This window comes from Euprymna scolopes, chromosome 8 (assembly GCF_053919585.1).
Source record: "Euprymna scolopes isolate OS-2025 chromosome 8, ASM5391958v1, whole genome shotgun sequence".
NCBI lineage: Eukaryota > Metazoa > Mollusca > Cephalopoda > Sepiida > Sepiolidae > Euprymna > Euprymna scolopes.
This window is the reverse complement of record NC_136489.1, coordinates 127,371,658-127,443,746: the sequence shown is the minus strand read 5'-3', so window position 1 is coordinate 127,443,746 and position 72,089 is coordinate 127,371,658. Positions and strand designations below refer to the sequence as shown.

General features: G+C 35.8%; 1 long non-coding RNA gene across 14 annotated transcripts; it reads left to right on the top strand.

Annotated features, from left to right (window-relative positions):
* The first annotated feature begins 29,943 nt into the window (after positions 1-29,943).
* On the top strand, positions 29,944-67,881 carry LOC145283763 (uncharacterized). Of its 14 annotated transcripts, none has more exons than XR_013868744.1 (5): positions 29,944-30,768; positions 47,724-47,819; positions 48,851-49,034; positions 57,543-57,667; positions 67,684-67,881. It is a non-coding gene; the product is annotated as an uncharacterized LOC145283763 (long non-coding RNA). The 14 variants fall into 14 exon arrangements; XR_013868745.1 differs by having other exon boundaries at positions 30,587-30,768; positions 48,854-49,034; XR_013868753.1 differs by having other exon boundaries at positions 30,587-31,146; positions 48,854-49,034.
* Positions 67,882-72,089: the final 4,208 nt, after the last annotated feature.

The following is a 72,089-nucleotide window of genomic DNA, read 5'->3' as shown; positions in this document are numbered from 1 at the left end:
ATGTGTGTTTGTGTGTATATGTATACATATGTCCATTAACTTCATGTCCTTATATATGTGGATGTGTATATATGTGCAGGCTTGTATACGTTCGTTTTGTGTTGAGTGTATAAACATATGATTATGAGCTGTAGTATATATATATGTATGTACGCACGCTTGTGTTTGTGCGCGTATACGCGTATCTATGTGTGTTTACGTGTATATAAAAGTTTTTAGACATAACACTTATGCAGATGTTTATTTGCTGCATGTATACGATGGTATGCAAAAGGGGGTATGACTTGCATGCTTGCACTTGATTATATCGATGTTCGGTCGTGCACATGAGCGTACTTGTACACTCGAGTACGCGCGCATGCATAATCGCCCGGAGGCATAATTGCCCGGCTGTATAAATAGTTCCCTTCTCTAATATGTGCGTTTGCGTTATATGTATATATAATTAATTGAGTGCACATGTGCATTAGTATAACGATGCGTATGTATATAAGTCTATATTTATGTAAGCATGGTATGGATCAATGTTTGTGCGTAAGTGTATACTATGTATAGGTGTATGTCTATATATGTATATGTACGTATGTATGTGTGTCTGTGGGTATATATGTGCTTATATCTGCACTTATGTTTAGATTTGACAGGTGGTTATACAATATGAATATCATTATATAAAGAGTTACAATCAACGACGCTTGGGCGACCCCATACCCAGCCACACATTTAAATCAATTCTCCCCTTTATAAAAATATCTGATTAGCCACAGTATACAAAGCACTCACTCAGACATCAATTCCAACTCAACGAACAACAAAAACTCATCCATAGATCGCCTCCAAACAGAAATATTTAAACAAACTTAATTGAACCAGATCACACTACGACAACAAGCGTATTGAACTGACTTATCTTAACTAATCAAGTCACCTTTAAATATACACTCAAAATTGAAAGAACCTAACCTTAAACTTACTTAAGTAACCCTCCAAATATTCCATATTTTCACACCATGACTTGTCTCTATCTCCACCTCATCCGCACAGAAAAAACAGCACACCCACCCCTTATCACGCACACTCCCATTGAAAATCACAAGAATATCCATTTCCCACCTGAACTTAAAATCAACAGGTCAACCCTTTTAAAGCATACTAAAATACAATTCGTCCCCCCACGCCGATAAAATTCCATTAAGAACCTGTATGCTCGCCCAACTTAAACTCTCTCTTTACCTCTGCTTCACCCCACTCTCCCCCTTCCCTCATCTTAAAGGCTTCCCTCACCCACTATAAACAAAAAACGAACTATCTTTCTACAGAGACTCACACCTGAAGCAAGCCGTCCAACGCATCGTTCTGAATATCATTTCCAGGATTATTTTGTTATTTTTGCTATTTTGCTACCTACACTATTGATTTCGAGGTCCATTGCATACTAAACTCAATACTCAAATTCTATTACGGGGATAATTACAATGGAATGGTATATCCACCCAATTTCGGATACACTTTGTCAACACCGAGAAAGCATTTGGACTACAGCAACCAACACACACTCAACGCAACAACGAATAAGGCTGATCCGTATACCTTTCGAAAAATCAATAAGGAGCAATACGCTTTCGCTATATGGGAATATCACTTTCTCCCCTGGGCTTATTTTCTACCCACCTGGATTTATAACCCCGAACGACATTGGACTCCTTCCGATAATGGATTACCCAGGTTGTATCAACTTCTCTTTTCGTATAATTTTCTCCATATAATTATCTACAACTACTCCAAAAACTATTTTCAATAATTGTGCTAAAAAGCAAAATAGCGTCCATTCGCAGTTGAACATTTTGCTAACTGTATTTCATTTCCTCTGATGATATGTGCCATTGTTGAAAATCCATGGATTAAGGAAATTAAAACAACTCCTATATATTCCTTTATCAAACAATATATTCTTAAATCGAATATATGTCTCTATATGTTGTTTTTTCAGAATTTAAAATTTAACCACGAAACATATATATATATATATATAAATAGGCATACATATATAATATATATATGCATACATACATACACAAACACACACATATATATTAGTAAATTATGGAAGTAATTGTTTAACGTTTATCAAATTTATGTAATCATAAATTGCCCCTTAATCCATGAATATTCAAAGCTAAACACTTCTTATCAATATTAAACTAATAAGATAATAAATTACTGGTTATGATAAATGTGAAAATTTTAAATATTGCAAGCAAAATATTTTTTACTATCTGTTTAAATAAAATAGTTTTTAAGGAAACTTTCAAAATTAGGTAATGGACAGTTTAACAAATATTGGATTAACCAGATCACATCTTAATTTGCATGCCCATTCGCTTTATTAGTTGTATGATGTTTTTATCGATATACTGATGTTCTCCAAACTTTTGGGTTCGGATTTTACAGAAATAATTCACTGTTCAACTGGTTTCTGGCTTGGTTTTTTGTTTCAATTATTAAACTGTTGACGGATTTTTGGCATTGAATTCTACTTCTCATTTTCACTGTAACATTTTTTTTTAATTGCTTGCTTGGAAATTTGCATTGATACAATGTTTTTCTACACAATTTTGAAACTTTCTAGGATGGTCAAAGTTTATTTTGCTTGCAACATTTAAAATTTAAGCTAACTAGTAATCGGTTATTCGTATTATTTGGATATATCAGACTACTGTTCTCATCTTGGGTGTGATGTTCACAATGTTTTGGTCGAGGTAACCTTCGATCTTCTTCAGGTGTATCGTGTCGAAGTCGAGAATTTGGATGGAATTTCGAGTTCGACAGAAACATTCCTGAGTTCGACAAGATACACCTGAAAAGGTCGGAGGTTACATCGACCGAAACGTTCTGAACATCACACTCAAGATGAGAGCAGTAGTCCGAAGAATCCAAATAATATCAATAACCAATCCTCATCTAAAAAAATTCGAAAACGCCATATTTCTTATTTTATTGGTTTTCTCCTTCTAATGATACGAGTTTATTATTGAAAACCTGTTAATTAAGTATCAAGGTTTTACATTCTTTACTTGATTGTTTAATGAATTTTCTACAGTTTTAAATTTCATTTTCATAATTTTAATATTTAAAAATTTTTTTGTTTATTTTATTTTTATTGAGCATCCCATTATGACGACAGAATCTAAATTATTATTTATCTTTATATTAATATTATTCAATTTGTTCGTAGAATTTACGTTTAGACTTAAGCACATCTATATTAAGCACATATAGAGATTTGTGGGTATTATCGACAGTAACTATAGCTAGTCGAGTGTTGGTTGTGCATGCTCTGAAGAAGAGACCATAGATTGAAACTCAGTCGAGCACCTGTCATGAAACTAAGGATAAAGATAGATGAGCAACATCCCTGTTGTGAGAAAGAGGTTGCAAAGAAGATAAAATCACCTACTAGTTTCTAAACCCAATTTTGAACACTTTCAAGGCAGTAAAACGATGCTCTCAGCAGTTTCTCCCAGTATTTCATTTTAAGACGCATTTGGCTCTTATCCAGCTACGTCAGCTGTGAGATACATTCTGGAGCAATCAAATAATGCAACTATTTGTCCAGCGACTTTGGCTACAGATTTGATACAAGTTTTCTATTTCAGGTCAAGAGTTAATATCAATCCACGAAGCTTGTCGAAGCAGAGTGCTTCCTCAATAGCAGAGCCATTTATTCCAATTGGGGCTAAGTAACCTTTTACCGAATTGCACCACATCCTCAAGGTCGGAGGAAAGAGAGGGATCCTGGTCATTGCTAGCATTTGAAGTGTTGCCATAGATAATAATGTGGTCTGCGTATATATCGAAGAATGATCTTAGAATGTGATTTGGAATCTCATTCATTAAGATCAGGAAAATCGATCCTTAAGGCACGCAGAATTAATATTCTAGTTTCGCACGTTTACCCATCGATTACAACCCTATAAACCGAGGAGTTGATGGTTGAGTAGATCTTTCCAGATATATCCTAGCTCGAAATCTGTGAAGTAGACCTTTATGTCAAACTTTATCAAAAACTTTATATATATCATCAGTTATTGCTCAAGAGAGGGAACACTTGTTGATAAATTCACTGATCTTGTATAAAATTACAGTCAGTAAATCAGCTCAGGACAAGATCCATATTGCTTACCACTGAGTTTACTCTTCATGTTCACGTTATTGAAAATTCTCTATTTATCACGGATGCAAATAAATTACTCATGACGCACAGAATACTAATTAGTTTGTGTGTGGCTTCCTTCAGTCTTGACAAACTATGAATACTCACTGTAAGGGTGCCTGCGCGTGAAATTTGTGTGGCAACAGTTGCGCAGTCTCCAACTACACCTCTCCTGAGTCAACATTGTTGCATACCAGTGGCAAGTTGAGGTACAGGACAACTGGAAACAGATGCCGAGTTGAGCGGACAGCACATACAGCCCCTAGAATTCCCAAATGGTTACCCATCTGGTACTAGCCAGGCTCAACGTTGCTTACCTTCGGTTATCTGGCGAGAATCGGTGTGTCAACGTGATTATTCCGAATATAATTGGTCTGTATTGAGATGGACAAGACCGATTTATAGCATTTTAAAATGCTGGACAGACTAACAAGGTTTTGCGAGAGGTTAGGAAACATTTCTCTTTGAGGCAGCTTTTGAACACCTTTACAAAAATAGTAGAGCTAGTTCCGATTGAAGCTTTTTAAGTATATATATATATATATATATATATATATATATATATATATATATATATATATATGTGTGTGTGTGTGTGTGTGTGTGTGTGTGTGTGTGTGACTTTAATTCACACAGACAAAGCATATTGCAACTGAAGCATAAGGGAATACTGTTGTAGATTTATGAGTTGCTTTGCAGAAAGATTTTTTATTTAAATTGCATATAAATGTATGCATGTTTGTACAGTTGGGTAAAGAGGGATCAAGGAAAAAATTCTGAAGAGAAACGGTTCGAGGAAATAAACTATCGGAAAAGAACATGGGCTAGCATTTGAAGCCTCAACACTGAAGGGATGAAATTTTGCTATATGTCGGGTGGTAATTTTATCGAAACACATTTTGTGTAGGTACTTTAAAAATAAACACAGCAATGTATAATTACAGTGGTGCGATAGGGTTTGGAACACAATAGACGTTATTAGGTTAGAAACTCTTTGTTGCACTCTGTTTAAGGGAAAGAGACTGATAACTAGTGCACCAAACCTAATGTAGCAAAAAAATTCGATACACGGCCGAATGGTGACTTTATAGAGATATACGAGGTGACTTAATAAGTTTCCATATTTTTTTTCGTATGGCCACTTTTAATGTCTAGTACATACATGAAATTCTAGTCCCCTTCGAAGTAATCTCCTCCGACTGCAATGCACTTGTACCTTTCCAACAACTTCTGGAAGGCCTCATGAAAGTTTCTTGTGTGACCGTGTCAATGATCCTCGTCACAACTTTTTCCATCTCTTCAAGTGTCTCATAACAATAGCCTCTAAGATTTTCCTTGAGCTTAGGAAATAACTACAAGTTACAAGCGGCAAGGCCTGGACTATAGGGAGGGTGAGGGTCTTGATGCTCATTTTAGTCAAATAGACGAGTGTTCGCTGAGCACCTTTGGTACACATTTTTTTTTTATTTTTTACATTTTCACCCCAAACAAGGTACATTGCCACTTTGGTGTAGGGGGCTACTATCAGGGGCAGCAACTACTGGGGCACTATGTTGGGATTTGGGCAGCAAGATGTCGGTTCACGTTACACTTGAACTTCTGCATGTCAGTACAGTTAGGGAAGCAGGAACCTGGAATGGAATTCTAGAGTCTAGCGGTTCTGGGGAAGAAACTACTGGAGTAGAAAGATCTTTTACATCTAGGAATCTCTACTGTGTGGGGGTGGGATTTAGCTGCCTGTCGGGTTTGTCGAGGGTGTCTAAATCGTGGGGGAACAAGTGTCTGCAGTTCGTAAGAGCATTCACCATTAAAATACGTGTAGAACAGGCAGAGGGATGCAACATTTCGTCGATGGGACAGAGGCTGAAGCTTAGATGCCAGTTCAGGGCCTATCTGGCGACTCTCTTTTGAACCTTGTCTAGGAGCGAGAGACTAGTAGCAGATGCACCAGCCCAAATGTGACAAAAATTCTCCATACATGGGCGAATGGTGGCCTTATAGAGGTACAGGATACTTTCAGGTGTCAGTAGTTTTCTAGCACGGTAGAGAGCGCCTACCTTTTTCGCAGCGGCCCTGGCAATGTTTTCAACATAATTGTTCTGCATCTTCAGTTACTCACAAATAATTGTGTGTACAGTTCCGACACTGACATCAAATTATGCACTCTTTAAACACACGACGGTCTTTATCCATGAAATTTTATTATTTGACCAATCAACTCTGCCGTCCTTCCTTCTTTTCTCCTCTTACACCTCTCATCATTCACAGACTCCCTGCTTTTCTTTTAATGTCTTATGCCAATAAAAAAACTGACTCCCAATCCATACGAGATGGTCCAAAAGCAGTATGAAGCATTCCATAGGATTCTGTGGTATTTTTCAAAGTTTAAATCAGATTTTTTTTTGCATATCGTTCTTGTAAAGATAATCAGGTTTAGTAGGGCGTGTTCCAGTTCCTTTTGTAGTTCATTTCAACCTGAAATAATAATAGTAATAAAAAAAATAGTAAGTCATCTCATAAGATGTTTAGCAATAACATACTGAATTTTCAAGAGTATATGAAAATTGTAAATGTTTGTAGAAAAATGTCTGGAAACTTGTGGAAGGCATCTAGTAAGATTTTGGCAAATGAAAGTTTTTAGCTTGGTAGGATAAGTCTTCAGACTTGGCAGTATATCTGTACGTATTCTAACCTATGTTGCCTGAAGATGTCAATTAGGAGTTTGAACATTAGAGTCTCGAGAATAGATGCCATTGGCACGACAGTCAATAGTTGGAAATGTTTCTTCTAATTAAAAATTAAAAATAATTTATTTTTATTTTCAATTTTTCTTTATTCTTTTTTCATTTTTCATATCAGTTCAGTTTCTCTTAATTTGCGTAGCCTGTCTACTGAAAGAGGTTTTATTTTATTTTATTAACAATTTGAAGTTATTTTGGAGTGGAATTTGAAGCTGATGTTCTATAAGTATAAAAATATTAAATATATTAAATTACATGTTTATTAATACACAGATCCACCGGACCTATATAATTTTTTTTTACCGGACTCATTATATAAAGAAAGAAAATTACCCCAGGAAAATGCCTACTTCGGACCATTACCTTGTGATGTCGATTACTCAAATACAGTTTGGATCACTTTACAACACTACAATCAAAGACATTCACTTCGGATTTTATCATGCAATTTGTATGTGAATTTTTATATCCTTTTCATTGACTTCCATTACTATATGATATTTAATTACTTAAAAAACTTTTAATTGTGATTTTCCATATCTCACTGACTTTAGCAAATAAGGTGTAAACCATGAAAATTATTTGCTAATATTTTCTCCTCGGAAGAGATGGTAGACATCGAAATCCTATAGGATAAAGAGTTATAATATTTCAAATGTATTCTTTGTCTTACATAGAATAATAAAAATCCTTTGATTTGAAATTTAACTATTTCACGTCATAAATTTTTAAATTTAGTGAATAACTAAAATTTGATTTATTTGCTCTATCTTGTATATCGAGCACTTTTTATTTAGAGGAGATAGTATTTATAGAATATTACTGCCAATAATATTTTGTAAGACTCATAATCACAGGTTTCCATACTAGTTGATTGTTAGATAATTTTATTCTGAAATATATATATATATATTTATATTTATATATATATAAGTTAACAACAGTATTTTAAATTCCAATGAACATTAACTTTATATTTCAATATAATTACCAGGATCCTGGTAATTATATATTTATTCGTGGCTGTTTGTTTGCAAAATAACTTCTTAAGTTACGTAATAATATTTTAAATTCGGCAACAAAATTAATAAAGGCCTCATCAGTGGAATTTAAAATGCAATTGTTTACTTATAGACGCTCTGCTGTTAAATGTCAAATGTTTACATTTATTTAGCTACTATATTAAACAGTTCTGGTACAATTTCTTAAATTATATAAACAGAAACACACATTATATATATATATATATATATATATAAAGAGAGAGAGAGAGAGAGAGAGAGAGAGAGAGAGAGAGAGAGAGAGAGAGGGAGGGAGAGAGAAAACTAGAAGAATGGGCTAACCAACGGCGGGAAAAGTATTTCCTGGATGAACTATCACAGGAATATATAGATAAAGAAGGATCTGTAGATTGGCTTAAAAAGGGATCTCTTCACTATGATCATGAGAGAATAATAATGGCCGTTCAAGATCAAGTCTTGATGACCAATGCTTTAAAAAAATGAGTGGTCTCAGCAATAAAACAAGTGCAGGTTCTGTCATACAGAAGTAAAGGGTTTGAGTCACCTGATACCCAGTTGTAAAGTCCTGTTGGGGGACGACTATTATACAACTTAAAGCAATAATTTGATTATACAATTTTTATTTTTTGTGACATATATTTAATGAAATATTGATATTTTACTAATCTGCAATAAAGCGATTGACACAGTTATATATATATATATATATATATATATATATATATATATATATATATATGAGTAAATTCGATTTCTAATTGGGGGATCACATATGCAACACCGTCTAGTCTCGGGCTTGGCTTTTAAAAAGTAGTCAACCAAGCATTCACGGTACGCTGGAACTACGCATATATCACCAACTTTAGCTGAGATGTGCACAAATGTGAGATATACAAAGAAATGCTTTATTATTCTTTTTATTTGGATTTTTGGAACAGGTTCTTGATCGGCTAACGCTTTTCTCTTAACAAGATTTTTTTCTAGGTTATCTCGCTGGAGTTGGTTTATTTATAAAGCTCGATAATTTGCGTTCCTCACTGTCGCGGAGTCCTCAGGCACTGCACAGAGAATATCTGATCATCTGAAACCCTTCGTTTTTATTGAGTCTGATTCTGCCCCTTTTTCATTTGGTCTAGTATAAATACCGTAATAACTTTTTTCTCCCCCTCTTTTTCTCCTATTCGAAACAAAGAAGGCATACATCAAATTTTCATTTCTCCTAATGCTCGCATATCTTTCCTCCTCTCTATTTTATTTTAAAACAAAACAACGTTCCGATGTAAGAATAAATTCACTGTGAGCTCTCTGTTAGCAACCTGTTATACACATCTGCAGTTGACCTGTGTAACCTTTTTTCTTGTGTCAGTTCGTATTTTGTAACTTATTTCTCGAAATATATATTCTGCCTGGTTTCTCTTAATAGTGTTAAAGGAATCGTGAGAATTTTAGCAGCAAGTATGCGTAATATAGCCACATACGCTCTTTCTGTCAACGCATCCAAGCCTTCGCTGGAACTACTCATATATCATAAAATGTAGATCCAAAGTGTACAAATACATGCAGACCCTAAGTCCGTTTGGCAATATAATTTCCAGATTAACGGGTTTTCGAGGTACTACAAAATACTTTCACTCTCCAGGCCGTCTCCGAAGCCAGTCGTCTGGTCGATGGCCGTGTTAGTGATTTCTTCTTTCACCAAAAGTCACCATTCTGTTGACCGCCATCGTCGCTGGAAAGGTTTAGTTTGAAAGTGTTGCGTAAAACCTTAATCACATTCAAAACACGCAAAAGGCAAATTAAAAATGATTAACAAGATAGTCTTGTTTTCTTATAAAATAATGATTTAGTTCAATATTCCAATAGTCCGTATACAAAGAAATTGATAATTATTTTTCTTCCTTCTAATTTCTGAAACACGTTCTCGATCGGCTACAGCTTTTGTTTCAACTTCACTTTTATTTCTAAGTTATTTCGGCGAAGTTTGTTTGTTGGTTTGTTTGTGTGTTTGTAAGCCTTGGCAACTTGCGTTATACACTAGCGTGAAATATCCAGGCACTTCGTAGAGAACCTCTGACCTTCTGAAACCTGTGGGAATTGAAATTCCCAGCCAACGGACACACAGGCACAAAACGGTACTCTTAAGCTTAACTCGATTACTGTCCTTTAACTGTTGACACATGCCTGGCCATCAGAGGGCAAAGGAAGATACGCCATTTCCCGTTTTATAGCTCTCTCTCTCTCTTGCTGGACTGTCAACAAGTCAAGATGTGACGTTATCGCACTTCAGGTTGGCATGGCCAGCCAACCAGCTTTCCTGACATTGCCGTCAACCACTCTCCAACGACTATAATCGCAAGTAACGTTACTCTCTTCTCAACGAACAATTATTCTCACTATCTCTACATTCATAGACTCACATGTGTATTTATGTAAATAAATCTACATTATTTCACTATCATATATCAGTATGTTTCGTCTCTTCCTTATGCAATCCATGCTTCTTAATCACTTACCATTCATTAACACATGGAGGATGGCCTCACAATTACATAAACAGGCCATTGAGCCTCGTTTTGTCGCCTCTCTCATTGCGTCTTGTATATTTACTTTAATAATTTTCATTTCTTATTTTCGAAACAAAGAATGTGTAAACCATGTTCTTTTCACTTAATACTCATATTTTATGTCTCTTCCCTTCTTTTTTCGTTCATTAAAAAAATGTTCCCATGTAAAAATAAATCCACCGTGAGTTTTCTGTCAGCAACCTGTTAGAGACACTTTTAGTTGATCTGTGTAATCACTTTTTGTTTTGCCAGCTCGTATTTTGTAACTTATTTCTGGGAATCTATATTTTGCCTTTTTTCTCTTATGTGTAGTAAAGTAATCGTGAGAATTTTACCAGCAAGGTTATTTAAGTTCGCCCGGCATGCATAATATAGTCACAAAATACTTGAAATAAGATCACTATAAAATAGTGTATAGAAAACACGGAACATTATGTATATTCGTAATATATCAACTCTATTTCTTTGTTTGCCTAATTAGCATATTCTCTCTTTGTCTCCATACACAAACAAGACGTTTTACATGAACTCTTTAAGTCAACATTTTTAAACCAATAAAAAGCGTTTAAAATCTAACAAACCAATGCGAACTCCAAAACCTTGTAAAAACGAGTAAATAATCAGGGTTCTCCAACGCAGACTCTTTAATACAAGTATACTCATTTTGCACACGTCTACCCACGTACTAACAGATACTATCGCACACAGAGCCACGATGCTTAATACTCATAATGGCATAACTCACAATGACAATTATATAATCATTCACAGCCCAAACTGTGTCTGATATTAACGGAACATTTTTTTCCTAAACACTAGTTTGTGTTAGCTTTCAGAAATGAACAGTTCTTACTAATAATGAGTTATTCTCTTGTAAACTTTGTAAATGTTTTGTTATTTAATCATGTTTTTATTGGATTTTTCATTTACAAAACTCTTCCTGTGTTAAGTTAGCACTTGCTAGCTGGTGACTCTAATATTCCTTAATGTCTCATTTATTTCCATGTTTAGTATTGTCGGAATTAGCATACCGACGAGTAGGGGGGGGAAGAAAAGACGGTTTAAGTCTTGCAACGAAATGTCGACGTTGCTTACAAGCCGTCTTTCCTTGTATAAGTAACAAATGGGTAACGATGGTCGAAGTGTAACTTGTCTAAAAGACAGCAACAACTACTAACCCCACTGTAGAGCGGCCACCCCTTTTTATCTACTCCAACTCTCAGTCAACGAGATTCACGCGTGACTGAAATGTCTATTTAACTTATAAGGAATAGGCACTCAGGTTCTTTGATTAACGGACCACCGGCCGTGTTATTCACAGCTACCAGCACTCTTTTCTTTCCCACCGACCTACCCTCGGCAAGTCAACCAATTGAAAATTCTCACAGTATACATGCACAATATGCTCAATTTTCTTCCTTCGTTGTAACGTAATAGTTATATATCTAATATATAAAAGGCTAGATGTCGGTCTATCTGTTGGTCTGTCTGTCTCTATATTTTCAAACTATCTCATCTGAAACTAAAAGTTGCCTAGCGGCGCTTGAAGCCTCAAATAAGAGGCTTTTTTACGGGTCGTTCTTTTCTGAATCTTTAGCCAGTTAAAATAGTTTTTAAGGGGCCAGAAATGGTTTTAAATTGAAAATAAAATCGTTATACAATTTGTACATTCATCTTTATTTTTTGTTTTTATTTTTTAATCGGTTTATATGTATGTAAAGTTGGTACAGTGGTAACCTCACCAGCTTTGAATGCTACACAAAAGCAACATAATGATTTTACAGTTATTCTGGTTACAAACTTTTGTTCCAATTAAGAGTTGTTATTATTATCTAAATAAATTAATATAACGTAATAACAGAAAAAAATATTATATAAATATTTTAAATAAGTTATCTTTCTTATAGAAAATAAACATAGGGTATTTAGTATAGTTCAAAGAAAATTATTTTTGTTTAAAACGCATAATTTCTAATAAAAAATAATATAGAAGCCAAATACTACGCTAGAATATTTTTTAATAAATGAAAACAATAATATAAATTAAATATTTCGGTCATGTCAGGCATTTTTGCAATGAATTCTAGACATGTTTATCATTTTTTACTAATCGAAATATAACAACTTTCCAGCGATGTAATTTGAAGACTGTTAAAATTCCATAATAATTTCTAATGCTTTTATGCAAAGAAAAACATTACGTAAATACTTAGTAACGTATTTACCCAAAAACTTCACAGATATTGTTTACTTAAGTTATAAACCGATAGAAGATAAAGATGGAAACAGGCATATCCAGATACTTTTTTTTTTTTACATTTTCACCCCAAACAAGGCACATTGCCACTTTGTTGTAGAGGACAACTATCAGGGATATAAGCATAAGGGATACTGTGTAGGAAGTTGGGCAGCAAGATGTCGGTTCACGTTACACTTGAACTTCTGCATGCCAGTACAGTCGGGGAAGCAGGGACCCCGAAGGGAATTCCAAAGTCTAGCTCTTCTGGGGAAGAAACTACTGGAGTAAAAGGCTCTCTTGCATCTAGGAATCTCTACTGTGAAGGGGTGGGATTTAGCTGCTTGTCGGGGGGTATTTACGTCGAGGGGAGCAGAAGTGCTTGCCGTTCGTCAGGGCATTCACTGTTAAAGTACTTGTAGAACAGGCAGAGGAATGCAACATTTCGTCGATGGGATAGAGGCTGAAGTTTAACTGACAGTTCAGGACCTATCAGATTAGCGACTCTCTTTTGAACCTTGTCTAGGAGCGAGAGCCTAGTGGCAGATGCACCAGCCCAAATATGACAACAATACTCCATACATGGGCGAATGGTGGCCTTATAAATACTGCACTAACATTGCCCAAGAAACCGTTATAAACTAGTTAAATCTTATTTCTTAGCATAGTCGACACTTGCATCTAATAAGTATATTAGTGAATTAATACGTAAAATACACATTCGATAATTTTTACACTTAAACATTTACTTTGTTGTTATTTTTATTCTAAAAAGAGTGCGTGTGCTTCGTTTGGAAAACTAGAAAAACGATTATGGTCAAAGAACGACATTAGACTACAGACGAAATGCTAAGACTATAAAGCAGTGATATTACCTGTTCTACTATAATCAGCAGAAACCAACACATTGTACAGGGACCAGATAAAGAGGTTGGAAGCAATACCAAGCGCCACCTATGAAAAATTATGAAAATGAAATGGAACGATCTTGTACCAAATGTTGAAGTACTTAACAAAGCGAACATGTGTAACGTGATCGACTCGAGGGAGCGATTTGCTCCCCATTGGGAAGGTTGAGACTTCCTGGGACCTAAGAAAGACCGAGAAAATTAGCTAAAATTGTTAAATTAATCCCGGAAAACAGCGGATATCAAAAAGACTTGAATTGTAAGATATGGATATATATTTTGTTTTATTGTCAAAATTAGATATACTTTGTTTTATTGAAAGGTCAGATATATATTTTGTTGTTAAAAATTCAATAACAGGAAATGTTAGAATAATGACGATGACATTCGTCTGACCTGAAGAACACCAGGCCAGGTATTCTGAATGACAAGGATTAACCTCAAAGGTCATGGGAACAGATATCATTTTTGGTCCCAGATTACAAAACTCTAGACTATGGCTGAACTGCACACACGCAATTTAGATCTGGGAATACCTGGACACGTAGCGCGCTCTGATTGGTTGGGGAGATCGTCTACCCCACACCTGACCTTATTATATAAACCAAGCGCCCAAGTTTTCTAACCAGATTTCAGATCGGAGGCAGTGTCACACATGGAAGCATAGAAACCGTACTTGTCACAACACAACTGCGATGGATTAGACATGCGGTCAGGATGGAAAACAATCGCAACCCTAAAATCCTATTGTATGAGAAATCGGAAAATGGGTATGGAAAGATTGGTGGGCAGAAACCCCGCTAAGAAGTTGTGATAAAGCGCCACTTAAAAGTAATGAATATGAAAACGAAAAATTGGGATATACTAGAAGCAGGCCGAAGTTGCGGGCGCAGTAGGCTTCACAGAGAAAAGGCAGACGTTGAGGTAAGAATAAAGGCCAGGTCTGAACAAAAACATTACAAAAAGTACAACCCTGGAAACTACCCATGTACTACTTGTGGTGAAACTTTCCACATCGAGCGTCGAATGATACAACACTATAGGATAAAGCACCGAAACCAAAACTAGTCATCTTTTTTTTTAATTTTCTTACTTTGAAGATTGTAACGCTGGGTATAGGACAGCCAATTCCAGTTTCTTTTCATATCATATATAAGATCTTGATATTTCGTCTGTTTCTCCCATTTAGCTCTGGTCAGACCTCCATCATTAGGGACACTCACTTCAACCAAGGTTGCAACTCTCTCTGACTTATTCCATATGACTATGTAAGGTTTCACAGCATCATTTTCAAGGTAGGTGGCTGTAGGGGTTACATGATCGTAATGTATGGTATATAAGTAATTTCCAACTGTTCCCCCAGATGTTCACAGGACTTGTTGCTACATTGGATGTTTAATTTTTTACAGATGGTCCAGTGGATGTACTTATGAAGGATTGCGTGATGAAGATGATGATTCTAAAAATAATTTATAACAAATACATTTAAAACAATGTCACTGTAGATATGTTCAGTACATCATCAGATCTTCGGCGTGCTTGACAGGATCAAAGAATGCTAAAGCCTTTTTTACGATGAATTGTTTCAAAGAATATTTTATCGAGTACTTGTTTATAGATGTTTAATTAACTTAAGATATTTACTCATTTCTTTCGTATGAAGCACGGTATAAGGAAGACATTTGAAAAATAACTGTTAATTTTATAGATTTAGAAGAAATTTATCTTTGATTTCTTCACAATTTTTTTTGATTTTTTTTAACGAAATAATCTGAAAATTACTATAACTATTAAAGATCAAATCGTAAAATTATAAACAGAACCCACTCCCCGCCATGCCTGATATCCACAAAAGCATTTGTAAAAGCAGGTTGCAAATTCAAGGTTTTCAGTCGTGAAACTACATATCTCGACCTAGCAACAGAGATATGAGCCTAAATCTTATCTGGGTTTCTTCTTCTTCTTCTTCTTCTTCTTCTTCTTTATATTCTATAAAATAATGTCGAGGTTATCTCATGGAAATTTTGATGACTCAAAAATATTTACCTCATCAGGCTGAAAAAAATTACATTATATTTATTGTTATTAAACGTACCAGTATCTACATATCATAAAAAGTGCGACCATGACCTTTTCCATGACCTTGATGCTGATTTAAATATCACAAAATTAAATATGTTATGTTAGGCAATAGATATTATTTTGAATAAATTTGGTGACGAATAGTTACGCGATTTGTATTCTAGGTTCCACGTTAATATAGTTACAAATCAACCGAAAGCATAACCTTCACTTTGGAGGTAACCATATTTGATGGACATCTATGTCTCAGTCTTCTGTAAAAACTGAAAATTACAAATTTACAGATCGCTGAAGAAATCCCAAAGAAATATCAAATCTGAATGATCAGTTTACATAGCAAGCTTCCCCATGCTAAAATAACCATGTAATTAATAACATTGCCATAAGCTTTAGATATGACGTTTAATCGATATTATGCCGAAGAATAAAAAAAAAATTCGGTCAACATTTGCCGATATTTTATCTATGAGAATATGTGTACAGATTGACCTAAAAAAATAGCTCCACCCCATGAGATTTTTAACAAAATATACAATCCATTTTGCAATGTAACTATCTTTAGTACAAAGAAAACCCAGTCTATGTCTAACGTGTCCAGCAAGGTTCAGACTTGAATATGCTACAGTCTTTGGTTGGTGATCATCTCATCAGTAAGTAGTTTGATCTTGAATGCTCATCATACTTACAAAGCCATAATCTCCACGGATCAATGTTCATGGAGAACGATATCTATCGAAAAATCTTCATGCCATTTCTTAACTGAAAATGGCATCTTAACCGGTGCAAAGAGAGAAGTGTGTAAGAGTCATTGACAATTTTTCATTTGTATTCAGTTCTGGTTTTAATTCGTCGATGATACAAAGACTGTTGAACATTCATGACTGAAACTTGTTGGGTAGGTTAGATATATAGAGTGGAATGGTAAATTTGTTGCCTTAAAGAAAACAATACTACAGCTTTATTTTAAAACTTTTATTGAAAAAAATCTATTCGGGTAACTTGATTTAGTAGAGCTGAGATTATATATATATATATATATATATATATATATTTTTTAATGTGGCCACCTTCAGCTTCAATCACCGTCTCCATACTGGTTCGGAACTAGGATCATGCCTTTTCCACAAGCGTCGACTGGATCTCGACAACTATTCGGCGAATGGTGGCGATCAGGCTAACTTCGGTGTTGTGGGAGGTCATGTTGGTGATGTTCTCGACGTATGATCAAACGAAGCAGTCTAGCAGGTTCTGTTCAAAGGAGGAGGGGGCAATTGAGAGAAAGGGTAACCCTCCCCTCTTAAGTCAAGCCAAGTCCTGCTACCACACTCAGGGTTTACCAGCAGCCACCTGATTACACCAGGGAATCACCAAAGTCTTCAGCACATCCAGGTACACTTTGGTGTTAACTTTCAAGCCGACTTTCAAGATGTGAGGTGGCATGATGTGGCTCTCACTTGAAATCACACCAAATACCATAACCGAGGCCGGAAACTTCGTTGAGCTGTGGCCTCGAGCGTTGAACAGTCCGGATTTGCAATTTAAGGGTGTTAGCAATGGTCTTGTTGTAATAACTTGGAGCGGTAGAGAGCATGAGTTGTACAGCGACTCATCTTTGATCTCGCTCGTTGAACATTGTGTCACTTTCAGACATGATAGAAGGCTCCTATCGACCTTAGGATTTGTACACAACTGGCCAACTAGTAGATGGTCTGAACAAAAGAAGTTTTCCGGGTACCAGTTTTCCGAGTACGAGTTTTCCAGATACGAGTTTTCCGGGGACGAGTTTTCCTAAATTCCTTTTCTCAATAAGATCTTTATAATACTGCTATCTATTTCCCAATGATGTAAGCCATTTCAGTGCTCAAGGATCTCGTGTCAACTTCTATTAAATCTGTCTTTGATGAATAGCAAAGCACGTCTGCCAATCTTTCTACACGCGAATCAGAGACGGCGGCTCTTTTATAGCGCCTATAAGGTAAGTCAACCACTCGATCCAGGTTTGTTTTATCACGTTCCTATACTAGTTTGGACGAAGGCGACACTTGTTTGAAGAATAACCAAACCGTAAATCTGTAAATTTGTTTACAGTTTTGTTAAAAAATGATAAGGTTATTAAAACAAATAGAGACCATTAAGATTTTTATTTATTCATCATGAAAATATAATACGAAAACCAGGTTCGTTTTCAGACTTTATCTAAACCAAGCTTTTATCTTTACATCATCAACGCTCTGATCCCCATCTGGCGTCAATTGAAATGAATGGCTCTCGTTTTGGGGAGGCCTCATGTTTTGACAAGCTTCTGTGTTTGACCTTTACACTTGATCCTAAATGGAACACATACATTAAATGCGTTGCCAAGGCCACTGGAAAAATGGTGGGACCCTTCTATCGATCCAGTAGATATCTCACTGCTGATGCAATTCTCTATCTATATAAGAGCGGGGTACGTCCAAGGACTGAGTACAGTTGCCACATTTGGGCAGTAGCTGCTAGAAAAGACTTATCCTGCTTTGAGAGAGTTCAAAATAGACTTCGTAGGGGGATGTCCTTTTCTCTTCCCTGCAACCTCTTTCTCACAGAAGAGATGTGAGTTTGTCTCTGATTTATCGTTATTTTCATGGCAAGTGCTTGGCTGAGATCCAGTCGATGGTCCCCCCTCGCCCAACTTTCACAAGAAACACTTGTCTAACAGAAAACACTATCAATAATTTCACCCACTCTTTATCTGTGCCTAAACGTAAACGTAGATTCCATGAACAAAGTTTCTTTCTTAGAACTGCATGCCTGTTGAATTGTCTTCTGCTTTCCAGCTGACTACAATATGGTTGTCTTCAAGTCTAACGTAAATAAGTTCTTGATGAGTCGTTCCATATAAGTTAACAAATTTAACGAATTTCCACTACTAACGATTACTATATTGTCCAATTTCTACTTTACACTCATTAACCCTTATCCTCGAGTGGCCTCTTGGCCTTGATAAGTAGTAATGCCTCTGTAAAAAAAAAAAACTAATTCAAGGATACACCACTAGTCAAAATATAGTAACATTAAACAACAGTGATTATAGCCTAATATAAATTAATGCCTTTCCTCTTTTTCTGAACAATTTCCCTTTTTTCAAATGTACTACAATCATAAACTTAAGATTCCACAACACCCAAAATTATATTTATATGAAGTTGAGTATGTTGATATGCTTATATATTAGTATGCACGGGATTCACCCCGGAATTATCGCTGTGAATAGCTGACACAACCGCTAGACGTAAAAGTGAGCAATGTAGGCTACGGTCAGTTTAATTTAATTTTATGTAGAGGAGACCAAAAAGGGGTTTGAATCTGCTCCTGAAAATCAGAGTTTGATGTTTATGCAATTTTAACAATATGTAATAGACATCGGTTTATGCTTGACACAGATTACAGTTTCTTTAGAGTAATACTAGCCTGGGTGTCCGGCGTTGCCCGGGTGTTTTGAGGTGTGTGTTAAGCAAAAAAAAAAAAAAAGTGGTAGTAGGCAGGCAAGCTCGAACCCGTTACGCGAAGGCGGGAAAGAAAGTGAAAGAAAATCTGGCGTCTTACCGCTACTCGCTGACGCGATTGGAAGTTGGGAACATTGAAATTAAGTAAAGGCATTCCAACCGATACGATACCTTGCAAAAATGGCGACGCAAAAACCCAACCGTCCTTGTAGAAAACTGCCTAGTTGAGGATGAAGGAATTAATGTTAACCAATTTTCAATATTTTCGTCCGAAAGGTCGAGCTTCAAAACGATAACAATCTCGTGAAAATCCGTCGCCTCTGTCGAAAGTTTTAGGCAGACATACAAACATACATTTAAACAGACAGATGAAGTTTATATCATAGATAAAACAGTTAAGGGTATAATGTGAGTTAATCTGTATCTGAAAATTCACATATTTAATGTTTGCACGGGTTTTGATTCAGTCAGTAGACACGAATTCAAGTTTCCTCTAAATACTTATTTAGCTTAAGCCTTACATTGTAGAAGTTTTATTAAATCTAAGTCATATAATGGATTTTAATAAAAAATGGAGCAATGATTCTAGACGTTTAGTATAATTACATTTTTTGTTTTTAATCTTCGCAATGGAGTATAAAAGTATTGCAAAGTGTCTTGTTTCGGGAATCAATCTCAAATATCCTTAGCTACCCTTAGACGTGTATTCATTTGCCTATATTGTATATATTATAACTTAATACGATACGGCGTATTTACGAAGAACAAACGTAGGGTGAAATTAAAATAAAAGACTATAAAATAGAAATAACTTTTAAAAGAAAAAAACGTGGATAATTTCATTATGTGTGTTGTAGTAAGAATGACACTTTTTAAGTTTATTGATTACAAACAGCAATGTGTGGCGTGACCGCCTCGGGGAGCGGTGGAGCTCCCCATTGGGGGGAAATTGAGACCCTCCGAAACACTGAGCAAGGCCGAACAACTATGCTGGTATTGTTTGTTAAGCATTATTGAGTGCCCGGGCAGCGGCGGGTAACCCAGCTGAAAAGATGAATTTATTGTGTTTTTGTAAAACATACATATATTTTTATTATTTCAGAAAAATGATAAGCGATGTCATTTTAAAGTTAGAATGAAATATAATTTCGTTCTTTGCTAAGCGAAACCCGACTCGAGGACGTCTGGCTTTCTGAATACGAGGTCAGACCAAGGGGTCAAACTGTTAACCCCTTTGAACGTGTGAATGGGATTGAGTTGTGATCACAGATTCTCAGACCGTGCAATGCATCGGGACGTCCCCGAAACACATGCTGATCGATGATTGGTTAAGCGGCTTACCCGAACCTATCCTTCCCTAGAAATATAAGCAAATGCCCACGCCAAAAATAGCAGATTGGAGCCGAATCCCAAGAGAAGAAACACTAACAAAGGAGAAACACTTACCCGAGAGAACGAAGAGAAACACTAACCGTAGAAAACGAAGAATAAGATTCAGGAGTATTTTTTTGTGTAAGGAGATCGAACTGAACAATTGTACACATGTAACACACTTGTAAATTCGTGAATTAACTTTAGTAGAGTAGAACCATTTTGTATTTGTCTTCTTTTGGCTTGCATGAGTAGCTAATTGTTTTCAGCGGCTGTCGGCATATCAACCCGATAGCCAGGCCTGCGACGCGGAAGAATCTTGTAGAGAACTCGCAGGAAAAGTACGATCACGACTATTACGACTTCGCCGTGGTCCAAGGTAACAATGAAATAGAAATAAATGCTTAATTTCTATTTCAACTTTTTTTATAGTCGTCCCTTCACTCAGACTTTATCCTCAATCTTCTTTAAAATCTCACTTTTTCCCAGTATATTTTTCTCGGTTCCTTTTGCTTGTCTTTTCATTTTCTCGAATATTCAATGATCTATTCAAATATTCCAAAACAAGTTCTTCTGAGAGACTTGTTTTACGAAATTTTTGTCGATTGCCGTTTGCAATAATCTGAATTCAGAATAATTTAAAGTAGAGGCCATCCTTTTCTTTGCCATATTGGGCGCATATTAACTCTTACTTTAAAATACACATGTTTTTCATTTCTTTTTATTTTCTGAATCGGACGGATGAGGTGTTATTCAAATTAAAATACATAAGTAACAAATATTATTCCAACACGATTCTAGCGGAACCTTAAGCATATTCACTTTTATAAATGCAAAACTATTCTTGCTTTGAGAAATTATCTGCGGACTGACGAGCAAATCTTGTAAAATGTCCAAGCAGGTATTGATGATATAAGATTCAAATAACGATTTCATTAAAAAAAATGTTTAGTCTATAATCTCTGCGATCATTATGATCTTAGCCAGATTTTGTTCTCTTTTTTTAACAATGTTGATACATGCATTGTATGAGCCACGAGAAAATCTACTTTCGCCAAAAGATATTCAACAATATATGAACCGGTTGACGATTTTGCGAATTTAAAATAATATATGCACGTTCTATATTAATTTTAGTCATCCGTTCACCCTAAGCCAGCTTTGGTTTATAAATAAAAGCGAATATAGCTACTCAGACAGATATCACATGTGAGATTCCGATGAGAATCTACGTACAAATTCGATGTTAAAAAATTATTCGATAAATACAGTATTCAACATTTATCAAATTATTTTTTATTAGACATAAGTTTCAAAGTTCATTTATAGATGGATTATTCAAAATAATCTTTTGCAACTGCCAAATCTAAAAATGCTTTGTTGGTTGGTTGGTTGTTTTACGGCATATCAATCCTTTTCAGGTTATTTAATGCCGAAGCTGGTGATTTTGAAGAACGATTTTTTAATATAGTGTATTTGTTTTTTAAGTCCTATTCTATTTAACCCATAGTTGGGACCCTAACAGGTACTACCACTCCGGGTCAGAGTGGACCTTGGAGCAATGGCAATTAAAGGGTGGCTCCACACTCCCTAAGGCCTGCAAGCTGGGGCCTCACCATCGGATATAGTTTAAGGTCATATCCAGGACCAAAATGCTTTGTGAATATAGTTGAAACCTCAAAAAGTTTCACCGAAAGTGAGCTGAAACCAGGCTCGAATCGTTATCTCAATTAAAAGCGATAGTGAGGCGCTCATGGGGCCAAGTCAATTTATGATAACCCTCGGTGTGCCGTCTTAGCAGTAGACACACTGTAAAAGTAGTCCCATGTGGCTGGGCCAATCGCTCTACTCGTTACTAGTCGATCAATTAAATGACAATGGCAATAAATATAACCAACATAAGAGTTATTAAAATGAGCAATCAGTCTGTCATAACAAAAAAGTCAATCTAATATGAAAATTAGTTTAAAGGCTATTTTATCCACTAACAGTTTAAAGCTAATTTCACTATTAACGACAACATATTGAGATGAAAAAGAAACCGATCCTCGTATCGATATCTTGATAAGCATTTGTAACAGCGCGTCGAAAACTAAAAGTTTATACGAATAATTAAAAAAACAAAAAGGATATAAATCTTTGTTGCGACTCCATACCTCTGACTGGCAACGTAGAATGAAGCAGAGTCTTTTCTGTACAGTTTTTCACCGTGTATGAAGGATTCTCCAAGTATTCCCGAGATTATGCCATGGAAACTTTGATAACTCAAAAACTAATTATTTAATAAAGTTGATATTTTATATTCCAGTTACTGTCAACAAAGAACATCAGATCCAAGCATCACATTTGGAAAAATCGGAAGCCGAAGATCTGTCATACGAGACTTCTTTTAAAGCTATTTAATTAGACTTAAAATTGTTACCCATTTCATGAATTTGCGATTTACCTGATGCATATGAGCACGGGTTATTGTTTTGAATTGTATCACTCCCCATTTTCACATGCACGTTTCGTGGCACAAGGCCAGCAAGCCCCCAGGCTCATCCGACGACAATAGCTAAATCTGAAAGGAAACATTCCGACTATGAAATCGATGCCAATTTTCAGAAAGGAAAACTTGGTAAAGGCAATTCTTTATCTTTTACTGACCCAATTCGCTACGTAGACATTTAATGAAAATTGCATCTACATTGTCCAATTAAAAATTGCGATCAATTTTGACAAAAGCAGAACTTAGACGAGTGATTCGATTAATCGTTTGTTGATTGGATTAAAAAGAGAATAAAATAAAAGTTAATTATACCAAAATTACACAACGTTGACAAAGCTAGATCACGAAACTGACGTTGATACTCAAATTATATCACTTGCTAAATTATGTTTTATCCTCATATACTCAGCATTAAGACTATTATCTCTCTCACACACATCAATATATAAACGGCTATATGTCCGTCTGTCTGTCTCCATATTCTACAAACTATCCTCCGAAACTAAAAGTTGCAGAGCGGCACCAGGGGCCTCAAATGATTGGATTTTTATGTGCCTCCTTTATGGGTCTTTATCCGGTTGAAATTGTTTTTTTAGGGGTCAAAAAATGAGTAAAAATTGAAAAAAAAATTGTAAAACATTTTGTACATTTATTTTTAATTTTACTCTGTTTATGTGTGTGCCACGTTGGTATATTGGTAACGTCATCAGCTTTGAATGCTACAGTTTCGTTTTCGATTCTACCTGATAGCATAGATACTTTTTTTAACTTTTGAAATTACGACTATAATAATACATACGAAATCTGGACTAATTAAAGTATTATATTTAAGCGTATTTTACATCCGGGCAAATCCGGGCGCCCTCCGCTAGTATATATATATATATAATTATTTGCTATAATAATTATTAAACACCTACAGACATCGGGAATCTTTCGGGAATCTTTAGTACAGCGTATATATAAATATATATACACACATGTATATATGTAAATACATATATACATATATATATATATACGTACACACATACATACATATCAGCGAACAGTTTTTTCATCGTCTCTATGAATCATTATTGTAACTAGACACAGCGAGATTAGGAATCCAGACCCAAATCCTGTTCTCTACCAACTGAACTATGAAATCTTCCACTTATAATGTGAATAATTATCTCGTCTTTAAATGGGACTATTCATTTATTTACCTATTTACGACACGGATAAGTGAAATTTCTCAATACTGTTCATGAAAGAGTATTTATTTAACGCATTTTATCACACCGGAATGTTCAATCTATACGGAAGATTCAACTTTCTTTTTACAGAAGTTCATTCACATAAGATTTTAATGTCCAGTTGTGAACACTCAGATGACCCAGCAGCCTGAATAACTTTTTAAAGATGTTTTTGCTCTTCTGACACCCGATTTCCGTTCAACATAAATATGTTCTTCCCTATTAACACTGGGGTAGTTATTTGCTGTCATGGGTTCTTATGCGACTCATTAAACAAACTATTAACAGACAATTTGTGCATAGATACCAGACCAATGATCGAGCTGAGATGTCTCTACTACGTCCGAATTTAACAACTTCGGCTAAGTACGTTTTAAAATAGAGTACACTATTCGCTTTGCCTCAAATCTTCTGCAACTTTCATAAGCATGCTAAACAATCGCTCTGGAGCCACTTTATCTCAGTCCAGCTCATTTGCTTGTGTCTTGGACATTTTCATTGCTTCAGTTCCCCCATATAAACAATTTCTTAGGGATTTTGTTATCTACTATCTAGGCGCTCATATATAACTACATATAACGCGTTCATCAATACGAAAAGTTAAAACAGGTCTAGGTACCGGAGTAAATTTTCGACCCTTTTGAAACTCTTTAATATAGTGTTAAATTGAAAAGCTTTATATAAACTTCACGATATTTTGAAGCCGACGGGAGGGGAGGGGATAGATAAGCATATTTTGAAGCCGACGGGGGGGGGAGAGAGATAGATAGGCATATTTTGAAGCCGACGGAGAAGACAAATATGTCGAAAGTATTTGTAGAGATGGACTTATTTTGAAGTGAAATGTAGCAACAGATATATTTTGAAGTTAAGTGTGGACATGGATATATTTGGAAGTTAAGTGTGGACATGGATATATTTGGAAGTTAAGTGTGGACATGGATATATTTGGAAGTTAAGTGTGGACATGGATATATTTGGAAGTTAAGTGTGGACATGGATATATTTGGAAGTTAAGTGTGGACATGGATATATTTGGAAGTTAAGTGTGGACATGGATATATTTGGAAGTTAAGTGTGGACATGGATATATTTGGAAGTTAAGTGTGGACATGGATATATTTTGAAGTTAAGTGTGGACATGGATATATTTTGAAGTTAAGTGTGGACATGGATATATTTGGAAGTTAAGTGTGGACATGGATATATTTGGAAGTTAAGTGTGGACATGGATATATTTGGAAGTTAAGTGTGGACATGGATATATTTGGAAGTTAAGTGTGGACATGGATATATTTGGAAGTTAAGTGTGGACATGGATATATTTGGAAGTTAAGTGTGGACATGGATATATTTGGAAGTTAAGTGTGGACATGGATATATTTGGAAGTTAAGTGTGGACATGGATATATTTGGAAGTTAAGTGTGGACATGGATATATTTGGAAGTTAAGTGTGGACATGGATATATTTGGAAGTTAAGTGTGGACATGGATATATTTGGAAGTTAAGTGTGGACATGGATATATTTGGAAGTTAAGTGTGGACATGGATATATTTTGAGGTTAACTGTAGAGACATATATTTTGAGGTTAACTGTAGAGACATATATTTTGAAGGTAACTATAGAAATAAATATTTACAAGTGAAGAATTAAGATGCATATATATCGAAGTTGATTGTGTCGAAAAATGTATATTTCAAAGCTCACAGTAGAAATAGATATATTTTGGAGTTAACTGCGCATGTATATCTGTTTCGATGTTTATGGTTAAAATCTATTTCGATGTGAGTTTTTTTTTATTGCATTTTATTTTTATTTTAGGCATAACATCAAATGTGTGGTTGGTTATAAAACAATTAACACTAATTAAACTTGATTAACAATGGATCACGTTTCGTTTGTAAATTAAATTACATTTACATTGCTGTTTGACCTCATCGGATGCTAGTGAAAGTAACCCTTAAAAGCATTAGTAGCATCTACTGCCTCAGAAACATCAGATGTATTAATTAATCCACGTGGTCATCATACGCTCTTTCTTTAAGCAATGACTGGATAACAGTGACAAGTAATTCGTGATAATACGCAGTGTTTGTTAAAAATCACTTTTATATTGGCTATTTTCAATAGTTTTTAACCTGGATTAATGTACACTGCCGTTCAATAAATTGTGCTATTTAGATTTGGATCCTTTCAATTGTTGCAATATTGCGCATCCCGAATAAAGCCGAATAACCATTCTAGTACTTTACTGATAAATATCTCGTAAATCATTATGACTAATGCGGTTAAAAGGTAGTACAGACCGGACCTTATATAACCTGCTGTCAATGTCAGGAAAGGGATAAAGAAAGAAATTGCCGCTTCTGCTATTTATGAACTGGTAGTCACGTGAGGTAACGAGATTAAGAGGGAAATATGAAAATGAGATGCAGTCAGTTTTTCAAATAAAACCCTTTCTGCCAGAAAGAGACCGTGTGTCTCTTTGGCTAAAATAAATTCTGACAGATTTGCGCTGGGGGTTGATACCAAGAATTGCAAGAAGGAGAACATAACAGTTGGGAATTCTTTCTTTAAACTTTACTTTCTAATAATACCAATATATTTAACTGAAAACTGAAAACAAACAGTGGCAGAATTCTAACTCGCAGGCAAATTATAATTCTGGTAAAATATTTTGGTATATAAAAGGACAAAAAAAGAACTGTGAGAAATAAAAAGAAAGAGAAAGAACATTGTTTCACAATTCTTCTGCTTCAAAGAGAAGAGAAAAAATCCTCATATACAGGGTGTCCGTAAAGTTACTATACAGTCTTACGATCTGTTCGCAAAACTGAGACCTGCGATCAGGATCATCCTCAAGAAGTCCGTGAATTAGACGCGGAATTTATGGTCTCATGTGGAGTTTCGTGAGTATTTTATCTAGATAGGTTCGTTTGATACCAATTTCTGCACTAGCACGGCGAAGTGATTTCTTTGGGCTTCTTCCATATGCCTCAGCAACTGTTGCCAAATTTTGTTCAGTGCACACACTTGGCCGACCAGAACGCGGAGCATCGGCAACTGAGCCAGTATCATTAAATTTGTCTCGAAGTTTATAAATAGCCAAACGTGTTGGAGGATCTGTAGTAAAATAATGATTCCAATCACGAATTACATCCTGTGCGTTTTCTGTTTTCCAATATCGCTTCAAAATAAATTTGCGCTCATCCAAAGTTAGCTTGCGTGGCATGCTTGATTAAATAAACCTGTAAAAAAATAAATATTAACTATTAATACAAATATAATACAATAAAACAATAAGATTGTATAGTAACTTTACGGACACCCTGTATATATAATATATACATATGTCACGTCATGTCATATGCTACTGGTACCATCTAACCCAGTACTACCTGCCTCATGGTCGGGTCACCGGCGACTAAACTGGTTCTCCCACCAGACTTGTTTGGTGAGAAGGGTGGCGAGTCTCCTTGAAGGATTAAAAACAAGGCCTTCCAAAGGGCGAATGAACCCTTTTTCGGGGTCAACGGCCAACTAGCACCATGTGTGTTTGTGTGTATGTATTGGGGTGGAGAGGGGTCCCGTAAACCGTAGTGAAAGCAACATTTCTAGCAGAAGCAAATCTGATTAAAAAAAAAACAAAAAACAAAGCGGGAGACCAGTATCCGCATTAAGCTGGTCTACATTTTAACTTGTTGCTGAATCTCAACATTTTGGAGAGAGAGAGAGAGAGAGAGAGAGAGAGAGAGAGAGAGAGAGAGAGAGAGAGAGAGACTTAGCTGTCGTACAAAGCTAAGACTGTAACTTCGTCTGCGTATATATACTCCCTCAAGCATTTGTCTATAAAATGGTCCTGTGGCGATGGAGAAGTTGTGACGCGTGGAGGCTTGAAATGCTGGAAGCATGTAATAATTGATCTCAATGACCGTCTTCAGTGTCCTGCCTGCTCGAGCGTGTGAATTCACCGGTAGGACTAAAAAAAAAAAAAAAAAAAAAATGAATAAATAAAAAAGTCATTTTGGGCTCATGGACTTTAAGTGTCTGAGGGAGTGGCACTCGTCTGACAAGACTTTGCAAATCATTATATATATATATATATATAGGCCGTATAAAAGAAAGTAGAATGGACAGCTTATATTACCGTTCGCACACTTGTGAATTCCTTAATATTTTTCGGTTTCTCGATTGTCTGAAAAATTTCGCAGTTGATCGAGTCTTGGTTCACCCCTCTCTCTCTGTTTACGTCTTAAGTTTTCTTTATAAATTTGTTCTCGTCTATTTTTTTTTTCTTAACAGAATACAGTCTCAGAATTATAATTCCACTGCAAGAATATCTTGTCATTGATTTGTCAGTAATAGTGCTTCGGACAGTTAAAAGGCCCACTAAGAGATATTGAGGAATCTACAACAGTGTGTGTACAAGTTTATCGAGACTTTCAAAACTAACAAATTCGGATAGATGAACTTAGAGAAAGTGGTAAACTGAAAAGAAAAGTCTAACTATCTAGAATAGAAATATAAGCTAGCTTTTTGTCTCTCTCTCATATCTATATATTTGCATACATACTATTGGAAAATTTAACCGAATAATTATTTTTATAAGAAACCGATTTTCAGTAACTTGTTCACAATAAAAGGTTTCAACATGTTGCTTTATAAAAGGCATAGAGTCAGAATATATATCGTGGGAATGCTTTATATTAAGGGAATCAGATTAATCGCCAATGCACGTATAGATTGGGAGTTTTTACTCCATAAAATATTTATTACTTGTATTTTGGCTTCCATTGTCGCCGCTAGTTATTGCTGTTTAAAACATGTACCGAAGTGACTTACAAGTTTATATAAGACGGATCGTAATTATTATTGTAACTATTATTTTGACATCAAATCAATATGCTGTGGCGAAAGAGATTACATTAGCGAAAGATAATACAATATTAAGTATATTAAAGACGTTAGTTTACTTAATAAGCTAAGAATTTTCGCTCGCTACTCACATTTCACAGATAAACAGCTATCAACCAGGAAAAAATCCAGCGCACAATACGCCCCTGCTTCAAACCGTTGAATTTTCGCCTGCCCGATTGTCGAATCTAACAGCCACAACCATAACAGAAAATATTTCCCTTTTAAGGACAATTTTTCTACTTGCTGCAAACTACAATTTAATACAAACCAATTAGCCATATTCAGGGCAATTCACCAATTTCTCTCACATTTCGTCCTCAACAGGATCTCTCCAATTTGACAAGCCTCATTCAGCCGCGTTAGGTCCATGTGATCAAACCTGTCTACTAATCTTTCCGACCTCAAATACACTAACGATAGACAAGCTGATTAAACAGACCCACGACCTCAGAAATTCCAGTGTTTGATCAGCTTAATTTATGAGTCGTCTCCCCGATATCAGAAACATCCACGTCTGACCAACGGAGTGATTAGATCTGGCAAACATCCCTATTTTGGGAGATGTGCTTATTCTACCAACCGAGTGCTCAGACCTAACGAGCCGTCACTTTAATCTCAGAAGCGCATATATTAGACTCGCCGCGTAACTAAACCTGGTGAGCGGCTACTCGAATCTCAGAAACGCACATGTTCGACAAACCGAGTGACCAGATCTGGTGAACAGTCTCTTCAACTTCATAGATCTCACTGTTCGACCAGAGTGAGGACCGGGCATGGCGATCACGTTTTCCAACATTACATGATCACGTTCAATCGGGCGTAGTGATACGTCTCTGATCCCAGACGCCTATATTCGACCAGTGGAATGATCAGACCTGGTGCGCAGTTTTTGACAATATACACTACTGTTTTACGTTTCATCAGCCGATTAAGTTAACCTGGCGCGCCTTCTCTCCACCTGCAGAGACGCCAACATTCGACCAGTTGGGTACCTAGACCTGACGAGTCGTCTCTAATTTCCTTGTTAGCAGGCGAAATGACCGGAACTTTTAATTCTTTGTTCACTTTCTTTAAAGTTCAACAAACAACGTTGACAAACTAACACAACCACACACTTTTCGTCTACCATTTCTGCGAGTTCGGCAGCAGAAGCAATTATTAGATGATTACTTGGACTCTAAATGAAGCTGTTATTTGTTCTTTAAACGTTTAACCACTGGACTTCTAATTCATTTGTTCTATTTTCGTTCTTTTATCTTAGGTTTCTAATTGTAAAACAGATCACCACTATCTGCCGCTGCAACAGATGTCTTTGCTTTAAGAAATATAAGCAAAATAAACCTGAAGAGAAAGCAACCAACAGGCTGTAGCTGTAAATAGTTTAATATAAAAAAAACAAGTTAACTATCCAATCAATCATATGCGACTATTGCAGCCACAAGGTAACATCGTTTTCAGGAATTTGAAAGAGGAAAACATCACTCGATTGGTTTATTCCAAGTAAGATTACTAATTTTTATGTTTCTTAAAGTAGAATCGCAGAAAAATATACCAACAGCAAAGAAAATCATAGTCAATATAAAGCGTTTTGATCCTGTAATTGACTTTAATCTATAATACAAATCTCACCTGTGTTTAAATGTATGTCTGCCTTAAAATTTCGACAGGGGCGACGGATTTTCACAAGATCGACGTCACAAACAACAAATATCGAATAATTTGTTAAGAACATTAATTCCTTCACCCTAAACTGGGCAGTTTTCTACAAGGAGGGGGGGGTCAATTTTTTGCGAGCCATTTTTGCAAGTCATCGTATCGGTTGGATTGACTTTGCCTGCTCTTAACGTTCCGAACTTCCAGTCGCATTATGGAGTAGCGGTAAGACGTCAGATTTTCTTTCTCTTTCTTCTCCACCTTCACGTCACGGGTTCGAGCCTGCCTGCCTGCCTACTACCACTTTTTTGTGATCAACACATACCTCCAAACACTCATGCAACGCCGGGCACTCAGGCTAGTCTATAATAAATTATTCAAAACCTAAAACAAGAGAATAGAACGGCTAGTGCAATTTAATCCTAGCTTGAATGACAAAAAGTGTTAAAAGTTAGTTAAGAAAGGCAGTCATATTCTTCATAGTTGATAGACACGAACTGCGACTTAAAACTTCATTTATTATTTGATTAGAAGGGTTTGTATTACTGTACACATAGATTGGAAGAAGTTGTCAAAAAAAACAAATATATAACAAATAAATGTTATCAAAGGCAAGATAAGTTACTTTTCTACCTAACTGGATATATTTTTTGTGTTTTTATTCAATGTAACATGTTTATTCAGCTCGAAAAACATGCAGTGTTTACCGATGTGTTGGAAAATTCAAAATGGCGCCCGACTGTCTCTTTAACACGGTAAGTTTGGGAAAAGATGTTATAAATAATAAACTATACAAAATACTATTAAAAAACAACCGAATATATGTCAACTTATGTCACGGTAACATATATTGAGCGAATTTCTAACAGTATTTTGTCTAGTTTATTATTTATAATACCTTTTCCCAAACTTACCCTCTCCGAGAGAGAGTCGGCCGCCATTTTGAATTTTCCAATACATCGGTAAACACTGCATGTTTTTCGAGCTGAATAAACATGTTACACTGAATAAAAACACAAAAAATATATCCAGTTAGGTAGAAAAGTAACTTATCTTGCCTTTGATAACATTTATTTGTTATATATTTTTTTTTGACAACTTCTTCCAATCTATGTGTACAGAAATACAAACCCGATTAGAAATAATCTTCAGCTTTAGTTTTTTTTATTTAGTTTTTATTATTTTGATTAATCCGCATACCGTTTTTATCTTGGGTGTTATATTCACAACATTTCGGTCTATGTAACCTTCGAATTTCCTCAGGTGCATCTTGTCGAACTCGTTAACCTTTATGCCGAACTCCAGAATCTGTACCAGAATTTCCAACTGGAACCTGTATTTATAGCACGAGGGCTAGATTGTTCTTGTTGCGTGAGCCATGAGTAGAGAAAAGTATTGAGCAATTGAATTATATTCTGAAAGTTGATGTCTTAATCCTTTAGCGATTGTTGTACTTAACACATTGTTATTTGCGCCACGAGCCAATGCAATCTTCATTTATATATTAAAAAACAAACAAAAACAGGAAAACATTCTGTTTGCGTGATGAATAACAAATACAGTGTAACCCGGATGTAAGATACCATAATATAAACCCCGGATATAAGAGTGATTTTCTCTGGTTCCAAATTAGAGCCTGTGATAATGTACAGTGTAACCCAGACGTAAGAAACCGGATATAAGTGTAACCCGGATAAGAGAGAGCTTAAGGTCTGGATAAGGAGTCTCTTGTATCTGGGTTAGTGAGAAAGTATTTTTGTCTATACTGTGTAATGAATAAGACTGCCTTTAAACTTAATTATTACTTAACAATTTAGCATCCGCACCATGGATCCATGTCTGTTTTTATCTATGCTAAATTATTAAGTAAAGTAAACCGCGTGTGATTCAATGCCACTCATTTATTTGAGTAATGCATAAAACTATTTGTTTATTTAATGAGAAACTGGCGAAAATATTTAAGCTATTTGAAAAAAAATCCATATTTAGACTAAATTATAATTAACTGGATTTGGATACATCGGTAAAATAGAAAATATTCACTTAATCATAATCGCCGTATATGAAATCGAAAATTGCGAAACGATGTTTATATAAAAAAAAAAAAAATCCCAAATTATATTTAAGACCGGATTATTTTCTTTGCCAAACAATTTGTTTCCAACATATTGTTAAAATATTAACAAATAATAAAATAAGTTTTCTTCTAATTTTTAAAATAATTTTTATTAACAAAAAATACGCGGTTATGCTACCGTGCTATTATTTTAAATAGTATTTTCAAGACCAATTGAAGTTTTATATCTTTTTTTATTAAATTGTTTGGTGAAAATACAGAATAGTTAAAAAAAGATCCTCTCCATGTTAGGAATGGCTTTCTAATAATATCTATAATAATATATATAATTTCTATAATAACAGCTTTATTTCGACAAAATAACAATTACTAAAAAATTGGACAAATAAATCCAACATTTGACACGTATTTATAATTAAATTTGTTTTTTTTTTTTCATTGGAAAATATTTTTATAATGCTTTGTTTGTTTATTCTTAATCAAGTAAAATTTTATTACAAAGTAACTAGCAATTATTCACAAATAATAAATGCGAACTAGTTTTATATATAAAGAATAAAAAAATACAATTTCGTGCCACAATCTATGCAGCTTAAAATTAACTGTCGATTAATTACGGATAAACATCGATTCGCAATTTCCCATTTCAGGTACGACGGCCATGATACTTTCTATTTTACGGATTTGTTCGATTTTTCTCGGACAATCTAAAAGAATTGGTCTTTACAGAAATTCGTTCATCAAATAAAGTCCCGTTTGAAATTCTGTGTAGATTTTCGAGTTCGGCAGAAAGATTCGAGTTTGACAAGATATATCTGAAGATGATTGGAGCTTGTAGCAGTCGAAAGGTGTTCCAATCTTTTTAGAAGCTTTTTCCCAGCGCTCATACCCTTATTAATATTACTATAATCAAGATTCTTTGTATGTTTCATCTTACAAAAACTAATCAGGAGTTGCTAGAAAGGACTTGTCCTGCCTTGATAGAGTTCAAAATAGACTTCGTAGTCTCGTGGAAAATGTCCTTTTCTCTTTCTTGCAACCTCTTTCTCACAGATAGATGTTGCGAGTTTGTCTCTACTGTATCGTAATTTTCATGGAAACTGTTCGACTGAGCTTCAATCTATGGTCTCCTCTCGCCAAACTTTTACAAGAAACACTCGTCTAGCTGAAAACACTATCAATAATTCCCCCATTCTTTATATGTGCCTAAACCTAAACGTAGATTCCATGAACAAAGCTTCTTTCTGAGAACTGAACGCCTGTGGAATTGTCTTCCGTTTTCCTGCTTTCCAGCTGACTACATTATGGTTGTCTTCAAGTCCAAAATAAACAAGTTTCTGATGAGCCGTCCAACTTAATTTTACACATTTACCGAATTTCCATTACTATCGATTACTATATTGTCCTTTTGACTACTGTACACTCTTTAACCCGTATTCTTGAGTGGTCTCTCGGCCTTGATAAGTGGTGACGCCTATGTAAAAAAAAAAAAAAAGAAAGATATAACTGCAGTAGGTACCACAATTTCAAATCACGGACGAAAGACACCTTTGGCTTTTTTCTGGCGTATTTGCTCCCACGGTCACTGAGATCGTTATACAACAAAGAAAAACGAATATCCTAATTCATTTAATGAATAAAGTCAACCTCCGTACACAGTTCGACGGAGGGGGAACTGTACAAGCTTACTTTAGTAAAACTTTTTAAAAATATTTTTCTTACAGAGTTCTCTTCCTTGAAGGTAAATCTATATATCTATAAAAGTGAAGTGTGTGTATGTGTATATATTTCCCTACGCAATAACTGTCAATTTTAAGTCTATAATCCGTTTTCGGTCAGAAATTTGGCTGTTGAGGGGTAAAAGTTCACCGATTTGACCTTTGAATTACCAAACTTCTCCGCCAATTTTGGGTATAAACAATTGAAATTTTAGATATAGGTTCCTTGGACATGGATCTAACTTAATAACTAGATTTGAGCCCAAACAATAAATGTAAAGGGGCCATAATAGAGGTCAAAGTTTAAAAAAATTTGACCTCTGCAGTCTCTACCAAATTACTCAGACAATTCCTGGTCTAAACATTTGAAATTTTACATAAAGGGTATTCAGAGATAGGGCAAGCTTTTTAATCGGTTTGGGTCGAAAATTTTAGTTACCAATGTATAAATGTATGTATGTTTGCATGTCTGCTTAAAACTTTCGACAGAGGCGAGGATTTTTACAAGATCAGTATCGTTTTGGAGATCACCCTTTTAGACAACAAATATCGAAAAATCGGCTAAAAACATTAATATCTTTATCTTAAACTGGGCACTTTTCTACAGGGTGAGGGTCGCTTTTTTCACCGATATTTTTGAAAGTCATCCTCTCCTTTCGATTGTCTAGCCTTAATTAAAACCTACGTCACTTCCGGGTTGGAAGTGGTCGTAACAGCAAAGACGTCATGTTTTTTCCCCGTTCTTTTCCTCCTTTGCGGTATGGGTTCAATCCTGCCTTCCTACTACCACTTTTTTTTTTTTTTGCTCAACACATCTCCAAACACCCGGGCAAAGCCGGGCACACATGCTACATTAAATAATTATTGATAAATATTTTTCTATTAACACATGCACATATTTCATTTAAACTAAGACATAGTGTGGTTATACTTATTTGTACTAGAGTTCCTAGGTATGATATTTCCCATGTTTAGTATATCCTAGAAGCGTCTGACACGTTGCAAATACTAATCGTCTCTCTTATTGAACTGGTGCAATGATGACATTTAATATTTGACAAGTTTATTTCATTTCCTTTTTGAATATTTTAATGCCCGGTTTTCCTGCATCGATGAGTTTGTCCTTTGCATTTTCCATGTCCCAGAGTATAGTGGTTGGGCGAATTAAGGCACCAATTGTATCGATTCCACATTCGGTTTCGCAATGGCGACGTTAAAATTAATTTGATAGAAGTCTATTTATGCCATCTTCAATTTTTGTTTTATTAGTAACTAGCATTTCAGCCAGGCGTTGCCCGAGTGTATGTTGAAAAAAAAAGCGGTCAACTTTAAAACTTTGACCCCTATTATGACCTCTTAACATTTATTGTTTGGTGCTCAAATTAAGTTATTACGTTAGATCAATGTCCAAGGAACCTATATCTAAAATTAAAAATGTTTAGACCCAAAATTGGCGGAGGAGTTTGGTAGAGGTCTCAAAGGTCAAATCGTTGAACGTTGACCCCTTAACAGCCACATTTCTGGCCGAAAACGGATTATAAAGACTTCCTCAAATCTCAGTACCCTGTATATCAACCTTCGACTCTGTAGACTTAAAATTGACAGAGTTATTGCATAGGGAAATGTACACAGACACACACACAGACACGTCCACTCTTATAAATATATAGATTACTTGCTGGACGCCCGGCGTGGCCATAATTCGCTTAAACCCGATATTTTAATTTGTGCATATGAAACGATATAGAAACTTTATATTAATACGTGAAATAATGCGTTAATAGCTGAGCTATTAACAAGTATAGGTTTAATAACGTAACAAACGATGCAACTATTCTTTGTATTTTTTTGGCTTTATATGATCATGCCCTATTCCCCTTCATTTCTTTTTTTAAAGTTAAAAATTTCCCTTTTTTTCTGATGGAAAGTATTTAAAAAGTATTTATCAGAAAGTATTTAAAATTGACATAATCACATGATTGTTTCCGCGCTCCGAAAAAAAAAAGTACCTTAAAAAGTAAACGTCTTAAAATGTTTAAAAAAAATAAGATGTCTAACATATTGGAATGCAGCTGTTTTGTCATCTATTTGTATATGCTCTATAGTTAAATTTAACATATATCGACCTTCATAAATAAATATAGGGATTTGTGTACATAAAGGGTGACATATTCTAGGTGAAAGGTATTCAGGAGGTAAAACCCATGAATTGAAACGAGGTTATTAAGAGTGTTCAATAAAAAAAAGAACTATATATATATATATATATATATATATATATATATATACGAGAATTTAGAATATATAAGAGACGAATATTGGCTGAAGAGAGCTTGATGAGGTTACCTTAAACGGGCCTTATCGGGCTTGAAACCGACGGTACCAATGACCTGTCTCAACTAACAACTTTCTGTACACAAAATATAAAAATATAAGTACGCTCTTAAAATTTGGATTTTCCTTTTAATTGAGCACTCTGCTGGAATTCTTTTTCCAAAAAAAAAAAAAAAAACTAATATATATATATATATATATATATATATATATATATATCACAGTCCGTATACAAAGAAATAATGGATAACTTTTATCTGATTCTGATCAATAGATACGTTGTAGGTAGTTGGAGCATTTGTCCAACTTAATTTTCTATTACGTTCGTCTGGGCTATATTGGTTGGTTTGTAGGCCTGATAAACTTGTGCTTCGCGCCGTTGTGGGGTCTTTAAGCATCGCTCCGAGAGTCTCTTGATTGTGTGTTAAACTTCATTGTCATTGAGTCTCGTTTTGCCGCCTCTCTCATGGCGTCTTAATCTATCACCTCCAGTAACTTTGTTTCATCTCTTTTCTCATATCCTGAACAGAGAGTATAACCCAATCTCCTATTCCCTTCATACTTAATTCACACATCTCTTTCTCGTTTTCAAGGTTGGTGCCAAAATAATGTCGTTTTTTGACGTTCATATTTACGTCAAAGCGACATTATTTTTACACCAATCTAATATTTGACACTTCTATTTTGCCAGCTGATATTTTTTCAATTTATTTTTCCTGGGAATTAAAATTCTCTCGGTGTTCTATTAATCATAATGAATCGTGAGAAATTTGTCAATGTACCAGAAAATGTTATTCGACTTTACCAAGGATGCACATTATCGCCACATCTCGTTCTTTTTATAATTCTCATTTTCCCTTATTTGCTTCCCATCCCCTACCGATTCTTGCAACCCCCACTCACGGTGCTTAGTCTAAGATCGCTTTTCCAGTCTTAGTAGTAATAGCGACTCGCTTGTTTACATTTCGTGGAAATCATCTCTGATTATAAATAGCCGCGAGCTGTTGAAGATGAAAACATGAGGATTGCCAACAACCTTGAGGCCACAAACAGCAATCATACCGGCGGCCTCATCCTAAAAATTGAACAAAATTTTAACTAAAGAAACTGGGAAAATGCCGATAAGACACCGCGTATTTACACACACATAAAGGACTAGCCTGGGTGTCCAGCGTACGCTCTGGTATTTGGAGGTGTGTGTTGGGCAAAAAAAGTGGTAGTAGGCAGGCAGGCTCAAACCCGTACCGCGAAGGAGGAAAAGAAAGTGAAAAAACCCCTAGCGTCTTTGCTATTGCGCCCATCGCCAAACCGGAAGTAACGTAGGTTTAAATTAAGGCTAGACAATCGAAAAGAGGGGAGGACTTTCGAAAATATCGGCGAAAACAGCGACCTCTCCCTGTAGAAAAGTGCCGAGTTGAGGGTGAAGAAAATGTTTTGGCCAATTTTTCGATATTTGTCATCCGAAGATTCCAGCTTTAAAACGATACCAATCTCGTGAAAATCCGTCGCCTCTTTCGAAAAATTTAGGCAGATATACCAAAATACACACATTTAAACAAACAGGTGAGATTTATATTATAGGTTATCTTTTTTTTTAATATATTAAGAGTTGTATTTGCTTTTTTAATGGAATCCTATTAATAAGTCAGTGTGTGTTGTGACCCGTTTGTTCCTCTGTGGTGTTTTGTTTTTACTGATCATATTTATTTACTAAAACTTAATTTGAAATAAAAAGGTTCAACATTCGCAAGATGCCGACCCCATTGGGATCATGGTCGATAGGGGACAATCAATCGTGATGCTCGAATATTTTATTGTGGACACGATTTTTATAATCGTGTGGTGTCATTTGAACATATTCGTGTTTGTGACAACACCAGGCCCAGGCTTATTTTACTTAAAACCCTGTTACAACGTAGTGTTTATCTATCTTATATGTAGAAACAACAATGCTCGATCACACACATTGTATAAGTCATATGTTTACAATTTTGATTAACATTTTCTTTCATAATTGTAAAGCAAGCATTTGAGAACATCCGAACACATGGAATATAATTTCATGTGTTCCATATAGAAAGCAATTGGTTTTCTTAACATTCTTAATATAGATTTAAACATGAAACATCTGACTACATTCCATTGGGAAGCCGGAGACAATGACTTTCAACGTAATAAGAAATGTGTTTCTAAATTGAAAGACGGATAATTAAATAGTTGTTCTCTTCAGATTATTGTTTTCACCGAAGTGGCTATTTATACTTTTACTTGAAGAAAACCTCTCATAAGACGGCTAAAATTCATTCATCGAGCATAAGTTTTATCAATTCATGTACTCTTTATAGAAAATTAAAATCAAGATTGAATACCAAAAGACATGGAAATGCTGCACTGCTAACCATATCGTCTGGAACTGTTTCGAGCAAGGACATTCATGTCGGACGGGTTTGACATTAACCGGTATTATGGCCGCAGTCCTAACAGGACTCTGGTGAATATACAGGAGGAATCAGCATCCGGTTCGTCATTCTCTAGTCATCTGTGTGTGATACGCAAAGAATTGTTAGGCCTGAAAGCGTACACTAATGTAGCGATAGTCGCAAAACTTCTGTGCAACTACTCTAATTTCACATTCAACTCCCGATTTTCGCTATATTTGCTGTACGGCACAATCACGTTGACACACCGATTCTCGCCAGATCACCGAAGTCAAGTAACATCGAGCCTGGCCTGTACCAGATGAGTGACCATTTGGGAAGGCGAGGTGCTGTATGTAACGCGAGGTAAAATGTCAGGTTGAGAAACTGGCGCAGTCTATCCTTATCACGAGGGTAGATGGGCCTCTCTTAAGTCGTGGTAGACAACCCGTCTAGTGATGGCGTCACGAAAGAAAATACCCTTGATAGCCCTGGCGAAGCATGAAGTATTCAGCTACAGACAATATTTGAATTACACTACAAACCCGTGTAGCGAGTTCAATCACAGCTTCAACCGCATATTACATTCACGTTAGGCTTGCAAACTTGCTTGCTTAACGAAAAGGTGATACCAACGAGTAGGACCTCATGCAGATCAAACAATCCTGGGGCATGATCTTCGTAGGGTCTATGCAGAAATCCAACTCGTCTAACAAACCAACCAAACAAACAAAAAAACAAGCAAATAAATAAAACAAACAAAACAAGAAACAAACAACAATGCTGCACCAGCAATTTTACACTAAACCAACCATCATGAAAAACAAGTGTATTCATGCAACACAGATATGGATACTAGCTCTGAGTTCTTTAAAGATACATTTTCAGGATGATATATGGTAGGCAGTGTCTCGAATATGCGTCGTCCTCCCTGAATGCTACATCATGTACCGGCATTGAAACAGCAATTTTCATTTATGATTTTAGAAAAACCCACTACTTGGGGTTTTCTAGAAGCACTTTCACATTTTTCTCGGATCCACGACATCTTTTAACAAGTTTGAAATATAATTTCATAATGTGTAACAAAAGGCTGGACGAATTTTTAAACGGACAGGTAAGATTTATATTATAGATTATGTTTTAATATGTGTGGTAGTCTGTGTGGTATTTGCTTTTTTAATGGCATCCTATTAATAATTCAGTATGTGTTGTGATCCATTTGCTCTTCTTTGTGGTGTTTTGTTTGTACTGATCATATTTATTTACTAGCACTTAATTTGAAATAAAAAGGTTTTCCCACATCAAGCGCTGATCTTATGTGGAAAGGCAAGTAAATCGAGACAGTATGTTTGCATTAAAATATCGCTGCAGTTGCCATTATAAATGAGTTTGTCGCCAATCACATCTGATCAAGGCTGATATTTGAAATCTTATTAGAAATGCTCTTCGCATGTCTTCGATCTCTGTACAAGAATTTGTGAGGATACTTCGGCCTAGAAGTAATTGAAAATAACAGTATTCGAAACCAAAGTAAGATCACACCAGCATGGCTATACCTGACTCATACGAGAAATCGTGTATATTTTCCTACTGATACTATCTCTAGTAATAGCACTAAGCTGGTTAATCTACCAGATCAGATGAATTCTTGCTCTGGAATCTGGTCAAACCACAACAGACAACAAGACAGATGAACTGTAAAGACGTCAATTGGGGAGAAACTAAGTAACAATCTTTACTGTTTTACTGATTCAATCTTTGAGAGACAATGAGGATCTTAAACTCATGCTCGGATGTCTATGTATCCTATAATAAAAAAAGTGTTAGCTTCAGAAAGGACATCCTATGCAAAACTTTTCTCTCTGCGCCCTCTTAACCCATGGAAGACATGGGAGCCGAACTGACTTTTGATTTAAAAACTCATTTTTAAATTTCAAATAAATATATCTGATTTTAATGGAATTAAAACAGTGTGTACAAGTTATAGTGATAGGACGATTCCAATATTTTTCTCGATTCCGATACAATAACCGATTCCGGTTCTTTATAAATCTTCAAATATTTAACTATAGAGTTGTTCTTTTTTCACCGATTTACCGTAGAAACATACATGTTAAATGTGCAGATATTTTCCTAAACGTAAAAATGTACTTTGTTTTCTGAGAACTTACTAAATTAAAATGGCAGAAGTGTGTGTATGTCTCCGAGAGAGTGAGTGAGAGTGAGAGTGAGTGAGAGTGAGGGAGTGAGAGAGTGAGTAAGTGACAGAGTGAGAGAGAGAGAGACAGTGAGAGAGAGAGAGAGAGAAATATAGAAGTAATAGAACAGTTTCGACTTCAGACAGATACCAAGTCTCGATTAGAACAAAGAGAAGCAATGGTTCAAATGCTGTCGAAGAGGAAAAAGAAATAGAAAGTTGTAAAAAAGTTAGATGTCAGATCTGGGTAAACAAGGAGTCGGCCGAGAATGTGGATTTGACAGGACAATGACGCCCAACGTTGGGGTGCGATTTTTCACACGGAAACAGGTTAGTTCACATGGTAGTGTATTTATTAGATCTATTTGCCTGATGAATGAACAAACGAAAGTACATATGGTCATCCGAGGAGCGAACAAACAGATTGTAGCTAAAATTAATTTAAATATAAAGACGTAGTTAGCTGTCAAATCCATCAGATGCAATCATTACAGCGACGAGATAACATAATTTTCAAGAAGTTAAAAGCAAACAGCGACTCGATTGGTTTATTCTATTACCAAGTAAGTTTACTAGTTTTTACTTTTCTTAAACAATGCTAAAAAAAAAAAAAAATTCAGAAAGTAATGAAAAATCATATTCCTGCTAATCTATTTTAAGCTTCTAATCTACTTTAAGATTTTTTCTATATACAACCCAGTGTATGCGCGTGCGTGTGTTTGAGCGATATTTGTGTATTCCCAATAGAAAGAAGGGCTAGAGAATCTACATAAAAAGTAGAAATGTATCTTTATAAAATTTACCAGGGGTGTTTCATGAATGTCTAATTAAATCTCTTATGATGCTCTGAAGGCTTACCTGAATAAAACTTTAAATGTATCTTATTTTTATGAAATTTAAATCCTACGTAAAACTTTTCTCTGCGCCCTCTTAACCTAAGGAAGTTATGGGAGCCAAACCTACTTTTAATTTAACTTATTTAAATTTCAAATACATCTGTTTTTAATGGAATTAAAATCGTGTGTATAAGTTATAGTGATGGGACAATTCCAATATTTTCCTCGATCCGATACAATTACTGATTCCGGGTCCGATTTTTAAAAATAAATATTTAACTATATAGCTGTATTTTTTCTCCGGTTACTGTAGAAACACACAAGTTAAATGGGCAGATATTTTCCTAAACGTAAAAATATACTTGTGGGGCGGGGAAGATCTATCGATTTTGCTTCACTGGTGGTTTAAAATCAATAAATATTTACTATTTTATCACTATTACCAGCGATGGAAGATTTTGCTTTAAAGAAAATCAAATAAAAAAGACAATGAAAAGAATCGTTTTGGCATCGGAAAATCGGTACAAATTTTTCCGATTCCGATGCCTTCAAATATTCTGATTTTTCCGATTCCCGATTACGATCAATCGTCCCAACACTAATGAGTTACTAATTCAGAGGGTTTTACAACATTTCAGATTCATTCAGTTCTATCTGGGTGTAAAACAATAGGAGCAGGAGTAAAACAAGAAAGCAATCTAGTATTTCTATTCACTTGCCTCCCCACGAGGGCAGAGTTAGGCACAAGGTCGGTTTTTAATGTGGGAAAATGCAGCTCCCTCAAAAAGGGTACTCTGGATAGGAACAAAAATAAAAATTGCCTCAGTATAGAAGGATTCTTCCTTCACTGATCAAGGGCAGAAAAGGTGTGCAGTATAAGAACAGAAAAAAAGGAGTAAACAAGTACAAGTAACGATTCTCATTCAATTCTGAGCAACGTTGTGTCTTCCGGCGAGTCTCCATATATGATTATTGATGCGCGTGTTCTATATAGAAAGAATAGAGCATGTATATAAATACTAGAAGCATATTCATGTGTAAAAGGTTCTGGTGAAGACAATGGAAGTCGCCCTAAATCGCTGAGTGCATCTTACGTGAGCTATGCAGGCAGAACCATTTACTATTGAATATTTTCATGACATTTCAATCATGTGTATAACATTTTTTTTGGTATTCGTATTATTTGGATCCATCGGACAACTGTTCCTATCTTGAGTGATTTTCACAACGTTTCGATCGATGTAATCCCCGACTTTCTTCTTGATGAACTCGGGAATGCTTCCGCCGAACTCGGGAATTTGGACAGAATTTCAAGCGAAACCCTTTATTTACATCACGGGTGTAGCGTGCTCTTGTTTCGTCAGCCATCTTGGTAATACACTGAAAGTGGTCCAGAATCTCTATCTGCTCCACAATATTCCAAATCTCCATGTGCACCTCTTGATGAAGCTACGAGGGAACACTAAAAACGTAAGATACATATATCCTATTTTAACAAAGTTTGTTAAATGTATAAGAAACTTATTCAGAGTTTTGCAAAATTTCGTGTTTCTTCCGACAGTAAAAAAAATAAATACATAAAATAATAACGAAGACCGAAAATATGGTGTTATAAGCATAGTAAAAACAGTGTTTCTTCGTTAAATCCCTGTCAACGTCGGTAATGTCCAGGGCGGTGACAACAGCATATTCTTTTCATTATTTTGACTCTTGAGTATATATATCCGTTAATATCTGATATGTTTTTATATAGAAGGATGTGGTTCTCGGTGTATTAAGTGTGTCTAAGTGTGTCGGATATATACTAGAGAGTCAAAAGAATGAAAAGAATATTCTGTTATCACAGCCCTAGTAATAAATCATTAAAAAGTAGAGCAAATCTGACTCTTATAATCACTTGAATAATAAATAACAACTGTTGACTGCTAAAGAAAATACAGTATATATAAGGCACTGTTTTTGAAACATTGTTATGAACTGAATTTCCAACTAACAATAACATATTTGAAATAGAAAGAAAACCAAAACGATATGCGCTTTTTTTCTCCCCTACAAAGGAGGGACTGGACATAGTAATTCACACCCGTTCGTCCATTCGTTTATTTATAATTTTCTTAGTAACAAGGCCTTAGCTTTTTCTATTTTGCGTAAACATTATTCAACGCGAAAGTAAATTTTTTCCAGAACTGATTCTCCCTGATAACCCTGGTTGCCCCTCAGGGCCATTATTGGGGTAAAATTGCCTAAAAATTTGTCATCAGTTTATTTTTTAGCAGTTTTCTCAATAACCACGCGTGGGGGTGGTTCTTTAATTTTGCACAAACATTAATCATAGTGCAAATAAATTTTTGTCGGAACAGATTTTCCGGGATAACTCAAAGTGCTTTCTTAGGGGCCATTATTGGGGAAAAATCGCTTTCAAAATCGTTTGTCTGCTCGTTTGGTAGCACGTTTCTCAATACCATGCCTTGGATTTTTTCTTTTGAAAAATTGTTTTTTGAAATTTTGCACAAGTGAAAGTAAATTTTTCAATTATGGAGAAAGACACCGCATGCTTGTTTTGTTTAAAATAAATGTTTATTTACCTTTAAAGATGTGAAGCAAGCTTTTGCCTCGGTCGAGGCTTTTTCAACCGATTGATTTTTGTGAAGCATTTTTTTCTCTTGAGAGTATAAAAAAATCTCTGGGTAGTAGTCCGTTAGAATTCTAAAATTAGACAGTTGGTAAGTCTCTTCAAGTGCAATCATTCGACTCACGCAACAATAAGAAATAGGATGACACTTATAGCATGAATACTAAAATTTGAAATTCAAGCAAGTCAAAACATGTACTTTCTTTTAAAAGATTTTTTTTAATCTTTAAAGATATGAGAAAAAGGCCCTCGCCTCGATGGAGGCTTTTTCAAGCAATATCATTTTGGTAATCATGTTTTAATTGTAAAGAATGACACTTTAAAATGCGCGGTCTGCTTTCAGTGGGGGAGGGGGAAACTATTTCCAAGTTTGACAGAAAGATAAAAGATGTTTAAGCAAAAAACCTGAGAAAGTAAATAGACACTTGATAAAATAATTCATACAGGTTTCAAGTGTCTGCCTAATTTGTTAATTCCTACTGCTCGGAGCCGAAGAAAGCGGAAGTATGTTGAAATATCGATATTTTATACTAATGTTGCTAGTAATGGTCGTTTTTTTTTTGTTTTTTTTACAAATCTATTATGGCAGGTGTTCTTCAAAATTGTCTGATCTATTTCCTGCTTGCTTTGTTCCAGCTCGTTTGACTAGTTTGTATAGAGGTCGCTGTTTTAATCCATCATTGTAATAAAGCTCCCTATTTCAATCGCTTCTTTCCAATAACTGCAAGATTATAGAACTGTTCCTCTTCACGGTTTTCCTCCTACCCACAATCTTAGTCTTGAAAAGACTAAGATCAAAAGCATCACCCATTACAGTAATCATTTTGTTCTCGAGATCTCCTTGCATGCCTAGTCGCTTTATGCCTTGTCCCAAGCGATTTCTATGAAAAATTAACTTGTGTGCTTCAGATATAAATATAACTACAATATATCAATATCCTAATTAGGTAGGCTCTCTCTCTACCATGCTAGAAAGCTACTTACACTTGAAAGTACCCGGTACCTCTATAAGACCACCATTCGCTCATTTGGGCTGGTGCATCTATTATCTCACTCCCGGAGAGGCTCCAAAAGAAAGTCGCCAACCTGATAGTCCTGAACTGTGATCTAAGTTTCAGTCTCCGTCCCATAAACGAAATGTTGCATCCCTTTGCCTGTTCTACAAGTACCTTAATGGTAAATGTTCTGATGACCTACAAGCACTTGTATCCCCTCAACGAAAATACCCCCGATAAACCTGCCAAGCAGCTAAATTCCACCCCCATACACAGCAGAGATCCATAGTTGTAAAAAGCCTTCTACTCTAACAGTTTCTTCCCCAGAACTGCTAGACTTTGGAACTCCTTTCCGGGATTATGTTTTGTCAACTGAACTGACATGCAGAAGTTCAAGTGTAATGTGAACAGACATCTTGCTGCTAATATTCCTTCATAATATCCCTGCAAGTTATGTCCCCTATAGTAGTCCCCTACTTCAAAGTGGCACTGTCTTGTTTGGGGGGAAAATTAAATAAAAAAAATTACCTTGCGACAAATGGTTTAGAAATGTCAGTTTCATCCGAGCCATATTATATGCTAAAATGAAGCTGAACTTAAATCGGCGTAAAACTGATGATTCCACTTTTAACTGGTTACTGTGTGGAGAAATGAGGAAGCTCCATTGTTGGGGAGCTTGTTATTCTACATTAATAAACATACACAACTTGTGCCTTAATAAGCATGTGGAGAGACAAGAAAGAAACGCGTTATTATTGAAAAAAAAAAAAAAGATGGCTTTAGTAATTATTAATTAGATGATTCCAGCCAAGGGTGACAATTTATAATATTCAACCAAGTCAAGACGATCCGAGACACCATATTCAAAAGGTCAAATCAATAAGAACTTTCATGGAGACCTACAAAAATTAAATGTTATGTATAGAAGTCTCTTTTTCTTACTCTCTTTTAATTTCTTTATCTTTTAATAAATAAAGAGAGGAGAATTAAATTAGATTGTTTTTAGATGGTTGAAGCTTGGATCGGTGGCGTGCTAGCAACGCTCATAGTTTTGCGCTTGTCAACGTCGGACGGTCGAGAATGGGGTTCAAAGTAAAATGCTCCTGTTAAGCGGGCAAATGAAGCTTTGTTTATAAAAATCCACGTTTAGGTTTGGCCACAGAAAGATAGTGGGGGGAGTATTCATAGTGGTTTTAGCTAGACGAGTGTTTTTTTTTGTGAAAGTTTAGCAAGGGGGTATCATAGATTGGATCAGACAAGAACTTGCTATGAAAATATCGATAGCGCAGAGACAGGCAAGTAACATCTTTTGTGCACTTTATTTTTTTTTTTACACTTTATATATTTTTTTTTTTACACTTTATATATATTTTTTTTTTACACTATATATTTCTTACACTTTATATTTTGTACACTAACACGATTGCCATAAAAATGTGATTATGCTTCGTAACTATACCAATTATTGTATTTTCTGGTCTTGGTGAAAGAGTTGTAGTCAACAAGGTTGGCTAGATTCAGCAAGCCCCTCTGATAGCAGTTTTCGTTATGAATTATACTAAGTGTCCAATTCTACTTTTCATATATTTGTAGGTTTATCAGTTCAAAAGTCGCAACTGGTGAAGGCTGGAGGTTACAAATACCGAAAGGTTGTGGCAATAACGTTCCATATAGTCCAAAAAAATACAAGTAATACAATTTTTCTTTCTGAATGTTTGAGATGGGATAAATTATTCGTATTATTTGGATATTTTCAGACTTATGTTTTCATCTCGACTGTTATTTTAACAATATTTTACTCGATGTCACATTCGACCTTCTTCGGGTGTATCTTGTCGAATTCGGAAATCGTTCTGTCGAACTCAGGAATATTTCTGTCGAACTCATAAATCTACACGGAATTTCGAATATTTAATCTACGGGGGATAGCATGCTCTTGTTCCACCAGCCATGACTGGGTAGATGTCCTATGTAATTCGCAATTGTATTTTTTAGTTTGCCCGTACCGAGAATTTAACCTTAAACCTCCAGAAAGGTAACATCGCAACTAAATTTTACCCAGTACATTATCCACTACGTCACGTCATATAAGATGGTCGAAGGTTACATCGGCCGAAACGTAAAAAAAAAGTCAAGATGAGAACAAAAGAAGCCAAATAATACGAAATGTTTTTTGTTTTACAACTTTTAAACTTGAAGTTAGGACATGTGTTTTGTATTGTATTGTTTTCCTGTTATTGACACCTCGTGCTAAAGAGTCCTAAGACATTCGTACGGCGTAATCACGTTGAAACACCGATTCTCATAAAATTAAATTTAAACAACATTGAGCCCGGCAGTATAAGATGGACTACAATTTAGGAATACCAGGCGCCGTATGTAAGAGAACGTCGACAATTCAAACATTTCTTGCATCCCACCTGGCTTCCCAGTTGTCTCAAGCCTGTTCTGCTGCTGGATCAAACTGGTTAACGACGATAGAGTGGGACTGGCTCTGGCCAAACCAGCTTAACTTAAAAAAACAGCAGCACCTGTCATCGATCATACCTAAGGTTATCAGATGGTCTTCATCGTTTAGACGGACGAACATTTTTATTCTTACCAGGACTTACCATACCTAAACATACGGTTTTTTATTTGTCTTATATTCCAAGAGCATCTTCCATTTCCATTTATTATTATTTGAATGATCAAATTTTTCTCTCTATATTTTTTTTAAGTAGGTCTTCTCAAAACAAAGATGAGTCGGCAGATGTTTATGTTGGTTTTGACATTTTCCATGATTTCTACGATTCAGTCATCTCAAAAAACATGTTTTATCAGCTGTATGGCATGTCTCATGGTTAGCGACATATTCTGTCCAATGGATGTAAGTTATCCCAGCGGAGCATACCATTGTCTGGAGTAAGTGAACCACTTTTTTTTTTTTTTTTTTTTTTTTTTTAAACCTTTTTATCTAATGAATCCTTTTAGTTTTTATTTTTATACGACAAAAATATTCCATGTGAAATTAATCAGATCGTATTTTGTGATTAAACTGCTATGATAAAAATAAAAAAATAACAGTATTATCCACGTATGCCCTTTCGAAAAGATAAGTTAAGAAAGTTTTTACCGATGTGTTAGGAAAATTTTGCCGATGTGTTAGGAAAGTTTTAATAAACTTTTTCCTGGTGCGTTAATAAAGTTTACCGATGTGTAAAAGTTTTTCTTGATATGTTAAGAATATATATATATATATATATATATATATATATATTGGTGTGTTATAATATATATAAATATATTGGTGTGTTGGATTCGTGACCGACGTGTTAAGAATATATTTACTGATACGTTAAGAATGTTTGCCGATGTACTTAGAAAGTTTTACCGATGTGTTAAAAAAAAAAAAAACACACTTTCATCGATAACCGGCGTGTTAGGAAAATCTTTACTGATTTGTTAAGAAAGTTTTTACCGATGTGTAACGTTTCAGTAAACAAAAGTTTAAAAGAGCTACTATTCAAGGGATAAGTCACGTTCGAATTGAGAAAGAATTCGATATAGCATTAAGATAAGCTATCAGAAGCGTTGAAATTCCACAACTATATCCTTCATCTGTTGTATATTGCGAACGTCCTTAAAATATTTTCATTTTATGTTCGTTCGCCAGTCATATGCGCGCTGATATTGTATTTTATTTAGTCAAAGAGAAACATACTCACCCAAGTCCTCGTTTTATAGGTTTAGAATATATATGGTTATAAGGACTATATCCTGTGAAACCCTTGTAAATGTCTGTGGCATACTTTCAATGTATGCTCATCCAGCGCAACGGAAACCCTTACGATGTTATTTGGACAGTAAGGATACTACATTCATATGCTCGCCCAAAAGATAAAAATGTATTTTAGTTATAGTTTTATGCTTAACATAGAGATACCAAAATAAAAAAAATTAATTATATTTTTACATTGTATCCGCAGTGATATTCGATAAAAATAAAAGTTGCAGGGTGATAACGTACGAACTGACATGAAAATCTCGTAGTTTATTATTGGGCAAAATATAGTACCTGTAAGTCTCCATCATATTCTGGAGAGGCACTATTTAGGGTGTAGATGCAGTTCTTCAGTACTGGTCAAAGCAATATATTGGGAAAGGGAAACTTGTTCTGTTGTAGGTGGTAAAAGGGTGCCTACTTATACTGAGTCGATGTTCATATTTACGGCGCATCAGCTCTTTTCAGAGGATTATAAGAACAAAACAGAAAGTACCTTTATATCTTGTCTCCACGTACAAACAGTGTCGGCTGTTTCACCGTGTCGGCTCCCCTGGAACAGAAGCTACTAAATAATTCAAATCACATTTTTCTGGACAATTAGAACTTTATTCGTTTCACGGTCAAAGTCACGCCCCTGTTCTCTGCCAATCCTTAAAAAGAGGGTGGTAATTTTCTATCGATTCATCTGACACACATCGCGTCGTTTCCAAGAGAAGTTTTCACTTTTGGCGATTGTACCTGTCGGTCTCAAACCGTTGATTCTAAACTTGAACTGAATTCTAACTCTAAAAAATGTCCCATGCGCGTTTCTATATATTTTAGGGGTAAAGGAGGGATGTGGGTCCCTACATCACTGAAACATCATGCACTCAGCTCTCGTCAAGGTTGTTCCAGTTTTAAACCAGAGTCAACCAGTTTGATTTAATTTGACCTCTCGATCCCGTCTGCACTAGAAAACCTCTTAAACCTATTTATCAACGTATGCACTTACAAAAAGTGTTGTTGACATGTTAAGAAAGCGTTAACCTATGCCTTAAAGTTTTCGTTGATGTGTTATGAACCGGTTTTACTAATGTGTTATGAACCGGTTTTACTAATGTGTTATGAACCGGTTTTACTAATGTGTTATGAACCGGTTTTACTAATGTGTTATGAACCGGTTTTACTAATGCGTTATGAACCGGTTTTACTAATGCGTTATGAACCGGTTTTACTAATGCGTTATGAACCGGTTTTACTAATGCGTTACGAACCGGTTTTACTAATGTGTTACGAACCGGTTTTACTAATGTGTTACGAACCGGTTTTACTAATGTGTTACGAACCGGTTTTACTAATGTGTTACGAACCGGTTTTACTAATGTGTTACGAACCGGTTTTACTAATGTGTTACGAACCGGTTTTACTAATGTGTTACGAACCGGTTTTACTAATGTGTTACGAACCGGTTTTACTAATGTGTTATGAACGGGTTTTACTGATATGTGTACCAAAAACGAAACCAAACATCCATGAACAAAATGTCTTTCATAGAGCATACATCTCTAGGACAAAATACCATGAGACTGTTTCCCAACTGACTACAACATGGTCGTCTTCAAGTCCAATGTTTATGAACACTTGTTGCGTTGTCCTCTTCAATTATCAATTTCTACAAGTTTTCTGATGTGTTATGAAAGTTTTTACTGACGTGTTATTGTTTAGATTATATACTAAAGTTAAGCATAACTTTTAGTCGTAATCTTTCATTTAAAAAGATATATTTATACATATTGGCGTGTTGGATTCGTGACGGCTATAATAATTTCTGTTGGAAAAATTGAGTAGAACAGCTAAATATAATACAAAGCAAAAATAATTGTTTACAAGTAAAAATATCAACACAACATTTTAGCCGTTTCTCCTTATAACTTATCTTACCAAGATCGGTGAGATTCGCTAGCTGTGTTTATATATATATATATATATATATATATATATATATATATATATATATATATATATATATGACAACTTCATTTAATCAAATTAATATACGGAAGTATAATTTTTTGCGTAAACTTTACGTATTTACTTCAACAGTACTCAATACATAGGTAGAGCGAGGTAGTAACACACACACACACACATATATATATATATAACAATTTAGCTACAGATTATTCCTGATTTCATCCACGCATAAGCCTGACGAATCCTAGCGTGGATGAAACGCTAATATATATATAGTAGCGTAGATGAAATGCTAATATATATATATATATAGTAACTTATAAAAATATATATGGCTTATGCCTGACGAATCCTAGCGTGGATGAAACGCGGAATATTTTGTGTAGCTTAATTGCCATATATATATATATATATATATTTTTTATAAGTTACTATATATATATATATATATATATTATATTGTAAAAATAATATATTTTAAAATATATATGCCGCTGCCCATTTAGCGGGTACCAGATTGGTCAAAGGGAAAATTATTCCCAACACGCATTTAGGTAAAAATGCACTTTCGTATAAGTACTTGAATCCATTCAAGAGAGTATCGCTACCAAAAACAAATAACACCCACCCACTAATATATATATATATTATATCCTGCAGTTTCCTATTGCTAGCTGCGAAGGAAGGTGTCAGGGTGAACGATTTTCCCAAGAATAATACAATATACTATCCTAAAGGGAGAGTTAATGCCTGGAATTATGTTCGAATAACAGAGCAGACTTCCAACTAATGCGTATTATTATAGGACAGAAAATACATTACACCAAGATTAAATTAAAGAGCTTAGTCCAAAATTATGTACAGATTCTAAAGTTCGACATGCACATTTTCGAGATTCACTTCAGCTAGGTCGGAAAGTACAACGATGTGAAAACAAAAAGCAAGACAGGAATAGCAATCCGACTAATCCAAAACAATAAAATCAGGTTTAAACACAGAAGAAATATTCGAATAAATTCAACCGGTGAAGACCGGAGAGAACACCGACCAAGGCATACTAGAAATGGACATATCAATATCGGCGAGAACAACATTCCGAAAAAAAAGTTTATAATAATCGCAAAAACTTAGATAAAGTAAAACCTATCTGAACCCCTCTGTAACACACTCACGGCAAGAACTTGTTTCGCTACAGCCACAGCAAATAGATTTTCTATCTTTATTGTGTACCAGAAAACGAAACCGAACATCCATGAACAAAGTGTATTTCGTAGAACATCCATCTGTAGAACAAAATACCATGGTTGTCTTCAAGTCCAATGTTTACAAGCACTAGTTGCGTTGTCCTGTTCAATTACCAATTTCTACAAATTCCATGCATCGTTCCCAATCCTCTCATTGTACTGTTCATCGTTCAAGTGAAATTTTATTTAACCTTTATCCTCGTTTGGCCTCCCCCGTCTTAATATGCAGTGGAACATTGCTAAAAAATAAAGGATGATCAAATAAATAATGACTATTATACCCAGAGACTAAACCAAATAAACACACAAAAATAAAATTAATTAAATTGTAAGTTTCGAATTCTTCATTGCCAATATTGTGCCTTACAGGCCGGTAATAATCCAGCGAAACACAGTGGTATAATAACAAAAAGTGTATTCAGAAAAGTATGTTATGAAAGTACACGCCATAATTCTGGGGGATATAATTCACAAAATACGTTGCGCAATAACGTGTTAAATGTAACTATATTTACAAGCAGGACCGGTGAAAATTCCACAGGGAACCCACTCATATGTAATATATTAATGTTGGCATTCTGTACATGTTCAGCGTAAATGGAGACGCTATGATATTATAGCTCTTTTGTTAAAACTGCAAAAGTATTTATCTAAGCTAGTATGGGCGCTCGGCATAGCCTTTTCGTAAAGTACATTTAAGTATATTTTAATTCTTGCAAACTTCGTATATATTATTACAGAGTTAATATATATATTATAAATTGCGATTTCAAAAATATATATATCCATATGATTTAGGTGCATCAGCGTAAATGAAAACCAATAATATATATATATATATATATATATATATATATATATATAACTAGAGTTCCTTCTGGTAAAACCGCAACCAAAACTTCGAAAGAATTCTTGGTAAAATTATTTATAAAACAAATATTAGATTACTGGAATGCCATCAGCTAAAGTCGAAACCGTAACCAAAACTTACGAAGAATTCTTAGTAAAATTATTTATAAAAATATAAATGACCTGTGTGCCATCAGCGATAATCGAAACAGAAATCAAAACTATGAATAATTTTTGGTAAAATTATTTATTACAAGAAATGGAAGTCCATAACAATTAAAAGACGGTCACTCAGATGTAAGCGTGATACGCAAATTAAATAACACACGCTATCCTATTACTATATAGACTAGCCGGACATGTGGAAATTCTAGCGCGGACTCTTTCATATGTAATATATTGATGTTGGCATTCTGTGGATGTTCAGCGTAAATGGAGACGCACTGGTATTATTGTAGCTCTTTTGATAAACTACAAAAGTATTTAAACACATGAGGAATTCTTGGTAAAAGTATTTATTACAAGAAATAGGTCATAACAATTAAACGACAGTCATTCGGAAGAAAGAAGATTCAAGCATGACACAAAATAACACGCTATCGTATTAATATATATAGATTTAAAATTTTCTTTTTTTGAAGATTGATGCTGGGTATGAGCCAGCCAAACCAGCTGCCAACATTACCCTGCTTTTTATATACCAACCGAGAACTCTTAGTATCCTCGCTGTTCCCTTAAGTGCAATTGTCTGGATCTCTTTTGCACTTGGTTTACCAGGAATATTAGTTAGGTAGGACTTCAGGTTCTTCTTCATAAGACCTGTGGCACCTATAATGAACTGGTATGATTGATATCTCCCTAAGATTCCAGTTTTTCATATCATACACGAGACCTTGATATTTGGTCTGTTTCTCCCTTTCAGACTATCATTAGGGGCACTCACTTCAATCAAGGTTGCCACTCTAACTTATTCCATACTAGCAGGGGGTACCCGGCGTTACCCGTGTGTTTGTAGGTGTGTGTGTGTGAAAAAGAAAACGTTAAAGGCAAAATGAAAGTTTTAGTAGGAAAATCGGATTGAACCCCGAAGCCTTGACGCGTGTTAAATTAAGGTTAAAAAGTCCCAAAGGTTTTATTGAGAGTTGGCCGCTTAATGAGGTCATCGCAAGGTCGTTACGATGACGTCATTATTTTGGCGCTTGTTTACTTTGTTTCAATGCGGGTCAGTTTTGGCTTCCCGAAGATGATGGGGTGGAAACCAGCTCCCCATTTAAAGGGGATATTCCAATCGGACGTTCGCAGTGATCGCGCCGCGAACGATGCCTAGCTGTATTATTATCCCCCCTGGCAAACAAAAGGACCCAAATATGTTTGAATTTATTTGTATCTGTATGTTTTATGCGCGTAAAATTGAAAGAATTACTAACTTTGTATGGCAAAAACTGAACCAAAACTTAAAGAAAGGGTGTTTAAAAATCATTATAGTGAATTCCCGTCAAGCACGGATCGGGGAAGACCGGCAATCATGGGTGTTAGGCGAGCAGCGTCGTAACAGACACAGAGTATTTGGAAAAAACAAAAACCGGAAAAAAAAACAAAAAAAAAAAACAAGAAACTGGAAGAAACCTACCTTGTAAAATTCAATATGTTTATATTTTAGTATGTAATTTTGCGAATATGTTTTTTTTTTGCCAAATATTTACCCGTATGTGTTTTGTATTTTTTTGGTGTTTATTTTCCAATAAAAGAATTTTCTAACCGTAAAATTGTTAGGTGTAAGAACATCGTATTATTTTATTGCGTTTTGTATTGTTTGGTTTTGTTTCGTTTCGTAGATTATAAATATCCGTTACAGGTGGTATTTATCGCTGTTATAATAGATTTCAAGTTAAGAAAGTAAATAATGAATAAGGAATTAATCAAATAGGAATCACCCCTACACCTTAGTATCACCTTAAAAGTAACTAAACATAGCCGACGGAAAAAATGTAAATAAAATAAGAAAAATATAAAGTTGAGCATCACATTTAAAAATACTAAACATAAGCGAAGGGGAAAAGAAAATTAATAAAATAAGGAAACTATAAAGTGGAGTAATCGTATCAACATATGAAGAACGGTCGATGCTGACACCGATGATTGCCGGTGTCGACCGATCCATGCCTGAGCGTAAATCAGTCGCAGTTGATAAAGAAAAAAAAAAGAAAAAGAAAGGAACTCATGAAACACAGAAAAAATAAAACTCCATTGTGGAAAAGAAAGGAACGTTGCATAAATACAGTTGGATACGCAAGTAGTAGTTGTCGACTGTAATAGTTTGTTGTAAAACATGGAATCCCTGGTTAGTTCGTTTTGTTTATTTGTTTTAATAAACGCGATTTTCTATTTGTAAACTGTAAACGATAATGACAAAAAAAACAAACAAAAAAAATAACAATAAATTAAAAACCCAAAAAGGGGGAGATGGCGCAAATATCCATTTGATAAGGTAATAAAAAGAAAAGAAAAATAAATAAATAAAAAATGTAAAAAAATGAAAAGAAAAAATGGAATAAGTAACGGTTAGAATAGCTGTATGCCAATTCATTGTTTATAAGAAACTACGAATACAAATCGGTGTTTTCTCGTAATTTTCTACTGTGAACGGTCAAGTCCGGTGTAAATGGGTGACGGTGGAAGGAGGAATCTAATAAATATAGGATCAATGGACGTAGTAAATTCTAAGTGATTTTTGCAGCGTAGATAGAATAGATATAGGATATATATATAGATATATATATATATATATATATATATAGATGGATGAATAGATATAGGATATATATATATAGATATATAGATGGATGAATAGATATAGGATATATATATATAGATATATAGATGGATGAATAGATATAGGATATATATATATAGAGAGAGAGAGATGGATGAATAGATATAGGATATATATATATATATATATATAGAGATGGATGAATAGATATAGGATATATATATATATATATATATAGATGGATGAATAGATATAGGATATATATAGATATATATATATATATAGATGGATGAATAGATATAGGATATATATATATATATATAGATGGATGTAGAAATATAGGATATATATATATATATATATATATATATAGATGGATGTAGAAATATAGGATATATATATATAGATATATATATATATATATATATAGATGGATGTAGAAATATATATATATATATATATATATATATATATATAGATGGATGTAGAAATATATATAGATAGAGAGATAGATGAAGAGAGATAGATGAAGAGAGATAGATGAAGAGAGATAGATGAAGAGAGATAGATGAAGAGAGATAGATGAAGAGAGATAGATGAAGAGAGATAGATGAAGAGAGATAGATGAAGAGAGATAGATGAAGAGAGATAGATGTAGAGAGATAGATGTAGAGAGATAGATGTAGAGAGATAGATGTAGAGAGATAGATGTAGAGAGATAGATGAAGAGAGATAGATGAAGAGAGATAGATGAAGAGAGATAGATTTTTGTATTCATTCTATGTTCTGTCTTACCGAAATTTTACACCAGAATTTTGTCGTTTCAGTTTCTGTGACAAGAAAGTACAGTTTCTGCGATGGAAAATCGTCTACCCTGTTATTAACGATTTGCGGAGATGTCGAAATTCAAACGATTCTGATACTTGCGTACAGAAATTGCTGCAAAATACCGGTAGTTTAAAAATTATTTTCTTAATTTGTGACATAAATCGAAAGAATTAACACTTGTTCTCGTATTTCTTGAAGCATCTTTATCCCAGAGAGTTTTTTTTACCATTGAAGACATGATAACCTAACTGTGTTTTCATCGCTCATTTTATGCAGGATTACAATATTTTTACATACTTTACCTACCGTGAAGATTAACTGTAAAATATTTCAGCTGTATTAGTTTTGTTTACACAAGCACGACATACATCGCTAAAATGCGCTATATACTAATTGTTTTTTCTCATTTTGGCACAAGCACCATTGCTGGATTGCTACGTATATCCAATATGTACTTTGCCTCCAAGACGACTGCCCATGTCTGATCTGCATGTTAAGCTAAAAAAAATTGTTTTCTTCTCTTAAACTAAACATTACTTGGCACTCAAAACTCTTATAATTAATCCTAACTGTATTCTGGAAGTTTAATCCTCTCATGAAAACTAACAATCTGCTCTACTCCCCAATCTGCCACTAACACTAATACAATAACCCGACTCAGATGGGGGTCCTTAGCTTTCAGCCCTTAACCCTCGTATGCTGACCGATTGGAAGTCATGATCACTAAACATCTGTTATATTTCTACCCCTCAGGCATGCATTAGTTTATTTTTATCCAGGTCGATACTCACTAACAACAGTCTGTACTTAGATATACAACTATCTATACTACATAGCAATAGCTGTCCCTTCCTTAGCTTAGCAATGTTAAATACAAAAACTGAACCGATACTCTAAAATGCAAAATACAGCTCCCTGATTTTTAAACGAAAGCTGAAAATATCTTCATTAGAAATGGTAACCTATTTACAATCTCCATATATTCGCATCTACTGGAAATATGCCCATATATCTATTGTACTATACATACTGTATACGACATAGCTTATAATTTACTCCCAATTATACTTATACTGTAATGTATTTCATATCAAAAAGGATGTTACTTGTATCTATTGAATATACAACTTAACCCTCCTGATATTAAAAATATCCAGAGCTTGTACAATTTTTTTTTCTAGTTAATACGTAATACCATACCATTCGGTAACGCATTATCCTATTCCTAAGCTAACAAAAATAAAAGGATTTTTTTTAACCTAAAGGAAAAAACAAATCATGTTGACTCCTTCCAACAGACCTGTTTTCAAATATAGCTGCTTCCACTGCATGAACTCTTATTCAGCCCCCCCTCCAGTAACAAACAATGAAATAGCAATGCCCTGAAATCACTGAGGAGTATAATTTTTCAGTTGATATATAACCCTTTAAAACTAACTCGTTAACATTAACCACCAACGCGGGGGCGCAGAAATACCTGGATTAAGACCCAGGCGCAGGGAAACCCCTCTCGTTGCTGATGGACCCGTAGATCTACCCAGGTCATCCGTCTAGGAGAAGGAAAACTCTGAAGCTAAACATAAGGGGAGGAAGGCCTCTCCAGTCTTGGATGCCAACCTTCCTAGAGCTGGTGACAAACAAATTACCGGTCTGCAAACCTAAACTACTTAAGGAGTAGATAAGCACTGTCTATCGCCCGGCTTCCATACGCCTTGGTCTATTAGCTAGGCGTAGAGATCGAATCACAGGGAGTCGACAGACCATCAGTGGTCGATCTTGTTTCCTGACTAGGGAATGAACGCCGTTTTCCCCACTCCCGACACATCCAATCCCCTAAACTGGGCACTTAGGAGTGCTTGAATGCCATAATGCCAGTACAAGTACATTGAGTTGACCATCGTCTGATGGGTTGAGGGTACCGGATAGACAGTTCCTGTCTGCTGTTCCCAACTGGTAGTACAGGAACCCTAACTCTTTGGTAGCGCTTAGAGCCGCTGCTCCAACAACAGTTGTATAATATCGGGTTGTTTGTAGTGCAAGGTCGCGCATGGAAAGGGACCCTGCACTCATCCCCGGTGGGCTATCCCGAAGCCACAATCCTAGTAGATGGCAGAACAACTGATGGTCTGCTTGTATTGCATGCCTGTTTTTCTGCATAACCACTTGTTCAGAATCCCTTACCTAAACTGAAACAAAAAAAAAAATGACAGTACAATATAAAATTACGCTAAAACCAGGCCCAAACTCAAACAAAACCAACCTGCTTTCTCTTTTGAGGCTTTCATTTACGAACATCCGTGGGCTTAGAACTAATTTAAATGATGTCGAATCATTTCTCCCAACAAATACCCCGGATATCTTAGCACTAAGTGAGACTAACCTACACTCCTCCATCCCCTCTAACTACTTTAACATGCCTGGCTATATCCCACTCTGCCGTAAGGACTGACAGACATATGCACGGACTTGGAGTCTACATTCGTAACACCCTCCCCTTGACTAGAGAAACAAACCTAAAATCGGACGATCAAGCCTTTATATGCTTTAGAATAAACATACAACATAACATTAGCTACTTTTATTTTCTCTACCGCTCTCCCTCGACCCAGGACTGCACCAGAATTAACAAAGTCTCTGACAGCATAGACACAGCACTCTCCCTCGACACTAGCGCACAAGTACATGTATTTGGAGATTTAATGTCCACCACAAAAACTGGCTTGGAGTCTACTTACACAGATGCAGCGGGCAGCACAACACATAGCTTCGCTATATCTCACTCCCTATCACAAATGGTTACGTTTCCAACCCGTTTCCCTGACCAGCAAGAACACGCATCACTTCTAGATATGTTTCTGACTACAGTTCCCGATGATTGTATAACAAATGACAACCAACTCAGTAATGCTGATCATGCAGTGATAATGGTCGAAATCGCCCTAAACTCTAGACCTAAGACTGAAGAGTCTGCTCAAAACAACGAGATATTATAAAAAGGCTGACCATGGGGAAATATTTTTTCTCTTCCTGCTGAACAGTGCGCAAATGAGACCACTGAATGGTTCAAAATGGCAATTGAAGCACATGTTCCCATGCGGAAATTTTATAGCAAGCCCCGCTCTCCCCAATGGTTTACATCTACTTGCGCAACTGCCATTGCTCAAAGGCAGCATGCATACCACAGATTTAACCGACATAAGTCCAGTTCAAACATATAGAAGTATATAGAAGCTAGAAGTAATGTTAAGAAAGAAATAGCGACAGCTAAGAGAGAATTTACTGAAACCACTAAAAACGCATAGAAGCACAAAAACTAGGAACTCGAGACTTCTGGAAAATCTACAACAGTGTAGTAAATAATGGGCAATCAACAATTCCCCCACTAACCAGCAATCATGAGATTGTTTGCCCATCAAACGACAAGGCTAACATGCTTGCCAGTCGGTTTGCCTCAAACTCCACACTGGACCCTTCCAACCACCCCCTGCCTGACTTTTCCTTGTGGACAGACGCCACGCTAGACGATTTAAAAATCACCCGTGCTCAGGTGCATGCTATCATAAAAAACCTTGACACTTCAAAAGCATGTGGACCTGATCTCATCCCAGCTGTGCTATTAAAAAAGTGCTCAGCCGAAGTAGCTCCAGTACTCTCCAAACTCTACAACAAATGCCTTAATGAATCTTGCTTTCCTGACTGTTGGAAAACTACTTCCGTGGTACCAGTATTCAAGAATTCTCGTGAAAGAACTGACCCAACTAATTATCGCCCCATTAGCCTCCTCCCACTTTTCGTCAAAATATTTGAGACCTTAATTAACCATGCTCTAGTCCATCACCTTGCAGATGCTAAACTTCTGACTGACAAACAATATGGATTTAGACAAGCCTGTTCCACAGCAGACATCCTCACTGTAATCTCTGAACGTATATACCATTCACTGGACAAAGCGGGGGAGGGCAGAGCGGTAGCTCTAGATATATCTAAGGCTTTTGACAGGGTGTAGCATGAGGGTCTCCTCAGGAAAATTAGATCATACGGTATCACTGGTAGAATACTTAACAGAATTAAATCCTTCTTAGATAAGAGAAAAATCCAGGTTGTCCTCGATGGTAGTACATCTAAACAATATGATATAAATGCGGGAGTGCCTCAGGGGTCTATCCTTGGACCTCTATTGTTCCTGGTATTCATTAATGACCTCCCCAACAAAATTGCCTGAGATGGGTATATATGCTGATGATACCACTCTATAACAGGCATGACAGGAAAACAAATTAATATATATCTAAAGAAATGGAAAAAACACTAGAGGATGGCCTCCAATCTGTAGTGGAATAGGGACAGAAATGGGTGGTCACATTCAATGCTGCCGAGACTAAACTGGTTTCCTTCAATAATTACAAGAAACCTTCTCTGCCACCAATAGCAATGGCCAATAACTCTTTATCTGAAAGTACATCTTTCAAACTGCTTGGCCTAACGTTCACAGGAAACGCGAGTTGGAACAATTACATTAAAAGCGTTGCCAGGGCCGCTGCGAAGAAGGTAGTCTCTCTACCGTGCTAGAAAACTACTAATATCCGAAAGTATCCTGTACCTCTATAAGGCCACCATTCGCCCATGTATGGAGTATTGCTGTCACATTTGGGCTGATGCATCTGCTACTACTAGTCTCTCGCTTCTAGACAAGGTTCAAAAGAAAGTCGCAAATCTGTCAGGCCCTGAACTGGCATCTAAGCTTCAGCTTCTGTCCCATCGACGTAATGTTGCATCCCTCTGCCTGTTCTACAAGTATTTTAATGGTGAATGCTCTGACAAACTGCAGACGCTTGTGCCCCCACGACGTAGACACCCTCGACAAACCCGACAGGCAGCTACATCCCACCCCACACAGTAGAGATCACTAGATGTAAAAGATCTTTCTACTCCAGTAGTTTCTTCCCCAGAACCGCTAAACTCTGGAATTCCATTCAAGGCCACTGCTTCCCCGACTGTACTGACATGCAGAAGTTCAAGTGTAACGTGAACCGACATCTTGCTGCCCAAATCCCAGCATAGTACCCTAGAAGTTGTTCCCCCTGATAATACACCAAAGTGGCAATGTGCCTTGTTTGGGGTGAAAATGTAAAAAATGTATTCATTATATAATTGCATAACGAATTCACAACTTTTGGCGAGAAGTCTGTCATAGTGCTATGCAAAAGGCTACTCATTAAATGATTTAACCAAAAGAAAAATAACTTGCATCCCTTACTGCTGCCGATCAGAGAAATACCTGGTGTCCGTTTAACTTGCGAGGAAATTGAATGCTAGGAACGAACCTAGCAATTTATGTCGACTGTTACATTTTAATAGTTTTTGGTGCATATGGAATTTTCGGACTACGGTATTATTTGCACAACGTTTCGCTTAATGAAACCTCTAACCTTCTTCAGTTGTACCTTGTCGAATTTCGAATTCAGAGATCTTTCTCTCGAACCCTGGAATCTGCACAGCATTTCGAATGCTCATATACCGTCCGCCAGGACTAGGTAGAAGCAATTTTATTTTGAGTATCGCATGTTCTTAATTTTATCAATCACTCAAACCATGACGCAGTGGATAGATTACTTAGAGTAAACTGACGGAACAAGAGTATGCTATCCATGTGGATTAAATAAAGGGTTCCGTTCAAAATTACGTGCCGCTTCCAGAGTTTAATCGACAGATTCCCGAGTTTAATCGACAGATTCCCGAGTTTAATCGACAGATTCCCGAGTTTTACAGAAAGATTCTAAAGGCCTAAAACTTCACCGTTTGTTTATTTTCACTAGGATTTGACGTCCCTTGAAGATTTTGGGGGTCTAATTATGGGGGGGGGGCAGGCAAAGACTGAACTTAGTTATTTTTTCATGCCTCGTTCACTGTGCACTCATAAGTGACCGTGCATGCTACTTGTTTTTTAGATTTCTATCAGCTGCTACATATTTAGAGTTTTGAAGACTATTACAATTTTAGAATTATTTATTATAGATAAGACTTTTTATAGAGTTCTGTCGACTGTTACGTTTTTAGAGTTTTGTCGACATTTTTTACCACTTATGCCATCTATTATATTTGTAAACGTTCTATCGTCTATTACATTTTTTAAGGTTTTGTAGACTAGTACATCTTTTTAGAGCTTTTTCGACTATTGCATTTTTCAATATATATATATATATATATATAATTTTATATATATTTATTTATTTATATATATAATTTTATATTTGCATATAATTTTAATTTTTAACGTTCTGTTGGTTGTTTTACATATTTTTAGTTATGTCGACTGCTATATATTTTTAGAAATTATGTCGATTACATTATATAGTAATATCGAACATCATCTTTTTAGAGTTTTGTGGACTATTATATTTTGAAAGTATTGTCAGCTATGAGATTTAAAAAAAAATCCTGTCTAATATTACATTTTAAAACTTTTGTCGCTTATATTTTTTTTTTTTTAGAGTTCTGTTGATCGTTACATTTCTGGGCGAGTTAATAGACTGTTACACTATTATAGGGATCATACCACGATAACGTGTTTCTTTGTTTTGTTTTAGACTATTACATTTTTAATTTTATTACCATTACACGTTTTTGTGGGGTTTTTTTTCGACATTATTTTACGTTCTCTCGATTATTAAATTTTTCAATCGGCCTTTACATCGAATCTTACGTCTTGCAGTCGGTGTGTTTGGTTTTTGGATGTTTCTGTCTACTGTCACCTTTCTTGAGGTTTCTGTCGAATATTGTATTTTTAAAGAGGTCTATCGAATACGAAGTGTAACACCTATTCTTGTATTTGACTTCTGACAGAGTCCGAGTAACGAGTTTTCATTGTCTTTCGTAACAGCCATAACCGAGTAGAAGTGTTAAGCAATAATTATGGTATTCTTTGGTACTAATGAGAGTCGTGGAGATTCTACAATGTTGTATACTGCAGTCATGCTTGACAATATTTCCATTTTAAATAAATAATCGAGTAAAACTAAGGAGGATAGATTTATTCTTTTTCTAGAGAATTGCGTTATTTAGATTTCCTTTTTTTTTCTTCAGCCTTGATTGTGGGTTATAAAACAGTAATTTATCAAATTCTAGCGGTGATACCCTGCGTTGTCCGGGTGTGGAGAGGTGGTGTAGTAAGGGACTCCAACGGTGTAGTAGCGTAGAAAGCGGTGTGAAAGGATTTCTTTGTTATTGTTGTTGAGTATTCATCCATTCTGTGTGAAATCAGATGGTTATTGTTGGCATTTGTTTCACCGATATCTTTCTAGTTAGAAAGATCGGGTACTTATGGGAAGGATTATGTGAAAGTTGCCAATATCGTTAAGTGGGTGTTTTTTTTACATAGGGAGGTCACCATTTATTCAGTCCCGAAGGCCACTCAAGAATAAGAGTTAATGAATGTAAGGTGGTAGTATAGCAATTACTTTTTGTGTATATTTGGTAGAATTTGATTATTTACAAGGACGGCTTAACAGGAACATGTTTAAATTAGATTTGAAGGCTACCATGTTGTATTCAACCTGGAAACATGCCGGCAGAACAGTGTTCTAAAGGCGGGCAGTTCTAAGAAAGAAGCTTTGTTCATGGTATCTGCGTTCCTTGGAACGTAATGGACTCTAACTTAACTCATCCAGGTTATATTGTTGATCTAACTATCAATAACTCACCGTTGAAGAGATTTTGGATGTAGAATAGCTTCACTAATTATATTACCACGACACCGTCTTTATACTAGACTCTCAAACTACTTATCTCTAAAAATCATATCTTTTTTATCTGAAATAACTACTTTCATATGTATGATATCATGTTGGCCAAGTAAACAATTTAAATGTAGTACATTATTTAAAACATAATAAAATAAATTAATCAACAACACGATGACGTCTGCGATGTTCGAATTCTATAACACTAGCCTGGGTGCCCGGCGTTGCCTGGGTGTTTGTAAGTGTGTGCTGAGCAAAAACAAACAAATAGGCAAAAAATAAGCAGTTGTAGTAGGCACGCAGGTTCGAATCTATGACGCGAAGACAGAAAAGAAAGTGGAAGTGTATGTAAAGGTGTTGGTTGAGCAAGAAAAAAAAAGGAAAATTGCGAGCGCAAAAAAGTTGTAGTAGGCAGGCAGGCTCGAACCCGTACCACGAAGGAGGAAAACAAAGTGGAAAAAAGTGACTTCTTTGCTGTTGCGCCTATCGCCAAACCGGATGAGACGTAGGCAAGACAATCGTAAAAATGCGTTGACGTTCGAAAATATCGGCGAAAAAAGCGACCCCTCCCTGTAGAAAAGGGTGCAATTGAAGGTGAAAGAATTAATGCTTTTGGCCAATTTTTGGGCATTTGTCGTCAAAAAGGCCGAGCTTATAAAATGATATAAATTTTGTGAAAATCTGTCGCCTCCCGAAAGTTTTAGGCTAACGTACATTCATGTAAACTGACAGGTGAGATTTATATTATAGAAGATGGTTAGCCCAAATTTATCTTGGGAAGACGTTACATAATATACCTGAGGAAACAATTCGGTGTTTTCAGAAAGTTGTCCTTGCCTTTATTTGTTACCTCATGTAAGTAAGAAGGCAGACTACAGGGTGGTCAAAAAGTCAGGTAAAATTTTAAAGAAAAACGATATTAGCAATACACGTATATTTAAGTACCATACATTGAAATATAAAATGAAACAAACACGAAATATGTTTATTTTGTTAATTGTCGTCCATTTCTCTCTATCAATCGCTGGAAGCGATTAACCACTGATTGTTTAACACGTGTAATCATGTCAGCTGATATCCGCGCAATCTCCTCTTCAATAAATAACTTTAAAGACGCTATTGTATCAGGCTTCTTGCCATAAACGCTATCCTTTACATAGCCCCAAAGCCAGAAATCAGGAGGGGTAGTTTATATATTACACTCAAATATTTAAACAAATAATATTAAACGAATGGAGATTATAATGGATCATATTGTTTTTTCTACCTTTAACATGTTACCTGACTTTTTGACCACCCTGTAGATAAGTGAAAATGATATTAGGAAAAGGTTAGAATCGAACCCTGTAGGCAAGTGTTAAAGATAATGGAAAATGGAATGTTAGGGATCAAGTCTATTGTTAATTCTATTAGAAATAGTTAAATATTATTTATGTCGGAAAAAAGAGCTGATTTCCCATTCTTTTAGAAAAAAAATTAACAATGCGTGTTAAAAAATATTGTTTCAAAATCGGTTAGATATCAAACAGTTAGATTGAGGATTCTTTGTTTGAGAAAACTGTTTGGACAAACATTTGTAAATCCACGTGAAAGTAGTCACGTTGGTAAACACACTTCTGACGTCATCAACAAAGGAGATTTCTCAATATAGGAATTTGTGGGTTCGAAATTGGGAAGTTGACGAGAGAGTCAGGAGAGATCGAGAGGAGAGCCCCTTAGAAGCGAAGGGAGGGAAGTGGACCATGTAGATCAAAGTTTGAATTCCTGACATCATCGATCGGGCAATTGAATAATAAAGAAACCAACTATGTAACCGTTGTCTCGTGTCGTCATTCTTTACAACCAAAAAGTGAATGTGTTTTATCATCATCTTATAACGAACTCTTGTGTACAACCCTTCCAAGTATTATGCATCCTCCCCTCTAGGTATTAACAAGAAGTGTTATAAATATCTCCATCAGTAATGTAATTAACATCCCCTGTTTGAGTCTCCGTTATATGGACCCCGTTATACATTTCTCCGAACCCTATGCAACATTGAGCCACCCTTCTCTTATTGTCTGCTTTACTTTTGAAGATTCGAAAAATAAGTAAAGATTTTTTTATCGCTCACTTGATTTGATGTTAAAATGTTCGCGCATACTTACATGTACAGTAAAGGTTCAGAGCCTGCTCCCCTAGTGAGTATCACTATCTAAGACTGCTTTGCTTTTAAGACAAACATTCGCTCTGCCGTTTTGTTTTCTCCATTTTTTAGCTATTCAATTTTCGTTTCATTAATCTTTATCGACGAGTGGCTCTTGGCCTTGATAAGAGAGGGGCCGATAGTAAAAAAAAAACGAAATTAAATAATCATGTTTCTCTATAACTGTGTAATCGATGCCTTTTCTTTTACTTCCAGGTTAATTGAGGATGGACACCTTTCATAATGCGAAGCGATTGGGAAGACAAATCGATTTAATTCTGGATTTTATTTTCGTGTTTTCACACTTGATCTTGAAATACATTTTGCATTGTATTTGCGTTAAAGCGTATCTTAATATTGTCGATGATCGCAATAAAAGAAAATAAAAGAAACGTTTTATGGAAAACATAAAAACGTGTACAATACACTAATTACATTTTAATTCAAAAATAAAAATTGATATTGTAATTAATATAACTAGATTAAAGATTTTCATTTCCAGGTGTCTGTTTAACAAACAGCCATAAATCAATATCGAGAAATGAAGTTCAAGAAGAATTTCGGTATTCTGGACAACATTTGCTTGTTAAAATGTGTTTGACTTCTAATGAGGATAAATATTTAAATTGGTGCCTACATCACCAATTTTTGACACGAGGTCTGAAGGTGGGATCAAGGCAAGCTCCCCTAAAGGAGGGGCACTCTAGCAATTACAAAAACCGCCAGAGTATCCCCATCTGCATTCCCCGGTCGGGTCACCTCAGGCGACAAGTAATTAACTTGCCCCACCCGAAAGCCGGGTGGCAAGGCCTGGGAGGGTTGACCTGAGTAATACCCAGGCGGTGTACCTCAGTCCGACAGGTGCTGGGGCGGTTTCCGCCTCTTTCCTGTATGAATGTCAAGAACGGATCCTTGACGAGTACTCTACCCTGTCTCCCTGCAGCCGATGTCGCAAGGAGACCATCCTCAACATAATGAGGGTAGATATTTAGATTGGTGCCCACATCACCAATATTAAACACAAGGCCGAGAAAGTGGGAAAATAGGCAAGCTCCCTTAAAGGAGTGGCACTCTTGCCTCAGCACAAATTGCCTGAGCACCATTGTCGGCATTCCCCGGTAGGGGCGTCTCAGACGAGAAGCAATAAACTTGCCCCACCTGAAAGCGGGGTGGCAAGGCCTGGGAGGGTTGACCTCCTGAGTAATACTCAAGCGGTGTACCTCAGTCCGACTGGTAGTGGGCTGGTTTCCAGCCCCTCACCTGTCGGGCTGAGTGTCAAGAACAGATCCTAGACGAGTATTCTACGCTGACTACCTGCAACCGAAACCGCTAGGAGACCATCCTCAACATAATGAGGGTAGATATTTAGATTGGTGCCCACATCACCAATATTTGGGACAAGGCCGGTACAAGTGGGGATCAAAAGCAATCTCCCCTAAAGGAATGGCACTCTTGCAATTAAAAAAATTCTGAATAAACCCCGTCGGTATTCCCCGGTAGGGGCGCCTCAGGCGACAAGTAATACACTTGCCCCATCCGAAAGCCCAGTGGCAAGGTGGACCTCCTGGGTGATACCCAAGCGGTGTACCTCAGTCCGACTGGTGCTGGGCCGGTTCTTGGCCCCACAGCTGTAGGGCTGAGTTTCAAGAACGGATCCTTGACGAGTACTCTACCCTGTCTCCCAGCAGCCGAAGTTGCAAGGAGACAATCCTCAACATGAGGGTAGATATTTATCTGCTGTCCACCGCAGCAAAATGTGGCACGAGGCCGGAAGGTGGAAAGTAGGCAAGCTCCCATAAAGTAGTGGTACTCTTGCCTCAACAAAAATTGCCTGGACACCCATCGGCATTTCCCGGTAGGGGCGTCTCAGGCGACAAGCAATTTACTTGCCCCACCGAAAGTCGGGTTGCAAGTCCTGGGGGGGGTGGACCTCCTAGGTGATACCCAAACTGTGTACCTCAGTCCGACAGGCGCTGGCCCGATTCACAGCTCCTCACCTGTCGGGCGGAGTGTCAAGACCGAATCCTTGACGAGTACTCTCCCTGTCTCCCTGCAGCCGAAGCCGCTAGGAGACACGTCCCCATCATAGTAAGACCATAATGAGGGTAGCAATTTATTTGCTGCCCACCTCAGCAAAATGTGGTACAAGGCCGGAAAGTGGGAAACCAGCAGGCTCCCCTAAAAGATAGACCCTCCTACAATTGTAAAAATTGCCTGAGTAACCCCGTCGGCATTCCCCGGTAGGGGCGCCTCAGACAGTAAGCGATAAACTTGCTCCACCGGAAAGCCCAGTGGAAAGGCCTTGGAGGGTGGGCTTCCTAGGTATTACCCAGGCGGCGTACCTCAGTCAGACAGGTGCGGTGCCCGGGAACCGGCCTCTCACCTGTCGGGCTGGGTGTCAAGTAACGAATCCTTGACGAGTACTTCTACCCTCGTTCCTACTAATCTATTATCAAACTGAAATTGTCTTGCTTCGGCGTTGAAACCGCATATCCGGTCTTCAGCTTCGGGTTTGAAAATTCTGCGCATGCGTAAATAAATAAAAACTAAGCCATGAAAGGATTTTTTTAATCAGTTTTTTCGCGTTTAAAATATGCAAATGAAAAAACTGTAAATCTCTTGCTTTTTTTTTTTACATTGGCATTTTACGAATTTTATTTGTATTTTTCATTGGAAGTTGGAATCGTGTTCAAACAAAACAAAAATGTAATAGACATTCGAAATACGTTAAAATTACTCTAACCAGCTTGTTTAGCGGTTGAAACTTAAAAGAAACTGCGTAACTATCAACATATAACATTTAACTTTTTTTATAAATAGTTTTTTGAATTGGTTTGCGTTACAAATAAAGAAAATCGGCCAAGATTGGAGATTAAGTGGGAAAATGCTCTTGATCCCTATATAATCACTGTTAGGCTACTATGCAAATATGTAAACAATGATATGGGTATTTCAGAAGTTTACAGTTTTAAATAAGCAGAACTTTTTCAAAAAGTAAATCATAAAAACATAACATTTTCAAAAAATAACATTTTGTATTGATTTTAAAAACTATGTACAGAAAATTTTCTAAAATTTTAAACAATTTAAATAAAACTTTTTATACTTTTAAACAATATTAATCTTTTTAATTTTAATTTTAAACAATATAAGAAGTTTTTATAATTTTAAACAATATAAACTTGTTTATTTTTAATTATAAACACTTTTTTAAACAAATATTGTTCACGAAGGCTTTTGATTATACCGGGAAATAGTTTGCCTTAAAACCATGTACGTTTTTAACGTCCCGGTTTTTTTTAACGATTATTTCGATTGTATTTTCATTGTAAGTTTGAATCGTTAAAAAAAACAAACAAACAAACAAAACAAACATTTTTTTAATGTAAAAAAAAAACAAAAAAAAGATGGTGGACTAGTGCTTCATTGATTAAAACCTCACATTTTAACGCAAAGATATTGATGCATCAGAATTGAGCGCGTCACTTCTATCACAAAACTTTACTAGGTATTTGTTGAAGAGTTCGGAAAGGACATTGACTAGCTCAATGGATCATTTCTTAATTAGTATGCTAGAAATGACATCAGTCCAACACGCTTTGGAGGTGGCTAGCTTTCTTATGATATCACGGACATTAGAAGGGATGATTTTTAGGTATACAAGTGTGGCTTCTGTCCGCCAAGACCCATTAAAAGGCAGTGGTTTGATTTGATAAGGTTGTGTTGGAGGCGAACCACCGGGCAAACAAACAAGCTTTATCGGTTGTTGTGCACGCAACCTCAGGGTTGTTTGGATAGTGAGAGGCTTGTTGATCGTTCATTATTCGTTGCATCATTATACATTTTCCAAAAATTATCAGTTCTTATTTTTTGCAACTCAGTATGTTTCCTGGTCACGAGGGTACGCTTTCTATTTTAAACTTACAATTATTTCTAACTTTTATAAACATTTGTCTATTTGTACTTGACTTGTGGCTTACGAAATAGCAAAATGTACGCTGTCTTTGTCTAATAGCAGCTGCATAATTTGATTTGAACCGTTTCTATATTACTTCTGATACATGTGCTTCAATATCTGCTTTGTATTATGTATTTTGAACAATGTGAGAGTTCTGTCGAAGAGGTGACTGTTAGGGAATGAGCTATAGAGAAACAGCTGCAAACTTAGATATAGAAACATTCCAATCACAGTACTTAAAAAAACTGCAACAAGATAAAGCTCCTATCTTTAGAAAGCTACCAAATTGTTGCCTAAAGGAGAAATGGTTCCATTTGATAGATTCGACGCTCTGCACAATATTTAAAAAATACTAGGATCACCCCTCTGCATCTAAGTACAGACCAATTAATCTGGGTATCATAAGTACGTTGTTCCAATCTGTAACATATATATATATATATATATATATATATATATATATATATATGTGTGTGTGTATATTACGCATGCAAACAACAGTCATATATATATATATATATATGTATGTATAATATTTTATTTATATAGACAAATATTATTACATAGTTGCTACACTGAACATGCTAACGTTTCGGACAATTGGTTGGCAAGAACCAAAAGTCCTCGTAAGGCGACTTAATAAATCTTATGTGCTGCATAAGCG